Source organism: Vicugna pacos, chromosome 16 (genome assembly GCF_048564905.1).
Source record: "Vicugna pacos chromosome 16, VicPac4, whole genome shotgun sequence".
NCBI lineage: Eukaryota > Metazoa > Chordata > Mammalia > Artiodactyla > Camelidae > Vicugna > Vicugna pacos.
Genome location: NC_133002.1, coordinates 21,303,750 through 21,375,838, shown reverse-complemented (window position 1 = coordinate 21,375,838; position 72,089 = coordinate 21,303,750). Strand labels below are relative to the sequence as shown.

The following is a 72,089-nucleotide window of genomic DNA, read 5'->3' as shown; positions in this document are numbered from 1 at the left end:
CAAATTTTTGTTTGGTTTTTTTTTCTTAAATTGTGGTGCAGACTACTAGTATAGAGGGAAAAATAGTTGCCAGGTAATGTTTTTTCATATAACAGCTTTATTGCAATATTGTTCACATACCATGAAGTCCACCCATTTAAATGGTACAATCCGGTGGCTTTTAGTACATTCACAGTGGTGCAACCATCACTATTCCAGAATGTTTTCATTGCTTCAAAAAGAGCAGTGGAAATGAATAACCCATCCAGCCCTCCCCAGTTCTAAAGAAGTTTCTTCACTGTTCCTGACCATAAATTAACTTGTTACATTCCATGAAAAATCTGGGGGGAATTCTAATCAGAATTGCATTGAATCTATATATCAGAATGGGGAGATTAATGTTTTTATGACATAAACTTTTTCTATCTATGAGTATATCTGGACCCTATCTTTTCATCTTTGTAGAGCGTGGCCCATGGGAAGTCCTCACTAGTTGTTGGGTCTGTGAATGATGAGATTATATACATCATTATTTGTGACTGTAGCCTTTCACAAAATAGAAAACTAACCTCAGTGAAGCCAAGTGCCTCCTTGATGGTCAGAAAGAATGAGAGCCAGTGCTGGAGTGATCCAGTAGACTTGGTGCTTGCAACCAGAGTTCTCTGCCTCCTACAGATTAGGGGATTACAGTGTTCTTTTAATTTTTTTAATGGTGTTGCTTTTATTTTTATTTATTTATTTATTTATTAAATTCTTATTTTTTATTGAAGTATAGTCAATTTACAATGTTAGTTTCAGGTGTACAGCAGTGATACAGTTATATATATGCATATGTACACATATAATTTTCAGACTGTTTTTCATACAACTCATTAAAAGAAATTGAATATAGTTCCCTGTGTTATACAGTAGGTCCTTGTCACTTATTTATTTCATATATAGTTATGTGTATCTCTTAATCCTAAACTCCTAATCTATCCCTCCCCCCTTTCCCACCTGATGACCACAGTTTGCTATGTCCATCAGTATTTGTAGCAGCGTCCTTTTTGCTAGTAATGTATGCTGGTTGACTGCCTTCACTTTCATTAATTCCGTCTTATCTGTAGGTGTTTTCCTTCTGTTGGGCCTGCATGTGGTTTGCATATGTGTTAATAGAGATCTGTATTTGGGAGAACTCTGGGCCTCGTGTAGTGCCTGGCACGGAGCACCCACTGAGCTCATGCTTGAACTGGGATAAAACATAATAAAGTTTGGAATTTCTAGTACGATTTAGACTTCTGGGTTTCTGTAACCTACGTTATCCACCTTAAAGTTGGCTGTACCTGTAGTGGATCATTTGATGGAAATTCATGTTATGGTGGTATAGACAGAGGGCTTTATATGTTTTTTCTCCTTCCTTTTTTCTAACATTCATTCCCCTGGGCCTTACACGTCCTTCCCCAGCAGTGCCCAGAGCTGGCTTGGTGCTGCACTTAGGCAATATTTGTTAATAAGTCCCTTTCCTCATCTCTTCTGAGACTCCATTTCCTTCTCTGCACAGTGAGGGCTTGTCTAGATAAGTGGTTTTTGGTCTCTTTTAAACCCATGTCTCCTTTTGAGAAACAGAGTACTCAAATCTCTTCTCCCACCCTAACTCTTCAGATTTTGATACATCCTCCAAGAGGTGACACAGCTCTTTGTGGAAAGTTGATGTGATTTTGGTTCTTTTCAAGTGATGAAGAAAAGACTTCAGAGATTTATTGCAGGGAGGGGGCAGGAAAGGGACAGAATGTCAAACTTTTTGGTATAAGAGCTGTAGCAGGGGCTTGGGTTTAAATGCAGCCTCTGACGTGTCCTCTCTCTAATCTTACACAACGTGATAAACCTCTCTTTTCCTCTTCATGAGTCAAGTTGGAGTGATATTATTTTAGGGTTTTCATGAAACAATATACACATAAGTCATTTGTGTCTCAGTTGAAACATGAGCTGTTAGGGAGTCAGGGATTTCTTTAAAAAAAAATCTTGTCCATAGCATTCTGTCTATGTGCATTTTGAAGTTCCTGGAGGGTGAGGGTTGAGTCTAAAGTCCATAATGGGACAGGTGGCCCCGGGGTCTGTGTGCCCCAGACTGCCCCCTTCCCCCAAGTCCTCTTCCTCTCAGTCCAGGATGAAGTTCCTGCCATTAAAATTACACAGAGATCTTGTGGATATGGCTTTTAATTTCATTGTTTCACTGGGGATGGCTGTTGTCATGATCTCTGTGGTCAGGTTTTGGTGACCTGAAGGCTATGCAATTGGAGGGTTCCTATTTAAGAAAAAGAAAACAAAGTTACAAATACAAAATTAGACCTAGGGTGGTGGCAGGGGCTCTTGGAAGTGGGGACCATTAGCTTTGTTAGCTTCAGGTGCAGTGGTCTCTGGCCATGAAGACCCATCCTTGTGCTCTGGAGTTGGAGGGACCATTGGATTCAGTGGGAATATTTACTGAGTGTATCTCATGGGCTGGGCATTGTCCTATTTGTACTGTGTGTTCCTTTTTTAAGACAGTGAGCTCATTTAATCTCAATAGCCTCTTTAAAAATTAGACTTTTTATTCTGAGATATAATGAAGATTCCCATGTATTTGTAAGAGCTAATATGGAGAGAGCCTATGTACTCTTTGCCCAATTTTCCTTAATGATTCCATCTTGCAAGGTTGGGGTACATTTCATTATTGACTCACTAACCCTTTGAGGCTTGTGTTATTACCCTCATTTCTATTCGTGATTAAACTGGGGTTTAGAGAAACACAACGACCTGCCCAGGTCACTCACATGGTTAGTGTAGAGTCGGATGTAATGTGGGCTTGGGATTTCCAGGCAGTACTATTATGATGGTCTGTGGCAGGGGCAGCATTCACTTGCTTGTTTATTCATTCATTCAACAAACATTTATTGAGTAACCTCTGTGGGTCAGATGCTTTCATAAGGTTATCTAATTCTTCAGCAGTACTGAGAATCAGGAAATGTTTTCTTTTTTATCTGTGAAAATTAGCTCAGAGAGGTTATAAAACCCCACAAAGGAAATATAGCTCATAAAGGAGGGATAGTAAATGTGTACAGTCCTCCCTTTTTATCCAGGTGGTACGCTAGGCATTTTCCATTTGCAGTCTTCCTTGATCTAGATATAGTCTTGTACAGTAGGGTTTTTCTTTTTTAATTGAAGTATAGTCAAGTCTACAATGTTGTGTTAAATGCAAGGTGGTTTTTTTTTGAATTTTTAATTAATTTTTTTTTGTGGGGTAATTGAATTTATTTTTTTTCATTTTTTTAATGGAGGTACTTAGGATTGAACCCAGGACCTCGTGCATGCTGGGCATGTGCTCTACCACTGAACTGTACTCTCCTCCCAAGTGCGAGTTTTCTTATCCATTATTTTGCAGCTTAGGAGTTCAAGTTAATTGGAGTTGAAATTCAGATCTTTTAATCCCACTGTGGTTCTTTTCATTATATTCTGTTGAGGGGTGGGGAAGCAATTCCTTTTTTCATTCCTTTATTCAGCATTTTTGAGCACTGACTTTGCATCAGGGCCTCGCTAGGTGTTGGAAACAGAAAACAAGAAATGACCCTTTTCTCCAAGGGCTGGAAGCCTAGACCAAGAGCAGGATAATGTGATCCTAGCTATGGTAGCCATGTGCAGACTCTGAGGACAGGCTGTACCCCCAGGTTTGCTTGGGCTTCCCCTGCCTTCTGGCTGGTACACACAGGTCACCGCATGGCAGTCAGGCCTGCAGCCCACAGCACAGCGTGTACCTCAGTCTCCTCTCCCCTCTTGGCAGGGCCTGCAACATGAGCATTGCTGACTCTGTGCACTGTGCTGAGGACCACCAGACTCTCCCCGTGGTCGTCCAGCACGTGGGGATCATCTCGGAGGAGAATCTCTTATGCATCTATAAGCTAATCTCCTCAGTGAGCCAGTTCAGGCTGTGCGGCTCCCAGCGGGTGCTCTGTATCTGCTACAGGCACCACTACCTGCCCAAGAATGAATGGGGTGACTTCCAGACCCACCGCAGGGTCCTGGGCCTCATCACCATCTCTGACTGCTTGGCCAAGGATTGGCTGCAAATCGAGGAGCTCCCTGTGCAGAGGAGCTGTGTGGCACCATGCTGTATGATTCACGGCTCTTCGTCTTTGTGCTGTAGGGCAAGCTCTCAGAGCAGCTGCTCACTGATGTGGCCTTCCACCCAAGCTATTAGGACTGTGGGAAGGTGGAGAAGAGGATCGAGGATTTCATTGAGTTGCTCTTCATCGTCCTCGAGTCCAAGAACCTGAACAGGGCCACCGATAAGTTTGGGGACAAGATCCCCATCCTCTGCATCCCATTTGAAAAGAGGGACTTGGTTGGACTGGACACAGACAGCAGGTAAGCCTACCTGGAAGCCTGGCCACCCTGGCTGTGTGCCGGGGTTGCTTTCCTACATCCAGAAAGGGATCAGCAAAGAGGAGGGCTGTCTTGCAGCCAAGGGAGGTGGGAGATGCAGTCTGCCGGTTTTCAGACTTTTAAAAATGAATTCATCTTTGGTTCTGAGAGATCCATTTAGGGTTAGTTTGGATACTTACTCCCCTTTTCCAGCCAGGAACCCTGGCGGGACCCATGTAGTTGCTGTCCAATAGGGTAGCCACAGCCAAAGTGGCTGGGAGCGCTGGGGAGGAGGTTGGTCTGAGCTAAGATGTGCTGGAGGTCAAATGAACATCAGATCCTGAGACTTGTCTAGAAAAAAGAATGTAAACTATCTTGATACTTTCTATATTTACTACATGTCAATATGATAGTATTTTATATATTTGATTAAATAAGATCTGTTCTTAAAATCAGTTTCAAGTATTTATTTTTCTAGTTTTTTAAATGTGGCAACTGGAAAACTTTCTTTGCATGACTCTCATTTCACTTATGTTGGACAGTCTGTCCTGTGACAGTCTCGTCACTTTGATGTATAGGTGAGGGGCTGAATCCCGAGACGCAGCAGAACGGGGCGCTAGCTGAGCTGGGGGTGGGGCCCGTGTTTCCTGCCTCCCTGACTCTTCTTCCTGCCCGACAGCCACTATGCCAGGTTAGGACATCAGAAACACTGCCAGGGATTTCCGAAGGAGCTCCTTACACAGGGAAGTGCGTGTCACAGAGTATGGGACAGAGCAGGGAAAGATTCATCCTCATTTGTCCCTTTGATTAGGTCAGCGGTCCCACTTTGCCCTGAAATTGCAGACGAGTTCTTCTGGGTCATCTGCCCCCGCCACTGCCCTATGCTCTGCTTCCTTGTGTGGCCATCTTGCCGTCCTTCGGGCAGAAGAGGGCGAGATGCCTTTGTCGAGAGGTGGTCCCCCTTTGCTGTGGAGAGTGAGGGAAGTTGTGTCCCCCAGCCTCGGGCCTTTGGCCCTGAGTCTGCTCTCCCCACGCTGGAGAGCATGCATGGAGGTCTCACAGGTGACGGTTGGTGGGCCTGGCCCATGCTGCCGGGCCTGCTGTGAAGTTGGAGCTCCGTAATTCTTCGGCTTATCTAAGGTCAGACCATAATTTCTGGGTTTTGGTAAGTTGGAGGAGAAGACACCAGAGAATTGACAAAAAGAAAGTCCTGGCCAGCCCTGTGAGTGAGAACCACAGGGGACCCAATTCCAACTGCATGTGGTGCCTAGCGGGCTCTGGATGAATTTTCAGTTCCTCCCCGAACATACCTCTATGGCTTAAGGAAAGGGCGAGACATGTCATGGCCATGATCTGTACTTACCTAGGAGGGCTCTGTGATCTACACACCTGAGTCCCCTTCTGCTCCTTGGAGATGAGGTGTCAGGTTTAGGGGCCTGGGTACTGCTGAGGGCACAGCTGCCAGCACTAGGCCACTCCCAGGCTGACTGTTCACCTCACCTGTCACCTCCTTCTAAGCCCCAAGGCATAAGGCGAGAGAGGTACATCAGTGATGCACCAAGATGGGGCTACACGTGTGCACAGCGCTGCAGCATCAGCAGGGACCACCTTCTTCTGGACAGACTGGTGCGTGAGCCGTGGAAGCCTGTAGTCCTGTTCCAGAACCCCGGCCAGTGCCTCTTCTTTTGTCATAGGAGGCACTGGTGACATTTTTGCTCAGCAACTGCTTTTCTCTGAGTCTGCGGACCCACCGAGAATGCCAGCTTGTTTTTGCCTTTTGAAGTCTGTCCTCGGGATTTGGCAGAGTAGCTAGTTTCAGGACAGTGTGCTTAGTGCATACTGATTGACATTGTCACCATTGTTTACCCAGAACCTTGTCTACCAGGCACGGTTCTGGGCATCAAAATACAGCAGTGCATTAAAACTCCCTTCTGTTGGGTCTGTCTTTTCTGGTACCAGAAAAGCGCTCAGCCAGCATCTGAACTTCAGTGAGATAACACGGCCAGTGAGCTCGTGTCAAACACATTCTTCGCTAGTCACTTTTACTCCATTGTTGCTTTTATTCCATAGTCAACTAACTTTTAAAACAATGGTTTGCTGCAGGAGCAGAGCCTAATTCTCTCCTGCTACTCTTGGTGGAAGTGATAAAAAATGTCCAGCCTGAAATGCAACCAAGTTTTGTAGTTCAAAAGCTGTCTAGACGCATGTAGGTGGAGTTTTGCCTTGGGGTGCTGACGGCGTTGGGGTCCCCACAACAGTGTCACTACTCTCAGACCCCTGGCTTCCCCAGAGCAGGAGGTAAGGGTGGTTCTCACCATCCCTGCGTCCCTGGCCTCATCATACTCACATTAATTCTTATATTCATGCTGTCAAAAGTTATTTTTGTTCTTGTGTATTTCTAATTTTTGCTTGTTCCTCTTTTCCTTTTTCTCTCGAAACATCCTGTGAGCATGTTGTTGGGTCTGAAAAGGTGGGCTGAGCACACCCTGCATCAGAAATACCTAGATTTCCTGCCATGCTGCCTCCATTGCTTTAAAAAGCAAAAACTTAACAGCTGCCTTGATCCATGCATTATCCTAGTTATTTTTTTATTTTCTAATGTTTTGGAAATTTGCTTTGTTAGCACATCACCCACTGGTGTTTGATAACTTTTTAAATACTTGCTTGCAGGAGCCTGTCTAGTCCTCCTTATATTGGTGACAAATGAGCCCTTATTAATTTTGCTTCTTTGTTTATTTTGAGGAAGTGAGATGCAAATTGATTTAGGTGGCTTCTGAGGGATGTTTTTCATGGGATATTTTCACTTGGAAAGTCAAAGTTTGCAGCACCTTGCTTGATTCTGGTTTTTACACAAACGTGCTCAACACGTGGTTCCTGGCTGTCATTGTGTGACGTGTGTGATGGTGCTTCCTGGCCAGCCGTACTGGGGAGGACGAACAGCCCACAGGAGGCACTGTTGGAAGAAGCATTTTTCTTTTGTTTTGTCTTCCCCATGCCATTTACTTTACTTTGCCTTCATAAAGCAGCAGAAGCGGTTCTAAAACCCATGCCAGTATTTCGTTCCCTTTATGAGGCTGGTTTCTCTGAGTATCAGGACAATGTGGCCTTCTCCTAAGTAGCTGGCTCACTTGGATCTGGTGGACACAGGGACCACTAAAGGAGACTGTAGCTTCCTCTCTGCTTCAGCCAGTGGGCATTCAGAGCCAGGTCTATGGTTTGCCTCAGCAGCTGTGCAGGCCTCCCTGCACCAGCCTTTACTTTTAAACCATGTTGGCAGCAAATAGCTGATTCTGTGTCTGTTGCAGCTGACGTCCACCACTGATGTCCACCACCATGTCATTAGTTTGTGGTAGTGAGAATTCAACACCCCAGTCAGCTGTCAAGGGAGATGCTTTGACTGACCTAGGATCTTGCATTCTCACCCCCGCCCTGGTTCATCTCACCCGGGGGAAGGGTTTGGCCACAGCCATCATGCTGGCCATGAGACCTTGTTTCTCCTTTCATGCTCTGGTCCAAATGTGGACACTTCATCTTTCACTGACTTGGTCTCACTTGAGACAGATCAGACTTTCTGAAAGAGTCCATCACATTCTGGGTGGGGAACAGAACAGAAGTAAATGTGACTAGCAGAAGGAGTCTAGGCTATCCGGGTTGGCAAATGCAGGCTGGAATCTGTGACGGCCGGGTTGTGTCCTGGACACAAGGCCTCTCCCGTTGTGCCCAAGAGCCCAGGGGTCAGAGTAAGAACAGCCTTGTCTGGGTTCCTCCATGGTCACCTGCTCACTGGCAGGTGTGTCTGCTAACCAGGAACTACCCAGACCTTGGGCCCTTTGAATTTCAGACCACGGGAGAGCCTTGAGATCCTTCTCCTGGGCCTCCTGTGTGAAACTCCAGTGCCTTCTGAGGTGACCGGTGCCAGGAAATGCCTCCCCCTCCAGGGAGCACCCTTCAGAGGACTGCAACTCAGTGCACCTTTCTGTGAGCTTGCAGGGTTCAAGCCATGGTCCCTGCAGAACCAGACTTGAGATGGGCTTAGCAACAGAAATGACAGGACCAATTCCAGGGCAGGGCTATGGTGAGGGAACAAGGGAAATTGAATGTGACCTGAAACAACTTGGTGGGTCCTGGGGCTGTTACTAAAATGAGAAGCCCAGGAGTTTCCTGCCAGGGTAAATGGTGGACATGAGGTGTTTTTAAGATGCTATTTGTCATCCGAGTTATGATTTCAAAGACACACTCGGGTCTATGAGCCTGGGGCTCAGGTGAAGGGCCAGACTACAGATACACTTTGGGAGTCGTCATTCTTAGCTGGTTTTCACAGCCTTGCATGTGGAAGAGCTCATCTCGAGAGGTGCACCCTGAGGCTGAGGAAGGGCAGGGCTGTGCCTGGGCTGGAGGAAAGCCCAGACGACATATTTTTGGTGTGTCAGTCAACGTTGTTTGGGATTTTGGGAGCAATGCCATTTATCCTCAAGGGGACAGGGGATGGGGCCCTCCAGGACGAAATCTGAAGGGATGGTCATGGCCATGTGTGCATCCGCATTGCAGGAATATGCAGAGGCCGCAGGGTCTGGGAGGGGATTGGGGAAAAAGTAGTCACACTCACCTGTGAGGGAGGGAGGGGGGCCTGGGGAACCCCCACCATAGCGGGCTTGCTTTCCCACAGACAAAAGATGATCAGACAGAGGATCTGAGGTGAGAGGGGATGGTTGTTGGGAGGGGAGCCAACCTGGAGAATGGTGGTTGGACAGTTCTGGAATAGTCTCCCTGCAAAGTAGACTTTAAAAAAAAATATGCTTAAGAACATTGGTAGTGACTGGGGAAGAGGCAGTTCTTTTTCTGGCCTCCTAAGGGTAAGGCATGTATCCAGGGATACACAGAAGAATTGGGCAGTGTGTTCCAGGGGCTTGACCTTTCCAGGGGGGACAGTGCAAGTTTAAAGGGGGAGAAGGGCAGTGGAGGGAAACTAGCCAGGCCCAGTGTCAGGTACCAGTTGGCCACCCTTCTTGCGTGTTGCATTCACATCCATGCCTCCGAGGTGGGCAGTGGTAGCTCCCTTTTGCAGATTGGGAAGGTTTCTCAGAGGGGTTAATGAATTGGTCCATTTAGTAGGTAGAAAATGCAGTAGGAGGATTCAAGCAGGGCCTTGTCAGACTTCAAGGTCGAGTTCTCTCTAATTCCGGTACCTCCCTGTTGTACCTGAAATGGTGAAGTGGGTCAGTTTTGGAGCATTTCAGAAAAAGTGTTATTTAAGTGCTTCAGGACTGTTTCACAAAGCTCAGTGTTCTTTCATGCTTCGGAAGCACCGCAGTGCTTTACGTCCCACAGATGTAAGTTCTTACTCCTTGGACAATGACATGGTTGCAAATGTCATACATGTGCAAAACCAGACTTAGCAACTTCTGAAGGAAAACTCTCCAGTTCTCCTTTGATCAGCTTTCTTCCACGGGATTTAACTATGCTGCAGTGTAGGCCTGAGCTTTCTGTATGGAGTGAGGTTTTGGTATCCAATGTTGGCATAAAAAGGATCAGATGGAGAAAATCGACATTGACAGTTTATTTTTGGGTTTTAGTAGACAAGATACACTATCAGTTAATGGCCCATATAGCGTATGAAATTGAGTACAGAACATTGCATTTCTTACTTTCTATTTAGAGTTCTCTTACAGTATAAGGTTGTGTGCTTTGGAACATCAGCTCCACCACCAGGGCGCCTGTCAGTGTGTTGGTGTGATTGCATTTATACAGTGCCTGTAATCTGGGCTTCCTTAGCCCCAAACACTGCAGTGCAGAAACATGGGCTGCAGCCATCACTTAGTCATGCAAATATTTCTAAAACTATATGATGTCAGAAAAAAAGAAGAGAGAGAGAGAGATTGCCTTTATCAAAGTCCCTTTGGATTCTAACAGCAAAGTGTTGTTGAGCAGCTCTGGTTTGCTTTGGATACGAATATATACATTTCTTTGCATGTAACTTGGGTTTTGGACTAGAACAACAAGCTCTTGCTTTCCACAAGCCACAAAAATAGTAGCCAAATTGCATACGTGTCAAACATTTTATTCTCTTTTCCCAAATCCTTGAATTTGGGACTTGGGCTGTGATTTTGCTTATTCCTCCTCCCATCCCTCTTGTCATCTCTCACTTCTTCTTCCCACATGGCCTCCAAGAGGCTGTGGTCTGGACAAACACCAGTTGGTCTCCATGCAGTGCTGCTGTAAAGGGAGCCCAGCCAAGAGCTAAAGGACATTATCAGAGAGGACTTCCTGGGAGAAATATGCTCTACTTTCAGTTGTGAGGACAGAGTAAGAGTCAACCAGGAGAAGGGATCAAGAGTGTGTCTTAGGTGTCAGGAGCAGCCCAGGCAGAAGCCTGGAGGCTTCTTGAGGTGAGGAATTGTGGAGAGTGCCCCACAAGGTCCAGGGTACAGGATGCCCATGCTGGGGAGGACACTGGAGAGGGCCTAGGGTTGGAAGGCTTTGGAGGAGCTTGGTTTTTACTAGAACTGACACAGAGGAAGCAGTGAAGGGTGTCAGCAGGAAGTGATCCTCAGGAGAGGTACTCCTGGTTTTGCTTTTGATGTTCTACAGAAAGAAAGGGTCGGGACGGGCGACAGCAGCTCTGTCTGTCGCTTTGAGACCCACCCCATCATACATTTATTCATAACATGTACACTTCTGAGTGTCTAGGGGAGAGGGGTGGACCCACAGTAGAAGCAAAACGTACTTGCTTCTTGCGACCTTAGCAGTGTCAGAAGTTGACTCAGCATGGGATATTCTAGGAACACAGCAGGGGCACCTAAACCAAAGTGCAAGGGTTGGAGGCAGGGAAGGCTTCCTTCAGAAATAGTGAAAATGAGCTTGGAGGCGAGTGGGAAGTAGCAGCTGGTCAGGGGGCCCCTGTGGTCACTGGGGACCTGGGTACTGTGGTGAGGCTGGGCGACTAGGGGCAGGGATGGGGGTGGGGCTAGAACTCTACAAGGGAACCTCTGAAGGGTTTCAAGCGTGGGGTGATGTAATCAAGCTTGTGTTTTGGGAAGGCTGTTCTGGATCCGTGTGTGTGTGTGTGTGTGTGTGTGTGTGGCGGGGAGAAGGGGGAGGGTGTGAATCAGTGGGAGGGTCATTAGAAGACCACTCACAGGCTGGGAGGTGACCAGTGGGAGAGGGGCATCAGGGCTGTGTGGGCACGACAGGGGCAGTTCAGATGTCGTATCTCCTTATGGGGAGGGCTTGTTAGTGGGGCCACCCTACTGGCGCCTTGTGGCTGGAAGAAAACAGATGGAGGCAGCCAGGCTGACTTTCCTATGTTATCGTTTCCTGACTTGTGTGATGATCTTATTTCAGCCAACATTTGAAACAGAAGAGTTAAGTTCCAGGGTAGCACAGGATATTGTTGAGCTCGTTTGAGTGAGATCTGATAGGATTTAGGTTTGTGTTGAGATCTGCAAGTTCACTTAGGTAGAAAGTCCCATCTTTTGGATATTCATAGGGGTTTTTATTCTTTATAAAGATTGCTTTCTTGGTGGGAGGAAATTGAATACAGCTGCTGTTTTTCCCAAAAAAATAAAATCTTATCTTTAAAGAAATTTAATATTCAAAAGAATAGGAATATTTTGAAATGATAAAGTAAGGCTTCGGTGTAGTTTCTTTGGTTTCAGAGTTGACGTGGAGTTAGAGCCTTTGCATTACTTAATAGCACATCCTTGTCAGTATTTAAAGAGCTGTTAGTGAGCACCCCATGCCCCACCTCTCAAAGCATCACTAAAGCTTGCTCTGAAATTGTGAAGTCATAAAAGTCTTGTTTGCAGAAGCCCAACAGTTTGTGTATAAATGCAGCATAGCTCTCTTTATAAAATAAAAATAGGCTCAAAATTAAGAAAGTGGAATATAATTGATTTATTTTAAAGCTGAGTCATAAAGTTTCTTGTGATAATGTTGCACCTTGAAATTTTGAAAAGAAAAATCCTACTGTAATGTTATCTGTGTGAAATACATATATGCCTATCATGTTTGAAAAATAACTGTGCAGTGGTTTTCGAAGTCAGTACCATTGCAGCTCAGATACTGGCAGTGATGGTTGCTGGTTTTCAATGGCAGAGCCTAAATTCTTAGCATTTCTTTTTTTTTTTTTTTTTTTTTTTTGTAGTGAGAGGGTTGAGTAGTGCTTTGCCAGCATGATTTTGGGGAAATTTGGGGGCAGACGTCGTGCACCATCAGTGAGACATTTCTGTGCCTTTTACTTTCTGAACATCACCAGGGAACATTTGGAAAGACGTGAGGGTTTGTGTCTACAGGCTGGGATGCTGCAGGACTCCCTGGTCCATCATCATTTATCCTGGAGCTGTTCCAGTCAGTGAATGACTTTCTCTGGCTTGGAGGATAGGTGACCTGATGCAGATGATCAGATGTGTTGTTAAAGTGCTGTTACTTAAAATAAGAGAAAACCTAGAAAAATAGCTTTAAAATACGGATGAGGGAGGAGACTTGGCTGAGCTGCTTGCAGTGGGCATTCTTCTCAGGTGACTCCCTCACTGTGTCTCTTGTCACTCTCCCTCACAGCCCAGCACGGCAGTCCTGCTGAAGCAAGCATGCACTTTCTCAGAAATACGCTGAATTTCCTTGTGCCTCTGTTGGGTTTTTTTAAAGCACATCTTGCCCTTTTCTTAAATGCCATCCCTGTTAGTCACCTCTGACTCTTATTGTTCCAGACCTCAATGATATATAGATGCTAAATTGATGAACAAAATATAGTATCTCCATGTAGTGGAATATTATTCACACATAAGAATGAAAAAAAATGAAACAGCAAAAAAAAAAAAAAGGGGGAAGATGAAAAAGGACACCTGCTCTTGGAAGTCCACCCTGACTGCTCAACACGCCCTTTTCCCTTTGAAACCCCACCCCTTATACTCCACTCTACTCTTTATGATAGTACTAACCACCTTCTAATAAACTTTAACATTTTCAAAAAAAAAAAAAAGAGAGAGACGCTGATACCAATTCAAGATAGACAAGCCTTGAAAACAGCATGTTAAGTGAAAGGAACCATGCACAAAAGGCCACATATTATTGATTTCAGTGATCTGAAATGCCCAGAATAGGCATATGCAGAAGCAGAGAGCAGATGATTGTTGCAAGGGGCTGGGTGCTGGGGAATGGGGAGTGACTGCTAGTGGACAGGGGGTTTCTTTTGGGGTGATGGAGTGTTCTGGAAATAGATGGTGGTGAGGGCTGCACAACCGTGAGTGTGCAGAAGACTGCTCAGTGCTGTCTCTGGGAGTGCCTGTTGTTGGGGGAGGCTTTATATTGTTCTCACCATGCAATGTGAAATGTCATCTTGTGCTAAGACCATCCTACTCGTGTGAGTGGTGAGACTCAGAGACTTTGCAGAGTCGTGTTTCTTTTTCCTCATTGCTGAGTGTAAACAAAATAGGTTTAAGCCTGAGAAAGAGCTCCATCTTCAGAAATATCTTTTAGTTTTGCATATTGTAAAAATCTTGAGAGATTTTTAATCATTGAGGAGAGTCTGTGGGGGAAAACAGCCAGTGAAGCCCTGGTGAGACCTGGAAGAGCCGTGCTTCCCTCACTGAGACAGTTGGTGACTTCACCCCCTTCAGGCAGTGAAGCGCCCAGACCCGGGAATGGAGTCAACAATCGTGTATATTTATGTATATGCGCTGCTTCATCTTGGATATTAATTTAAAGCTGAGTCAGTTTGTGGCGGCAGCCTCTTCCTACATCAGGAATTTATACTATCTGCTCTTTGAGGTTAACACCAGACTTGATTATTTAACAGTCTCTCTTGAATTGATATCTCAGATTACTTTTTTAATATCAAAACAGCAGAAATACAGACATTCTTTAATGCCGATGTGACCTTGAGCAGGATTAGTCTCTGTGCCTCAGTGGCGTTATCTGAGGGTGGGGAAGATGATAACAGTGCTTTCTTCAGAGGGGCTGGTGATGGGAGAGTGAGAAGCACAAAGGGGAACTTACACGAGATGCTCATGAATGACCGAATTTAGTGCTCTCAGCCTGGTGAGGCCTCAGGGGCAGAGATGTCAGAACAGAGCAGTCCTAGCCAGAGCTCGATCTATGTTAGCTGCTATTATTATGATCAGTATCACCACTATGGATTATCAGGTAGTTTTACGACTTGGTAATATGAATTCATGAATAATGTTAAAAGACTAGACATCTCAGATCTGGTTTACATAATTCTCAAGATTTCCTCTGAGAAAAGGGTGTTTTTTTCCCCATCTTAAATCTGAGTTGACTCTGCAAAATAATTCTGTAGTCCTCCATCTTTGTGCTTTAATTCTCCATTTCTTCAAAAAAACGTTTTTAAATGTAGGTACTGGGGACTGAACTGAGGACCTCATGCATGCTAAACACGTGCTCTCCCAACTGAGGTATAACCTCCCCCATAATTTTTTTTAACTTTACTTTCTTAGCATTCAGAGGTTAGAAGCCTCTAATTATTTTTCTAGAGACTTGTCCATGAACCTGGAAGTCTATAATTAATGGACAAAACTTGGCTTATTAAAAAAATCAATAGAACATTCTGCAATCCATCCAAAAGGAAGTGCTCATCGACTTCAAGTGTTTCTCCTTTATGGTGATTTCTACCTTTTGGTCTAGCTTAATTTATTAACAGCCATCCTCATCATCATAATGACCAAACTCGCTCTGAGTAAGTGGGCACCGACCAAAGACTAAAATGCTTTTCTTATGTTTTACTTCATAGCAGGTGTTTGAGGGTAGGTATCATTGTCTCCTTTTTTGCAGCTGAGGGATTGAGAGATGGGGCAGCTTGTCCCAAATCACACACAGCTGGCGGTGGCAGGCTTAGGACTGGAACCCAGGCTGCACACGATGCATTCTCAATTGATCCTCTAATCAGCCTCCTGTTGAGTGGGTTCGTGAACTCCTGTTAGTCAATAAATGACCGATTTTAGTGATCTCAGCCTGATGAGGCCTTCAAAGAAGAGACACCAGTGAGAATGTGAGACAGAGTGGCATAAATTAAAATTGTACATTTTCACAAATGTTTTATTCTCAGCTAGTGACTTAAAAAGTTAATTTTTTTATTCTAGTGTTCTGTAAGCACTAAAAACAAAAATTTAAAAATAATTATAATGCAAAAGAGAAATAGGATTTGAAAGTCCACCCTCTGCTAATGACTCATTGTTTGTTTTTCTCTTACTGAGAGAAAAATTTACAAAGTCTGAATTCGTTTTATATAGTCTTAGTATGGAAGAAAAGATAGTCAGTCAGTATTGAAAGTAAAATTTTTACTCTTTTCTTTCCTGATGATGAATATGTAAGTTGCTTTTCATGGCTTAAGTACATTTCCTCATTTGTGAAATTTGAGTAATGCTGTTTACCTTGTCTTGACTGTGAGAGTTAGACGTCTTGTATACAAAGCACCAAAGAGGTGCCCAATAAAAAATTTGCTGTCACAATGACAGTTTAGAAGGATCAACTCTGAATACTAAAGAGGGTGGCTTGTTTCTGATACATATTCAATATGTATATATATGATATATATGAATATGATTCAAAGTATTAAGGATTCAGTTGTTTTTTAGTGCAGTATGAAGTTTTGATGGAATCAATGTCATTCTTGTAAGATAGGGACTAATTAAATTGCCTTAAGCAGACGACCTTGAAGATTATTTACACAGAATGTGTATTTTTACAACTCAGAATTCATATTGCCGTGTAACCATCCACTAGAACTTTTAAATTTGTAGGAATCTGACCAGAACCATTAATTTAGAAAAATCAACATTAAATAAGCTTATCTCTTCTGTGATTGAAGAAAATTTTGATTTTTTTCTGTACTCTTAATAGGTTTTAAAATATCAAAACATTGATTAGACATGTCACTTTTTAAATGGAGAGAATAAAGCTCAAGGGGTTTTAATACATAAATAAATGTTTTTGCATTTCAACAAAATTATATGATTTCCTGACCCTTTGGGAAGACTATTTTGCAAGACACTTAACATTACCTACTTTTGGAGAAATTCAGAAGAGACTTTTATGAATACAGGCCTAGTACAGATCTGTTGGCATTTGATATAGTGCAAGACATGAGGACTAGGAGAGCTTTGCTGCTGATTGCCAGGAGGACAGATCCCAGGTCTCAGTCTTCACTCCTGTAAAACAAAGAGGCTGAATTGGATTCTCTCCTTTTCTAAGGTGAGTTTCCAGGAGACTATATCTTTTGTTTATATTCAGGAGTATTATCGATTTCAGATTAAATGCTGAATATCACTCTCTTCCCCATAGCAGATTTCAGTATGTGCTAGATAAGCTTTTAGTTATCTGATTCTTCTTTCTTTTTTTAAACTTATTTTATTGAGTTATAGTCAGTTTACAAGGTTGTGTCAATTTCCAGTGTAGAGCACAAATTTTCAGTTATACATGAACATGCATATATTCATTGTCACATTCTTTTTCACTGTGAGCTACCACAAGATCTTGTATATATTTCCCTATGCTATATACTATAATCTTCTTTATCTATTCTATATATATTTAGTATCTACAAGTTTCACACTCCCCGTCTGTCCCTTCCTACCCTCTTCCTCCCTGGCAACCACAAGTTTGTATTCTATGTCTATGAGTCTGTTTCTGTTTTGTATTTATGTTCATTTGTCCTTTACTTTTCTTTTTTAGATTCCACATATGAGTTATCTCATATAGTATTTTTCTTTCTCTTTCTGGATTACTTCACTTAGAATGAATTCTCCAAGGACATCCATGTTGCTGAAATGGTGTTATGCTGTCATTTTTATGGCTGAATAGTATTCCATTTTACAAATATACCACAACTTCTTTTTCCAGTCATCTGTCAATGGATATTTAGACTCATTCCATGTCTTGGCTATTGTAAATAGTGCTGCTATGAACATTGGGGTGTAGGTGTTATTTTGAAGTAGGATACCTTCTGGATATATGCCCAGGAGCGGGATTCCTGGGTCATATGGTAAGTCTATTCCTAGTCTTTTCAGGACTCTCAATACTGTTTTCTACACTGGCTGCACCAAACTGCATTCCCACCAGCAGTGTAGGAGGGTTCCCTTTTCTCCACAGCCTCTCCAGCATTTGTCTTTTGTGGACTTTTGAGTGATTGCCATTCTGGCTAGTGTGAGGTGATACCTCATTGAGGTTTGATTTACATTTCTCTGATAATTAGTGATATTGAGCATGTTTTCCTATGCTTATTGATCCTTCATATGTCTTCCTTGGAGAATTGCTTGTTTAGGTCTTCTGCCCATTTTTAGATGGGGTTATTTGTTTTATTCTTTTTAAGTCATATGAGCTGCTTATATATTCTGGAGATCAAGCCTTTGTCAGTTTCATCTTTTGCAAAACTTTTTTCCCATTCTTTAGGTTGTCATTTTGTTTTGCTTATGGTTTCCTTTGCTATGCAAAAGCTTGTACGTTTAATAAGGTCCCATTTGTTTATTCTTGTTTTATTTCTATTGCTTGGGTAGACTGCCCTAGGAGAACACTTTTGAGATGTATGTGAGATAATGTTTTGCCTATGTTTTCTTCTGGGAGGTTTATTGTGTATTCTCTTATGTTGCAGTCTTTGATCCATTTTGAGATTATTTGATTCTTGTTTCTAATCCTACGGGCAATTTTTGTGTTTCATCATTCCTGGCAGCCTAGGAAGACTTTTTAGCCGGAGGTGGTGCTGTTACACCTTTTTACAGTCTTAATTTTCCTGTTTGCAAAAGAAGGCTTAAACAACATTATTTTATTTTGATTCCTTTGTTTAATGCTTCAGGGTAGCACAATGTCCATTATGTCTCTCTACCTGGAAAAATTATTCTACTTAGAGCTTACTTTTATTCTGTCACCTCACTGTGAAAATGTCAGACTTGCTGTGCAAACAATGGCAAAATCGAACTTTTCTTCCAGTGTTAGAAACCAGTGAGCCAGGATATTATAAGACAGCTAGAAGCGGCCTCTGGAGCACCTTAAAACTGAAAAGTGTATTGAGTTCCCAGAGTATTGAACTCGCCACTGTGTGTTAATTCATGGGAGGTGATTTGGTATGTATAGGAAGGGGTGTAGTTTTTTGACTTGGGTTTGCATGCACGTGCTGCCACTGAGCCACGTGAACCCGAGTCAGTTTGTTCTGAGTTTTTCCCTCGTCTGTGTGATGGGGACACTCATATCTGCTTTGTAGAATTATGAGAATTAGAAATTATGTAAATGTTTAGCACAGTGGGTATCTCAAGAGGGCTCATAAACTTTAACTCCTGTTTTGTTTGAAGCCATCATTTTATAGTCTTTGGCAATTTCTAAAAAAAATAGGAAAATAAGAAAATCTGGTTTTATGATGAAAGATATTTGAGGAGATTCCATAGTTCCTATATTCATAATTTAGCATCAGCAGAGTCAGGACCATTACACAGTCACCCTGAACCAATGATAAGGCAAAGAATTTTTTGTCAATTCGTATATGTTGGGGCTTAAGGGGACCCAATACTTATACACATGTTTTATTCCAGCAGCAAACTGAGAGATGACACAGAAAAGCAGGCAGGTGATAAATGTCTCCTTTATTACTGAGAAAGCCACATTCTCCGTGAACTTCAGGGCAGTGGGAAAATGGGAGTCATGATACTGTGTCCCAGAAGTAGAGACTCACCCAGTCACAGGTAGCTCTGGGCCACAGCGGGCCTTCCCTTGAGAGGATCTGCCCCATCATGCAAATGGCTGTCCTTCCATGGAGCGAAGCATCCTGGGTCCTTCCCGAGGGTGGCCAACACTGGAGGGAAAAGATGGTTTTCACATGCCCTGCTTGTCTCCTGGATTCACACCTCACTCTGTTAGTGTGAGGAGGGCTAACCATAGGCCTGGGATCAGGGGTGTGAAGGGAGCAGCCCTCTCCATGGTCCAGAGGAGTGGGGAGGAGGCATCCCCTCCCGCAGTTTAAACAGGTGGTGGGATGGAACAGAAGGGTGCTCCCCAAGAGTTTATAAAAGGAGAAACAAGGATTTCCTTTGGGACTTAGTCTAGCTGGGAAACACAGAAGATGGTTAGAAGGGAGACTTGAAAATCACTTTAATATTAAGTTAACATTTGTTGAACACCAAAAATGTGCTACATTCATTTTTGAGCACTTTATAGAAATGAATCCTTCAATCTTCACAACAAGCAAGTAAAGAAGGTTAGATTGTTATCCCGGTTTTACAGTGTGGAAATTGAGGCACACAGATGGTAAGTAAGTTGGCCAAGGTCACAGAGCTAGTAAGTGGCAGAGCTGAAATTTAAACCCTGGCTGTCTGGTTTCCAGGCTCCCACAGATGGGCTTTGGGTGTTTAGAGGTATCTGAATGTCTGGATCTCTGTAACTCTGTACATCAGTTAGCTCAGAAAGGACAGGGGAAGGAGAGTTATACAGGTGCTAACAGTCATGTCTCAACCACTGTCCAGGAGAGTGCACCATGATTTGCGTTGTTTTCCAGGTAACAGGTCTGTTTGTATAACATTGAGTTAATCTAGAAATCCTTCCTGCATTGCTTCTGTCCATGCTTGCCATGTGACCACCTGCCCGTGATTGGGCTGTTGAGGAGAAAATGTACTGATGGTTGAACTCTGATACGTCAGTCTGGTTCATAGTTTCATGTCTCCTGTTACATTAGTTTGGTTAATGTGAGACCAGTCCACTGGAGTCCAGGGATGCTGATGGTATAGTTTGTGAGCACATTGTGGCACTTCTACCCACGCAGACCTGGCTGGAGAATGTCCCCCTTCCTCACTGATTTCTCCCAACAGCAGCATCCTCTCCCAGCTCCGCACACGAGGCCAGGAGCTCTCTGAGTAGGCCAGAGAGTCAGAGACCAACTCTACCAATCAGAAAATTGTGGAGTACCTGGAAGTGGGTTTAATAGATGAAAAGGACTTCCAGGTAGTCCGATGGACTGTTTGAGTCCGTTCAGTGAAAAGCTGTCCACTGTTTATGGTTAAGCTGCTTCTTTGCTGTAGAAAAGACTTGATTAGATGAAGCGATTTTAAGAGGCAGAAAGGGGTTGTTTCAGGTGGTACATCCACACCGGTGAGAAGTGATGGTAGATCACCTGTGTGAGACATAGACAGAGTCTTACAAGCTTCATAAAAGAGCTTGAAAAGCTCTGCCATCTGAGTGCACCTCATATGGGGTCCAGATCATCACTGGTCATGCTGAGAGGGCAAATAATTGATGATGGCAGAAAGGACACAGAGGCATCAAAAAGGTCTCAGTCATGTTCCCTGTTTAAAGGCACAATGTAATATTTTTGAGCTGGTTTTTCACTGAACAGTTTTGAGTGTTTTCTGGGACTTCCCAGTCCCTGAAGATTCCATGCAGCTGGGTGTCCCCTCAGTGCAGCTCTGTCAGAGCAAATTCAGGGCTGACGTGCTGTCATGGGGAGCAGGATGATCAGCGTCCCCTGCTCCTCCGAGCTCCATCTCCTCATCCACAGTGCCGGGTTTCTCATCCGTGTCTACTTTGTAGGGTTGCTGAGAATCACACGTGATAGTTGTCAGGTGTGATTTGTGCTTGTCCCTGTGTTTGGCATATAGTCAATATTTGATAGAAACACTTGTTTTTTTATTATAATCATGGCTCCTAGATTGCAGTGGTTTTTAGTCTGCATTTATTTTTTATAACTTTATTCTTATTTTTTAAATAAGCAGTTATTTTTATTTATTTTTATGGAGGTACTGGGGATTTAAACCAGGACCTTGTGCATGCTAAGCAGATGCTCTACAACTGATCTATACTCACCCTTCTTGTCTGCACTTAAAAATAGACATTACAATACACAAAATAGCTCTTAAATACCACCATGGGACCTAATCTTTGTAGAGACAATTGAACACGTATGCTATTTCAATAAGGATAATTGTTGTTGAGTCATACCTTTCTGAATCTGTTAAAGTGTTTAAAATGATAATAGCTAGTGACAAACATGAGTCTTGGATCCCAGTATTTCTTAGGGTCTGTTTTGCTATCATGGGAAATTACATTCTACAGAGAAGGCTAATTGGGTCTCGTTGATATTTGGATGGTTTAACACATGATCAAGGCTTTTAAAATCTGACAGTTTTGTATTTTAAACTAATTACAAAGTTATCTTCTATAAGTTGGAAGTCCTAAGCTTGTGAAGTGCCCAGTAATTCAGTGTGTATGTGTCTGTGTTTGTGTGAAGGTGTTTGTGTGTGTGATTTCAGGAAGGTAGAATTAAGTTCCATATAGCCTTCTGATACCTTTCTCCTCCAGTTCAAGGTGTAGGCATATATTTCCACAAATAAATTGATATTCTTTTGTCATTTGGCATATTGGTGGGAATAAGAGGTTCTCATACTTGTTTCAGAAGGGTTGGGGAGCATGAGCTTAGAAAGTGGGAAGGGAAACAGACAGGGAGGCACTTTACAATTTGTGCAGGATATGAGAAACAGTAGCTTTTCTTTTTTCTTCTAAAGCAAACTGGCACTGAATTGTAACATACTATTACTCAGAGTTGCTTTTCTGATCAGATACAAGTGCCTCAGATTTTTCAATGCAACATGAATGATAAAATGTGTTTTAGCAGTTTTCTTTAAAAGTCATTTTATTTTTCAAATAAAAGACTATATAGCCTGTTCTTTCTTCCAGCAGTATGAGAAGTTCTCATTGATCCAGGTACATGATATACGTGCTTAGTTTCTTTGGCTTATTTCTTTTTTTTAAGTGCTTGTTTCATGGTGGTGTGAATGAATGGTTAGAATTTCTGGATTTTGATCTTTAGAACATGCTGATTTATCAGAACTGTTAAAAACCTTATTATTGTTTGTTCCTTGTTTGGTGGGGTACCCTATTGATTTCTGTCCTGTCTTTAAGAGGGAAATTCTTCCTGTAGCCTGCAGATCATTAAGTGAATGGTGTGCAGTTTGCCTTTAAAATTCTTTGAATGCATTGAGCATGTTTGTCCAGTGAATTGTGAATTGACTCATAGTAATGACTTTGCTGTGATTCTGTGGCTTTTGCTTCTCTCCACATGATTTTGAATTCTCTGTTGCATTTTGTATATGTGTTCTTAACGGGGGAAGAAATTTTGCATTTTTTACAGAGGTGGGATTTCCTATCCCCTCTGAATGCCTTCTGTAATTAATACATCAAAAATCTTATATTGCAGTGATTAATTATTTCATAATGAGCTCTATTATTTTTTGGCTTAATCAGAAACAATGACAAAGAGTGATAATAAAAAATATGAAAACTTTCCTTTATTTGAAGAATAGAAATCAGATGTTTAGGCTTATGCATGCTTTGTGACAGACATCCTTACTTTCAAGTCATTGTGTATCATGATTCTGAGACGGAATTGCTTTAGGTTTGTAGATTTTTGTTTTAACATTTGTACTGAATTCTTTCTCTAGCCTGATGTTTCTTGTTAGTTTGTGGAAAGCATATGGAAGGGAAACAAATGCTTTGTCTGGTTTTCAGGAGACCGGAGTTGCTGATCAGAAAAGAGTTGAGGGTGGGCTGAGGAACAGAGTGACACTCCCTCACCTCCTGGCTGAAAATGAACAGTGAAATCAATTAGATCTATTGGCATTTGACCAATAGAAGTTAGTGAGGGCAAACTGGGTAGTTATGCCCAATGGAAAGTACTGAATTCACCTGCAGGAGAATTAGGTGCTTTATCATGTACAAGAAGCTTAGAGCAATCATAAAAATCAGTCCTATGATGAGATATAAAAGGAATATATCTTTTATTTCTGAAACTTTTCTACTTTAAGTTGTGTAGAGCTAAAATTAAGTTTCAAGAGCCAGGAGTAAGAGTGTGGGTGGTTTTGTGGTATCGTTACTCAGGGATGTGTCTAGACCCTGCTGGAGTGGCTGAAGCTGGCAGGAAAAGACCCAGAGCCAGGATTTGTCATCCCAAGGTGTCCTCCATAATGGTTCCATGTGGAAGCCCATGATTGGGTTAACAAATTGTAACAGACCCCAGCCACCTGTCAACTTTAAGAAGAAAAAATTTACTTAGTAACTGCTTTGCAAGCAGGAGCCTATGCATTCACACTCCTGCCTCCTCGCTGTAAAAGGCAGAGACAATACTTTGCTTGCATAGCTTGGTTTTAGATAGCACTCTGCTTGTTGCAAAGCAATGAATGACCCAGGCCCTCAGCTATAAACGCTGGGCGTGCATAATGCTAGATTGTCTATTATCCTCAAAACAAGGAACTGGCTGGTCTGGTGGTCTGCTTTGTAATTAACACATTTAAAGAATGTATCTTTTCCCCTCTCTCCATGACTTCCATAAAGATAAACTAAGCCTTTGCACTCATTGTGGATTCTACAATCTCTGTCTCTTCCTGTCTTTCCCTAATTTCCTACATTCCATCACACAACTGTTAATGACTTTTTCCTTCGATTATACACAATACATGTGGGAGCATTTGAGAGGCTCCTGGAGCTGGGTCCCGACTCCCTCTCGCTCTCTTGACTTTTTCCACAGCCTTGAGTAATTCATTCCATCTCGGTGGGACTTCTGCCAGCCAAAACCCACAGTTCCAGGTGAGAAGGATGCAGGCTTTATCTCTCCTACCTGAGGGACAGCGAGAAGAGAATTGAGATCTGCTCCCCCGTGGTCCCTTCCTGCCACAGGGCCACTCCAGTTCACCTGCAACCTTCTGGCCTCTGCTCAGAGGGTCTCGGTCCCAGGACTGACCACAGCCATTTCTTCCCTTGTCAACATTTCCTGTCTTTCTGAAGTTGGTGTCTTCTTCTCTGCAGTTCAACCCTGGCAGATGTGATGGTGGTCAGCTTGCTGGTAGGCAGTCACTTGGGGACATCCAGGAGCCATACTGATTCTCCTGAGTCTCTTTTTCGGGGTTACAAAACTGCTAATCTGCAGAGGAAGCCCATTCACGTGAAGCCAGCACAGCATCGCATCACTTTCATTTTATTTTTGAATTTCCAGTGGAGAAATTATTTGTAGTAGACTGTTCTGGATTTTCGGCCATCTGGTTTCCTCACCACCAACGCCTTGTTGGCCGTGGTGCTTACTGTAAGAACCAGGTTTCTTCTCTGGTCATTTCTAGCAGCTGGGCTTGCCAAATCCTTGATCTACATTTGAAGCAGAATGCTTCTTCGTGATGTAAAACTGGTTTTCCTTGTCATTCCTGAATATTTCGTGTACACTCAGCAACTGTTTCAAGTGAAATGCTCTTGTCCAATTTCAGTTAACTCACATTTGCTGATCTCCTGTTTTCATGTTGAGGACAGTTTCTTCTTCCTGTAATAAAAGTTAGCAATTTGCATTTACTATGGGAAGGTACTGGCCCAAGGTGCTTTTGTTCTTAACAGTTTTAATACAATTCACCCATTAAAATGTACAGCGGTTTTTACTCTATGCCCAGATTTGTGCATCCCAGCCAATCTTAGAACATTTTCATCACCCCAACAGGAAGCCCCGTACACATTAGCAGTCATTCCCATCTTCCCCATCCTCCCCCAGCCCCAGGTAACCACTCTTCTCTCTCTGTGGATTTGCCTGTGCTGGACATTTCATGTAAATCGAGCCATTTCATATAAATGGAATCGTCTTTTGTGACTGACTTCTTTCACACTGAGTAATATTTTCATGTTTTGTCCACGTTGTGATCTGTGTCAGTACTCCATGCTTTGCTATTGCTGAATGATATTCCACTGTATGGATGGGCCACTCTCTGTGTACCCATTCATAAGTGATAGGCATTTGGGTTGTTTCTGCTTTTTGGCTATGATGAGTAATGGTGCCGTGATCATTCCTGTAGGAGTTTTTACATGGACATATGTTTTCAGTTCTCTTACATGTGTGCTCAGGAAGCAGAATTGCTGGGTTATTCAGAAACCAAATGTTCTACTCTCTGAGGACCCGCCAGCTTGTTTTCCAAAGTGGTCTTTCTATGTTACATTCTCACCAGCAAGGGCTGAGAGCACCACTTCCTCTGTATCCTCATTAGTGCTTGTTACTGCTTTTTTGATTACAACCTATTGTAGTGAGTGTGAAGCGATTTTTCCTTGTGGTTTTGATTTGATTTCCCTTACAGCTAATGATATGGAACATCTTTTCACTGTGCTTATTGGCCATTTGTATATTTTCCTTGAAAAATATCTTTTCCCATACTTTAGTCATGTTTTAATTGAGTTGTCTTTTATTTCTGAGTTGTAGGAGTTGTTGTTATTGTTGCTGTTGTTGTTGTTGTTATTGTTTTATCTTGGAGATACAAATTCTTTATCAGATAAATGATTTGAAAAAATTTTCTCCTGTGTGTTGTTTTCTCACTTTCTTGATGGTGTCCTTTGAAGCAAAGTTTTAAATTTTGATGAACTCAAGTTTATCTCTGTTTTCTTTGTTCCTTGTGCTTTTAGGGTCATATTTAAGATATGAGGTATTTTATATAAACTTTTATATATAAAATATCTTAATTCTTAGGACCAATCTAGGAGATAGGTGCTGTTGTTGCCCTGGTCTATGGATGAGGAGACTGAGATGTAGAAAATTTCACTGACTTATCAGTGTCACATCTACTTGGTGGTGCTGTGGGAGTTCAGACCCACATGCTTGTCCCCAGCAGCTGTGCAATTCACTACCATGCTCTACTCCTTCCCGGAGTCCTTAATGAAAAATCTTTACTTTTTTGATTTCTTGTTAGTTTTTTTTTTTCCTCATTGGGGATCTCATCTCCTCATTTTCCTTACAGAGCTCAGTGTAGGTTTATTTTAGGTCTCATGTAGGCAGAAGCACTGCTGTCAGTTAATTTCTTTATTACTCACCCTCCAGTAATGATTGTTGCTAATTGACCTAATAAAGCCATGCTTAAGTCTTTCCTGCTCATGACACTAAAAACAGAGTCATGACTTACAGAATGCTCAAGGAAAGTACTTGATTGATTTTATTTTGCTAACCAATCAAATAAAAACCCCAATGTTGATATAAATTATAAGCCCTCCAGAATAGGGTCATCGTCTTCCTTGTGTTTCATTTCGTTTGGTCACAGTGTCTGGACAGTAACTTGCTGTCCAGCAGTTTTGTTAGGATGCGGTGCTTGTGAATCACTGTATGGACAGAATTTTGACAACAGACTCTGTTGTTCATTTCACAAGGGAAAAGGTAACATAGAAATACTGCTCAGATCTATTTTAAAATTAAGCTTGGAATTTCAAGAACAGTTCGAGAAACCATACAAAGACATTTTCACTAATTTTAGATCTATCTTAGACACATTATGGTTACATAGCAGAGTAACTTATTAACTAGATTTGACAAGAGAAGTGTATTATTGATTATATGTTTTATTTAAAATATTCTACCTGGGATAAAGTAATCAGTGTCCATAAATGAACAACATAAGTTTGTATTTCTAGGCACCATGGGAGCAGACTTCATATATTTATATATAATATATATGGGTGTGTGTTTTAATCTGTCTTTCAGTGTTTTTATAGTTTTTCAACAATGTTATAACTTTAGAATTCTTCTAAGAAAAATCACCACCTTGTCTAGTGCAGTTTGTACTGCTTATTCTGTCTTATGCATGGAATTCCACTGTCCCCTCAGTGAAGAATTTCCTCTCTTGCTGAGTTAGTAGCAGAGTTAAAGGAACTGTGATTTTTAGGCCTTTCCTTTCCATGTATTTGGAGTTGACTGTCAATCACGATTTCCCCTTTCTTGGGGTTTCATTGTTCAATTAGAATTTTTGAAAGTAACTCTTCATATGTTGCACCACTCTCCCTAGAAACTTGATGTGTTTGTGCTTTTCAGTTTTCAATTTATGAAAAATGTAAATGCATTCTTGTTTTTAAGTAGTCCTTTTTCACTAGGTATTTGTTTACCTCTTTATAGGTAAATTTTTTGTTTTTCTAATGAATGAATCAGTGTACATGTTTTTAAAGATACCTTACTTTTTATTTTTCTTATTGTAAATGTTATATTCAATGTAGAGAATTTAGAAAATAAGGATAAACACAATAAATAGGTTTAAAATGGTCTGTAATCTCACCTAGAGATATAGTTGTAAGTTTTGAAATTGAGAATTACAATCCTCTCACTTTGTTCTTTGTTTTAGTTATTGAAACCCTTGAATTTCCATATGAATTATGGTAGCAGTTAGTCAGTTTCTGCAAAGAAGCCAGCTGGGATTTTGATCGAGACCATGTTGAATGTACAGATCACTCTGGGGAGCACTGACATTCCAAGAACATTGTCTTCTGATCCAGGAATATGTGTGGTGTGTCTGAACAGGTATTTAGGTCTTCTTTAATGTTTTTCAAAAATGCTTTGAGTTTAGAGTATTATTTTATATTTCTTTTTGCCTTTATACTGAGGACAAGTGTGCAAGTTAGCAGGATCAGAAGTTACTTGTATTTGAGCCCCGCCCCTTGCTGCCACCATGGTCGCTGCACTCTTGCTTCACCCTCTGTAAAGTCTTGCATAAAATAGGACATCAGTAACTCTCTCTTGAGTGAATGGTTATATGATTGTTGGATTGATGCTTGAGAGCCCTTATGATGATGTCTTTTTTCCAGTCTTTCCCCAGTTCTTCTTAACTATGCCCTTTCTCTTCCTTTCCTCCATCCTGGGTTTCAGCCTGTCTGTGCAATTGATTTTTCTTGTCTGTAGACTCTTCCTTTCACTGGTTCATGATAATGTTACATGTGGGCTGTGGAAAATTGCTAGATGTCAAGAAAGATCAAATCCATTGCATGCTAGTGTTTTTAGGGTGTGTTATTCTTTTATCAATTGAAATTAAATCAGGCTGACCCCCTGAGCTCTCCCGTGAGCTCTTTTCACATTCCTATGGGTGATAGTGCTCTGGTTGCCCTTCCACCCAGCCACGGTTTGGGAGTTCAGTAAGTCACCATCAGTGGAGACCTCTCTTTAAAAGATGGAGAGAACATTTGCTCCTTCTCCCTGTTTGGGGGCTTTGATGAGATGAGGTACCAGATAAAGAGTTGAACACCACCTCATTCTGACCCCTGGTCTTTCCCTTCCTTTCTCCAAGGGAAAAGATTACAGTTCAACAGTATAAAGACTAATTGTGGGCTAATTAGATAGACAAGACAACACATCATTTATTAAATATTCTTTCACACAAGAAACAAATGTATTAATACACACAAAAATCACACAAAGCACTGTAGTACCATGGTTACAAACATGGGTCCGAGTTTGAGTCCCAGTCTGGAGTGACCAGTCCCTTGATCTGGAGTACTAGCAGGTCTACTTAGTCTCTCTCTGACTTGTTTTCTCCCCTGCAAAGATGGGGCTCGCTAGGCATCCCTCCCCCGTAGAGGTGCTGTGGGGTGTAAATGATGCACGTGGGCAACCTGAGCACAGATGCTCTTTCCTCATAAGTGCAGAATGGCATAGCTTTTTCTGTGACAGCTTTATGACTGCCCCGTGCAGACTCTCAGTGCTCCAAATGGTGCCTTGTGGTCTGGAGGTGGGATTCTCAGTTCTGTAAATACCCAAAGATTGTGTTATTAGGCCTTGCTGATATGAATCTATTCTTTAGAAAGATTATATTGTAGTTTTTTTTTCAAGCATGCGTGCTTTTTTTCTTTTATTATTTATAGTTCTACCCTCCCATCTCTTGGTGTGATTTTTCATGGAATCCAGGAAACAGTCCTAAGCCACCTGCCTCTTCACACTTATCCTTGTTGTTTTTCTTCCCTGACTAGAAAAGGGTTTTGTATAAGAAATTTTCTTTGTTCCCCTTTTCTTGGAGGCTGTCTGTCTGTCTGCCCATCTCTCACCTGTCCATCTGTCCATTTATCTATCCACTCATTCTTCTGACTTGTTCCAAAAAGCATTTCAGGCAGCTTACAGAATAACAGATACCAAATAAGCAGGTGAGAAAATGGGGCCAAGTTCAGACAGTGAGGCTAGGAGGCGAGCCTGTGTGAGGGTTGCAGGCATGAGAAACATGCCTCTACTCCGTGAGTTATAAGATCAACAGCAAACGTGTGCCTGAGTCTCCCAGCAGACACAGGGAAACAGGGTTTGTGGGAGATGCTCACTGTGAAATAAATAAGTGGTTTAGGAGAAGCCCAGCCTTTCCAGCTACTAAGGATTAGGAGAATATTTTGAGTGTCTTCTGAAATCAGAGAATTTCATCTTTTCTTTTGTCAGAATTCTATGTATACTTGGTTAAATTCTATACCTAGAAATTTCTCCAAAACTTCTTCCCACGTGAGTCCCATGGCTAGGGAGGGGGGGGGTTCTGCTCATTGGCAAGGGTTGGCCAGAAACAGAAAATGACAGTCTCAAAGGGGACTGGGATTTGTCAGTTATTTGTCAGTACTGTAGAGTTCAAAAAATGCTTTCACATAATTTTGCTCCATCTAAGGTGGCAGCGTGCTCTCTTATCAGCATCAGGAACTCAGGGCCACAGGATGGTGTGGGCTGACTGCACCGCCATCAGGACAGCTGAGCTAGTCACTGCAGGCGTGGTGCTTTCATGTAGTGCATTTCATGTTCTTTAATAGAAAGTTTCAACAAGGAGTTAATTAATTGATTAATTTAATAATATGATGCTTTGTTGAAAAGACGCTTATAGGCAGAATATAAGCTGTGAAGACTTTAAAAATGGTTTCATTACTGAAATTACAGAAGGGAAGATTCACAGTTTATCTTATATGTGCCTCTCTTTTAAAGTAACAAAGAAACAAGATAGAAAAGGCAGAAGATGATTCCTATTCTTCCTCTCGGATTTCAGGTGCCCTCACCTCCAGTGGCATCAGTTCAGACACCAGCACTGACACTGGCTATGCTAAGAACTGCCTCAGCCCTGAAGACACATCTGAAAAATAGAAGGGGGCCATGCCCTGTTTCAGCAGGTGATCTTACTTTGTGGGCCCTTATGTAATGGTGCTGTGTTAATCAGGATTGCCTGTTTTACATTGTGTAACAGTGCTGTGATATCTCCTAGTTATTTGTTTGTTTCTGTAAGTATTCTTGTATTATTCTCCAATGTGTGGTACTATACACCTAAAAATGCTCTTTTCTTTCAGATCAAAAATAATGTGTATATAATATAATAAGTTTGACAAAAGGGGCAAAAGAGTCTATCCTGGTCCCTCTACTCAGAGATAATAATTAACACTTTAACATCTATTTTCTGTTCTTTTCATCAGTGTATATCTCCTCTGTCATAAAAACCAGTGAGCACTCTGTGCCTGTTTACTGTGTGGAGACCTCTATTTTCCAGTCGGCTTATTACATGTTTTTCTACAATATTCAATCTCCCCTGGCATGATTTTTAATGACCAGTATAGCATTCTGTCTTGTGGAGCCATCGTCCAATTTACTTCGGACTTAAATAAACATCTAAATTCCAAATATTCTTAGGTGAAATACTGAAAAGAGAACTGTGGTGCTAAAGAAGAGTGGTATCAAGTGAAAAATGAAAGGACCCTAACTCCCCTCCCCTTATTTCCTTAGTGTACAAGTTGTTGAAAATTTGGTGTATATATTTCATGACTTTTATGCCTATGACATACATATATATACACATATATGCGAAATCTATGTATATGTGTGTGTATATATGCTTTATTGAAAAATGAGACCATAGTACATGTTTTTCTGCAGCTCACTTTATTCACTTAGTGGTATATCATAGATGTCCTACCACTCCAGACCCACCCGGTCCTTTCAGATAAAGTGGAGGGTTCTCCTGATGTGCGGGTGTGGTCTCTTGTCCACGGACACCTTTGGTGGGAGAGTGCTGTGGACAAGGCCCTGGGCCATGCTGAAACGCCGGCTCACTCTGAGCCCGCAGCTCACCATGATTTATCGCATCATTGTCTTGATAGTGGACACTTAGGTTTTCTCCATTTTCCACAGTCAGAAAGGATGTTTGACTGACATCCTTCTGTATAGACATTCTTGTGATCTTGTATGAGTATTCCTTTAGTTAAGGCTTCTGGAAATTTAGTCCCTGGATGTGCATTTACACTCATCACAGGTTCCTTTCAAGTGACTCTAGAAATTCCTTCTCCAGTGGGGAATAAAAAGATGTACAATTACTTATGTAACCTATTCCCTATCGCTGGATATCACTTCACTTCAGTTTTTCTTCCCGCCATTTTAAACACTGTTGTGTAAATGCCAAGATGGGTACATCTTTTTGGATTGATTTTTCTTTTTTTTAAAGGAAACGTTCCTAGAAGTGGAGTTGAGTCAGTGTGTATGTATGTTTTTCAGAGTTTACATATCCATTGACATGTCATCCTCCAAAAAGATCGCTCACACTTTGTTCTCCCACAGACAGACACTAGATAGTATATCTTTTAAAAATATTTCCTAACATGATGAGCAAAAGTTCTTTTTCATTGTTTTAGTTTGCATTTGATGACCAGTGAGGTACTGAGCATTTTTCATTCATTAGCCATTTGACTTTTTTAAAATGAATGATCCCTTTTGTCCTTTGCACACATTTAGATGAGGGAGCTTCCTGTTGCTTTGTGACAGCTCTTTGTATGTTATGAACATCAACTTCTTGTCTTCATCAACATGTATCACAGATATGTTTCTTGACATTGATTGCCTTTCATTTTGCTCAGGAGGTTTTTATTTTGGTTGTGGCCCAAAATATTCTTAAGATAGTAACTCTCTTCTTTATGGGTTTTATCGTTGGTATTCTTAGAAATATTTTCTTATAATGAATAGATCTCTTCTGTTGGTTTTTTAATTTCTAAGATGGAGATGATAACAATACTTCTTATAGTGAGGTTAAGTTGAGTTAATATTTGCAAAGACTTGTATTTGCTGTTATTAGTATTTTTTAATATTTACATCACTATCTGTAATTTATTTTGGGGTCCTTATGACAGGAATAGAATTTGTTTTTTCCAGGTGATTCTCTGATTGTCCCAGGAGAATTATTGAATTCATACTTTTCTCTTTGATTTGAAATCCCACCTGTACAAAATACTTATGTACACTAGTCTATTTTTGAACTCATAATTCCTTTCTGTCAATCTTCCTTTCTTACTCAAGCACCATATCTTAAATATTGTAAAAATTTATTTAATATCTAACAGTGTGATTCTTTTTTTTTTAATTTGGATTATTTTCTTCCAACCCAAATTTTCTTGGCTAGTATTATGACTTTATTATTCCTGAAGAATTCTAAAATATTTTGTTCAAGTTAAAAAAATCAGATTGGAGTTTTCATGAGATTTTTTAGTAAGTTTTGAATTATTTTTAGGAGAACTTATATCTTTACAAAACTGCATTCCTCCATGCAATATGTTGATATTTCTACATTTACAAAACTGCATTCCTCCATGCAATATGTTGATATTTCTACATTTACACCTGTTACTTTACTCTTCAGTACAGTCCTGTAGTCTTCTCCATTTAGAACATTGGCATTATTTTTGAGTTTATTCCAGATTATTGTTTATGTTTTTGTTAATTGTGTAAGTGAGAATTTTTTGCTATTATTTTTTAACTGCTTAAAACTGACACCTACAAAGGCAAAATCGTTTTGTAAATACTCTTTGTAACTTGTCATTTAAAATTGAAAGTATTAAGCACTTGTTCCAGTGCTTTTCTTTTCCATTTTTAAAAATGTGTTTTTCTTTTCCATTTTTAAAAATGTGTTTCCAAGATTATCAAAATTGTCATAGCTATGTAGTACAGGTGGGGAGACAGATGGAGATAGGTAGTGTGGCTCATGTACAAACTTTGAGCAGTTTCATGGCTGCCTTTCGACTGGAGAAGCCCCAGAAGAGCCCAGGTTAGAGCACGGGTGGCTTTGAGTGAACTTGAAAGCCAGCTTTCCTGCCTTTATGGTGAAACCTGGTAAGCATTGTATGTAGATAAACAAGATCCAATCAAAGTCATTGGCTGCACAGAGTGCTGTGTCATTGAAAACTGGAGACACCATCGCCATAGGAAATGCTTGGTACCAGGAACACAGCAGGGGAGCAGGGAGCCTGTGTGTTAAGGGTTTTCCAGTCCTGGGAGTGGGAAGAGCAGACTGCAGTCAGAGCTGAGTTTTAATCCATCCTCTCCTGTTTACTGGTCCTCTGACTTTGTCAAGTTATATACCCTCTTTGAACTCCTGTTTTCTTGTCTCTCAAAATAGGAGAATTACAGCCTGCTGCTAGAGCGTTTAATCAGGGTAAATGATTTGTGTCTATAAAATGCCACATAAAGTGACAAGCTCAATGAGAAATGGGCTATCATCTCTTCTGCAATTTGGTGCTCAACAAGACATCGGGGGAAAGCTAGTTCCTGATTTGTACGTGATGCAAGTAGGAACAAAATTAATGCCTTGCCTTTCCCTAGCAGTATTCTTATTCCTTTGCTTCATTTACCTCTTTCCTCCTTTCCTTTCCCCTCCTCCACCAAAAGAGCCTGAAACTTTCTCAGAACACTAGATTCAAATTACCTTAAAGGTTGACTCATCTGCATAAAATGACAGTGACATAAAAAAAAAATCTGTACACATCCCAGACTTGATTGTATTTGATTTACACACACACACACACACACACCAGGTTACGTCTCACTCGCTTAGGAAGAAGGACCACCTTTTCTGAGTTTTCATTCACTGCGCGTGAGAGCAAAGTCTCTTAAGCAGAATTTTGCCTGGCTTCATGCATGGTTTTTTATTGGATTTCTGCTTTGTGGCCATAGAAATATTTTCCTATTAGAAAAGAGGAAGTGGAGACATAGACATTCTCCTGAGATATTGGTGTCATCATATTTGAGTTGAAAAGAGCTTAAGACAGCATAGAGTCATAACTGTTTATAGGTGAGATTCCATGATAGTGTAATTTGGACTAGAACCTGGGTTTTCTGTCTTTGTGTCCACACAGATGAAGACATAACTGGGTGGGGAATGGGAGGGATCCTTCTTGCTTGTGTTCCAGGTTCTTGCTAGTTTTCATTGCTCACCTCCCTTTAGTTTATTTCCATGTGGCCTCTCATGGGAAGGTCACTCTGTCCTGATAGATTGGGCGTCTAATAAGCAAAAAGTTCTGGACCCACTCATATTTCCCAGGGTTTTTCTGCTTACCTGCTGATACTTTATAAATAAGACCTAAGAAAACTACTGGATATAAAATCCTTATTGTTATCATTTGCCCTCGAGTTCCATAGGAATGAGGTGCTGTCTCAGGCTGTCTAAGGTTAGATCTGAACAAAGATAGGGTGATAGGCTGTGCTGCTGTGCCCTCCCAAGTAGAATGGGATTTCCACCTTAGTTTTTAGAATCAGGCAGACCTAAGTTCAAACCCTGCCTTTACCAGTTACTAGCTTTCTGACCTTGGGGAAGAAATTTTACTTTTTTTGGTCCAATTTTCTTTATCTGTAAATAAGTTCAGTATTTATTTTAGGGTTTTTGTTTTAGAATTGGATGAGCTAATTCCCTCATTTATTCCTAAAATATTGATTGCATGGTTCTATTCTTGTTCCTTAGTAGTTGATTACTAAGGTAGTTGGCAGTCAGAATGGGGGTTGGGGACCCCTGGATCATAGAGCTTATATGGAAGTATATGCTTGTAAAAGACTGGATGTGCAGTGGATTTTTAGTAAATGTCCATTCCTTTCCTAATCTCCATTTATTGTGTATATATCTTCATACATGAACAATATTTTATTGCAATTTAAATATCTCTGTAGTATTTAAAATATGTAGCTATAACCAAAATACATGAAATAAAATTATTTGACTTTTATTTTCCTTTCAATAAGCAAAACAAAATAAAATAGAAAAGAAAAAAGAAAATTCTGAAGGAGTAGAAGTAATTTTATTTCCATGGAATCAAGTCCCTGTGTTAGGGTTTTTTTGGTTGTGTTGTTAAACGGCATAAAAAATTGATAGATTGTGACTTCAGTGTTGATAGTTAGGTAAGTATAGAGTCTTTTTGTGGTTTCTTTTGATGAATTATTTGCACTAGATCATAAATGATGTGTATGCTACATATTGGAAATGAGGAAACAGTGGAGACATACTACCTCCAATGCAGTCATTTTGTTACCGAGTCCAAACTCGTTCTGCTCGCCACATGACAGGCCAACAAATTGGGAGATGTGGTGTTGGAGCAAGAAATAGTGACTTTATTTGGAAAGCTGGCAGACCCAGAAGATTGCAGACTGATGTTCTGGGGAACCATCTTCCCCAAGTCAGAATTCAGGCTCCTTTTATACTAAAAAGGGGAGGGGCTGTGTTTGCTTATTGCAAACTTCTTGCTGTAGGAATTGTTTGTTCTTGGAATCCTTTTTCTTGCAGCTGTCCATGTGGGTCACATCACGGTGCCCCTGTAAAACCTCCAACAAAACAAATGTTACATTTTATTCTGAAACTTGTTACAGTTATATAAGTGCAAATGTGTTAATATCTTTAAAGGTCAGAGCCTTGAGAATAGGCTCTCCCATATATTTCAGGCTAAAAGCAACTTTCTTTACAAAAGGTGCAGAGCTAGCAAGTCTGAACCTAAAATACAGGGCACAGGGTTAAAGCCAAAGGAACAGATCTAACACGGAGTCAGATTTTTTTCTTTCCTATTATGATTTATTTTTCCATGTCATAAATAATTTCAGTAAGAAATGAACAATTATGTATTTTTGCTTCTTAATAACCAATAAATTGGCCAACTGCAATTTTAAGAGCAGAGATGCTGTGCAGGCCTTAGGGTCTCAGCAAACTCTTGTTGGGGATGGTCGACCCTGCAGCATGCCTGATGCCCTGTGAATGTTGGTGAGGGTCCCCCCTGCCTGGGGCTCTCTTCAGGCATCAGCATATGGGCATTGACGTCTGGAGACCTCTTTTTCAGCTGTAGGAATTTTTTTTTAAGATACTGTGATTGAAAAATCACTCCATCTGGGCATAATTCAGGTAAAAAGGAAAAGGAAAAGGGTTAGGAGTATAAGAGAAGGGCAGAAGAAAATGGAGCCTGAGGGCTTGGCAGTGGGGCCTCGGGAGAGAAAAGACCAGAAGTGGGGAGCGGCCCGGATCCAGAACCAGCTCTGGTACCTGTCCCCAAGCCCAAGACACACAGTTTTTCAGTGGCCCAGGCCATTCTCCTGGCTGGAAGTCACCTTGGGCACAACCTTGAGAGCTGAAGGTGAGGGGTGGGCAGCACTCACCCAGGGAGTCACTGAGAACTTTGGTCAATCCACAGTGCCTTTTCTGATCATGTGTCTTCACTTGTCCTTTATCTTAGGATCTGAGAAGCAGGAGCAAGGAAGTCAGGGAGAAATCCAGGAAGACATCCAATTGTGTTAAGAGAGGACAGACACAGTGATATGGGGAGCTAGGACTTTCGCAGCAAAGTAAAATGAATTCACAACTATTACATCAGAGCTGCAGGTGTGAGAGAGCCTAAGCTTGTCTCAGAGTGCAGGGGACAAGTGGAAAGTAATGATAAAGATTCCATTGACAATTGAAATTTTGTAAAATAGCCTGCTACTGTTGGTTGTATCACTTGAATGAATGCAGGTGAGCAATGAATTTCCGTGAGAATATATAGGTTCACTCAACCCCACCAGCCCCTCTTGCCCCCATCAGGGATGGGCTCTCTCAAGTACAGTGCCCCTCCTGCATGGGTGGTCCATACTGTGGGTCCTCGTCTGGGGCTGGGCTACTGCAGGGCACTGAGTCCCTGAGGAATCACCTGCGGGACATGACAGGAACATCTCTGCTCTTGACTGAGGGCCTCCTTTTTCCTCTGCAGTGTAGGAATGCCAGTGACTGAGTTAGAAGCATGCATCCAAGATGTCCGTGTCCTTGCCATCCAGAAACAGAGACTGGAAGTTTCTGAACATCTCCAGAATGCAGTTTACATTCACCTTTGACAGGTGATTGTGTTTCCTCTTACAAGTGGAGGAATTACTGCAGTTTTCCTGGAACTTACTCACCACTAGTCCATCTGATTTTTCTGTGCTATCTAGGATTCATTATGGCCTGCTAAAATCTCTGGAGTCAGATCAAGAACCCTGATGAAGAGGGTTATTTATTTTATTTCTTTGTATCATAGTCTTTTACTTTCAAAATTCAGAATTTTCAGTTTTTTCAGGAATTTTTTGGGGGTTAGAGAAACAACTTTGCTCTTACCATCTTTGTGACCTGTTGCTTTACCTCTCACCTTTCTTCTGTCACTTGTGATATGGTCCCACTTGTGAACCTGTCTGGGTTGTCCAAGTTATAAAACATGAAGTCTGAAAGTACAGGTCCTTTTACTCTGAAGGCATTCCACAAATACTACTTAAATATGGGCGTGGTTTTAAGAAGATAGAATCATTAGAACATGTACTTGCAGGTTGCTGGTGCAAATCCCCAAATCAATAGTCTAGCTAAACATCTAAAATCTTTCTAATCTACCTTGGATTTGTATGGATAAGTGAAGCAGTTTGCTAAGAACTCAAGACCAGGGTTAGAATACAGGCTGGTGTAGCTCAGCAGGTCCTCCCAACCCAGGTGCTGAGCTAGAGGGTGGGGCTGAGGGGGAGAGGGTGGGACCTGCCCTCCCTGAGCTGACAGTTTCATGGCAAAGACCTTCACCAGGTGAAGAACTTGGAGTTTCTTCTAAGAACAGTGGGTTTGAAAAGAGTCTTAAAAGCACGGAAGTGTCACAATCCCATTTGTCTCAAGTAGGGAAGAGCTACTGGAGGGCCACTAGGGAGATTTATGAGTCCATGTGGGCAGTGTTGGTGGCTTCCCCCTGGGCGGTGAGACGGTCAGTGGGAAAAAGCGAACAGATTGAAGGGATGTTTAAATGGTAAAAATGAAAGGATGAATGATGTCTGTGAGGGTAGGATGGAGTAAGGCCCAGGTTTCTGGGTGGATTAATGAAGTAAATGTTGTGCTCTTAGGAGGGAAAGCTGCAGAGGGAGTTCTGGGAGAAAAGTGATGAGTTCAGCTGTGGGTAAAATGAAAGAGTGTTAGATGTATGGTCTGGGAGCTCAGGTGAGAGCAGGTGGTGAGTAGAGGGAGGGAAGAGAGAGTTTCATATCATTTTGTCTTGTGAACATACAAAAAAGTGTGAGTAATGAGACACTCACACCTCTATCTTCTGGATTTAAAATCCATTAACATTTTGCTATATTGGCTGCAGAGGTTCTTAATTTTTTAAATACAAATAAAATAAATAGAAACAAAATAGTGGAGTTAATGAACATCTTAGAGTTGATGTGTGTCCTTGTATGTATTTTGATACCTCATCTGTTTATAACCGTAATCTATAAAAAGTTAACTAGTTTAGCATAAGAGTTAAGCAGAGGGACTTGATTCACACTTTTGGGGCTTAAAGCCGATCTCCTTGGGCAAATTATATAACCTCTCTGTGTCTTAGTTCCATCTTCTGTGACTTCCCCCAGGTCCCTAATCACAGCTGATTTCCTAGACTAGATGTTGGGAGGGAGGCTGATGAAAGGAGTGAGAAGTGTCAACTGCCAGGGACAATGAAGAGGGAGACAAAACCAGAGTAAAGCGGATAAACTGAGTACAAATATCCTCAAAAGAGAAAGAATCCCACAGTGTTTTGAGCCATTTAGCATAAGGGAAACAAAAACACTTGGACCCAAATCTCTTGAGCATATGAGTATTGTGGGTGGGAAGGTATCATCAGAAAAGGGTTGAGAAAAGGCCTTTCGATTTCCCTTGACGTTTCCAGTAAGGATGGGGAGCAGAAGCAAAAACACCCCACTTCACAGTGAAAGCTGCTGTTTTGTGCAAAACTGACCAAAGGGTGGAAACCAGTCATCAGTGTTGCTGGCAAATGAAGAGACTTCTGGATTGGGTGGGGCACTTACCGTGACTCCTGGGTATCCTGCTGAGTGGGGGCTCTGAGGCAGGCAATAGATTTGCAGGGTGACCCGGGCATAATCCCTGCCTCTGAGGCTGCTGGTCTGACTAGAAGACCTAGGCACACGCAGTCCTAATTGGGCAGGTTGAGATGTGGCCTGGGACACCTGCCGTGCTGAGGGGGGAAGAGGGCTCCCCTGAGGAGGTGTCCCTGCAGAGACTGGAAGCATCCACCTGCAGGGGGGGAAAACCTCTGAGCAGGGGGCCGGATGAACAGGCATGACTGGCCTGAACACAGAGGGTTTGGGGAGCCGGAAGTCATATAGTGGCCGGAGCAGCCTTGGTCCTGAGAAACTGGGAAGAAAATATGCTGAAAAGATAGGCTGGGGACAGACCCTGTGGTGGGTCATGAGTGAAAGTAAAGGACTGGTCAGGCAGGCACGAGAGAACCCTGTGGGGGTCCCAGCTGTGGCATCACACTGGAGGGGAGGAGCAGAGTTATGGACTTTGCCACTTATTAGCTGTGTGACTGAGCAAGATCACCACACCTCTGTATATATATATATATATATCCTTTGTGTCCAGTCCTGTTAGTGCTGTCCTTCAAGGTACTGTAATGGCTGCTCTTACACTGAGATGGGAGGGCATAGAGGGACATTGTAGCACTGGAGGGCAGGCGGGGGGTTCTTTAAAAAAAGACATATAGCAGTCTGCAGGCAGTTTGGTTGATGGTCGTGGAGAGGACTTTGGAGGACTTAGCATCGTCTTAAGACTTGCTTTCCCTTGGGGACCAGAATTGCCTTTGCAGATTAATGTTGAAGATTTGGGCTCCTGGTAAAGCTATTTTTCAGATGTGGGTATATATGTAACATATCGTATAAAATAAAATGCTTTTATTTAGTGTGTGGTACCTTGCAGCTGTTAGGAACAGCTCTGTTGGCCTGGTATCCACCGAGGACACTTGGGGTCCTCAGAGTGTGCAGGAGGGCAAGCAGCCCACCGTGCTGTTGCTGGTGTGTTCTCCTCAGCAGGGCACTCTGCTGAGTTAACTCTTCTCTGAGTTTGGTTGCCAGATGAGCAGACAGCAAAGTAATGAGTTCTGGTGGGATTTTATAATGACAGAAACAAAGAGTTTTCTGGACTAGGACACACTTTTGGTTCTTGATCTAGTGTGTTCCATTGCAGAATTGATGATTTGTGTCTGTTCTGGATCTGATTTGGGCTAATCTGGAAACATGGAAAGGAACTGTAATGGAATCATTGCAGGTACCTTGCGCTTTAATAAGCCCTGTGTAAACATAAACACGGATGAAGCATACATTTGTATTTAGTGATGTACAGAAGAGTTTCTGCACATTACAGCAGGCAAGGCAGAACTCTTCTTTGTGGGCAGGGAAGTGGGGCCACCTGTCTTTTCTGTAACAGTTTCTGAGAGCAGATTTTGGTAATTAACCAACATTGACAAACGGTGGCACACATTGCATTTAAGAGCTGGCCAGCTGCAAACTTGTGTATTGGACAGGTGGATTTCAAAGGTAAGTGATCAGGTGGATGGGGGAGAGAAGGAACACAGGCCTGGGCATCTCAGCTACAGGTTTAAATCACCATTTCCTTACCATAGGACCTTGGACTAGAATGTAACCTCTCTTAGCCTATTGGTGAATCTGTAAAATGGGCATGATAACATTTGCTTCTTCCTGGGTTTGTTGTAAGTTGTAAACAGTATTATAACACACATGAAACACTTAACACACTGTTTGACACTTAGTTTTCACTATGTGCGTCCGCCCCACTTGGGGTGTGTCAGAGCCAAAAAGGTAACATGTGTCTGTTGATGACACACTGGTAGCCCCTTGACTAGGTTGTGAATTTGGTGATTTCCTTTAATCCTTGTAACTCTGTGTGCCATGAGCAGTTACTTTCATGAACAGATGAGGAAACTCAGGGTAAAAAAGAGTGTGTAATTTGCCCCAAGTCAGACCATACTTTTGGGTGGAGGGGCTTCCATAATGCATGGGCCTCTAGGCTTTCTGCCCTCTCCATTCAGCACCAGAGCCAGACGTGGGATCGGCTGCCTCCCAGCCCAGAATATCCAGCAGGCAGCAAGACACACCTGGCCCAGTGCTGCTTGAGCAGAAACTCCGGAAGGGAGGCAGGTACTAAAGGGATAAACATAAAAGCAGAAGAGTACAAACTGTGATCAGCTCTGAGATGGAAAGGAACACGCCTCACCATGCAGAGCTGGGAGCTTTCCCATCGGGGCTGCTCTGGGGGCGTTCATCTCAGCTAAACAAGTTCTGCTCCTGCATCAAGGCAGGAAGGCAGGGCACGTGTGACCAGCTAGACTGGGCCTTGTTGATCATACACATTCCCCATTAAGCGGCAGCTGTCATGGGCACTTACCTAGTAAACAGATGTTGGCCATAATCATCACGCAGTTTGCTCGGTAGTTGTATTGGCCCCACCTTTTAGATGAGGTAATTGAAGCTGGGGAGTTTGCTGCATGCCCGTGATTACCTTGGAAATACCCTCACTGGTTTTTAAACCTAGACTGTTGTGGGTCTTATGTCCCAACCCTGTGAATGGCATCATGTAGCTTCTCCCAAGTGACCCAAATGACTGACACTGATTTTCTTAATTCGTAGGAAATGGTATGTGACAATAAGAAAAAGAGGTAGTAAGAAATTGTTTGGAAAACTAGAAAAAATCCAGTACTTCCCCAGCTGGTGGAGCGTACCCAGTGTCACTCACCCCACTCACTGCCTGGCACCTCCTCCCTGCCAACTCCGTGTTCAGAAGCCACTCTGAGCCTTTGAAGAACATTTTGCCTCATGACACTGTTGACTAGGACTTGTGACCTCCTTGTCCCTGGTTAACTATCTCTTCAAAGCCATTTAAGCTTTATGCAGGCTCCTCCACTCAGATGTAAGAATAGCCTCTTTAAACTTCTTGATGCAGCTCCTTAATGAAGATCTTGTGAAGAAACCTAGCCAAAACCTGGGAGATATGCACATAGTAACTGTAATCTCGGCAGGCACTTTGTCAAGTTCAGAATCAGAGGGGTGGGAGACTTAGGAAAGGCTTTGTTAAGGTAGAAAGGGGAAAGTGAAAGGACGCAGGCTCTATGAGACTGAAACATTTCGGTCCCAGCCAGCTAGTTACCTGCTTTCAGGACGGTGTGTGGGGAGTGCAGAGTTCTCACAAAGAAAGAAGTGGGATGGGAAGGGAAGAAATTCAAGTTCTTTACTGGGGAAGGAAGAAAGAGAGGGGGCTGAAAATTTCCTGGTTGAACAAGAGGACTGTGACATGATGTTCTTGTATTTAGGAGAGAAGAGTTTTGTGGGGACAGACATAGGGAGAAAGCTCTCTTGGTGGGAAGTTAGTGTTACGGAAATGACAGGCCAGTCAAGAAACAAGCACCACTCGGAGGGTTGGAGCACTCAGATGTATTATGCCGGCGGGCTCAGAGGGGCTTCTGCTCCGAAGCTCTGAGCACCTCCAAGACGTGCACAGGAGGTTTTATAGGGTAAATTACAAGCTTGGGGTATTCAGCCAATAGGCATGGGACAGCTTTAGCAGCATTATCATCACAAAAGTGGAGGTGGGGAGGCAGCAAACCAACATTCCAAAGCCAGATATGTATCTTTGAAAATCCAGCTGGCTAGCAAAAAAATATAAACAGCAAACCAACTCTAATTAACTTAGATTTACAAGTTAGCCCAGCAGAACTCAGATAAGTATTCCAATACTTAGACTTGTGAGTTATCTTGTTAGCCCAGCCCAGTTTTTCCTTCACATTAGCACAACAGAGAACCAGGCAGACCTGAGGGCCCCTGTTGGGGGAGGGGCTGCCCACCAAGCTGAGCCATGGGGGCTGCTTCTGTCCCTTAGCTGGGGCCTCAGAGCTCCCTTTGCAGCCCAGTCCTGTTGATACAGGAAAACAAATGTGGGGCATGAGAAGGGCTGTATCCCAGGCTTCGTTTGAGCCCCTGGGATGTGCCCCGCCAGGCGTGTGTCCTTGGCTTCACACAGGAAAGAATTCAAGAGTGAGGCACAGCTGAGTAAAGGTAGATTTATTCAGAGAGATACACTGAAAGGCAAGATAAAGGCCATGAGATGTGGGGGTTGGGTGTTCAGATTAAAAGTAGACACACACTCCATAGAGAGAGGGGCACCACAAGGTGCCCTGTTGCTGGTTTTATGGGTTTGATGGTTTCATAAGCTAATAAGTAGGACCAGACTAAGGAGAGGGGCTGGCATTCCCAGTGAGTTGGCCATTTCCCACACTTTGACCTTCTGTGGCTAGCCTTGGGCCTGCCATGGTGCCTGTGCGCATGTTATTCACCATGTTAATGTTACAAAGGGCATATAATGAAGCTCAAGATCTGCTAGAAGTTAAATATCTTCATCCTGAGCCTCAAGGCCTACTGGAAGTTGAATCTTTTATCATTTTGATGTTAATTGCTGTGGCCTTCCTTGAATGGCTGTGCCCTGCCCCCTTCCATCCTGCCTCACTGTGATGACACAGAGAGAGCAAAGGCCAGGCTGAAGTGCGAGCCCCTTGCTTGTGCTCCTGCATTTAACAGAGGGAGGGGTGGGGTGGGCCTGAGGATGACTCTGGGTGGTGAGAAGGATGTTTTGGATTTTCCCACGTGGGACCTGGGGACCTGTCAGCAGCCACTGCAGATTTATCTCACAGGCATTATGGCTTCTGTCATTCAACTCCTTTTTTTTTTTTTTAAAGTACTTAATCTAAATTTAACTTCAGTTTCTTTTTTTAAGAAAGAAATTTCTCTTTTTTTTTTTCTTTGGGGCTCTTTTTGGGGGGATAGGTAATTAGGTGTATTTATCTGTTAGTGGAGGCCCTGGGGCTTGAACCCAGGGCCCCGTGCACGCTAAACAAATGCTCTACCACTGAGCTCTACCACCCACCTAATCATCTTTTTCTTTTTGCTTCAGCTCCCAAGAATCTTAGAGCTGAATTTCTAGTCGGCCTTTAACACTTACCCTGACTTCATGGCATGCATTTTTATGACTTTATCTCCCCCTGGTTTCAATTAAGTATTGAATCCCCATTTTCTCTTCACTCTCACTTTTGTCTTTTTGTTTTTATGGTTGTTGAGTTGTGTTTAAAAAATTGTTTAATTTCTCTTTTAGCAGGAGGCTGAAAATAAATAAATATGTAAACAGACATCACTCTTAAATGCTTTTATACATTCTAAGCTGTTTAGTAGTTACTTAAACACCAAATTGAATACTAAAGTGATAATATTTTAAAATTATTTTTTAAATTTTTTATAAAGGTAGAGTTGATTTACAATATTATATGTTTCAGGTGTACAATAGATTCAAAATTTTTAATGTTATGCTCCATTTATAGTTATTGTAAAACATTGGCTGCATTCCCTGTGTTGTAAGGTACATCCCTGTAGCGTGTTTATGTTACATGTAGTAGTTTGTATAAGAAAGTTGGGTAACGCAGAGTCTGATGCATGGCTGTGTCTGACATAGGTTTATGGTCACCCTGCCTGTCAGAGCCCAGGCCCTCACTCCTGTTTTCAGGGGAGTGAGTGGAAGCAGCTCTCATCAGCGCTGGCACCACCATCTGAGTGGCAGTGACAGCAGTGACTTTTGTTGGACATGCTAAGTGTTATTCCAGGATCTTTACTTGCATTTCTGCATTTAATACTTAAAGCTCTCCTGCGAGGAATCGTTTCATGTTTTCTAATGAATAATACACTTTATTTTTATTTTGATAGACTTCAAATCTCTGGAAAATTTACAGGAGTAGAACAATGAATGCTTAGATACACTTCACCTAAAAGGACAATATTTGCTTTTTTATGTCTGGCTTATTTTAGCGTAATGTTTCAAGGTTCAACCATGTAGTAGCCTGAATCAGAACTTTATTCTTTTGGTTTGATAATATCCTTTTCCTTACTTTTTTTTTTTTTTTGCTTTTGGTCTATTTAAAAAGATTTTTATTAAAGTGTAGTCAGTTTATAATGTTGCATCAGTTTCCAGTGTACAGCACAACACTTCAGTTATATAGGAACATACATATATTCGTTTTCATATTCTTGTTTAACATAAGTTACTATAAGATATTAAATATATTTCCCAGTGCTATACAGTATAAACTTGCTGTTTATTCTATACATAGTCAATATAGGCAAGTATTGAACTCCCAATTTATCCCTTCCCTCATCCTCTCCCCTCTGGTAACCATAGTTTGCTTTCTATGTCCCTGTGTCTGTTTCTGTTCTGTAGATAAGTTTGTCTTTCTTTTTCTTAAGATTCCACATATGAGTGATCTCATATTGTATTTTTCTTTCTCTTTCTGGCTTACTTCACTTAGAATGACATTCTTCAGATCCATTCATGTTGCTGCATTTGGCATTATTGTATTATTTTTTATGGCTGTGTTGACTAAAATAAACATGCAGCCTAAAAGTTAAGAGTTATGTTTTCTTTGGCAGGAGGACTCGAGCCGGGATGACAGCCTCTCAGATCGCTCTGAGGGACTGCTCCCAAAAGGTAGGGGAGGAGCTAGGAAAAATTGGAGCTTTACAACAAAGACCAGGTAGTTGGAACAATAAAAGATTACTTGTTATCTAAGGAGAATCAGGCATCTCAAGTTAAAGAATTTAGTGCTTTTCTATGTATGGGAGGAAGCAAACATTTAGGCTCACTGAATTCATTCCTTTGACAAGCACCTATATATCTAAGGCCAGTATCCTGTCCTTTCTTAATCTGAGTCTGCTCAGAGTGCACCATTGTGAGTGGCTGCAGAGGCTGGGCTGCAGGCCTGTCCCCACTGGGGTTTGGTGGCAGCCACTGATGTCTTGGTTTCAGCACTCTTTGTTTACTGATATGTTTGCAGTATTTTCACACACATTGGAGTATTTTCTGAGGGCTATCTAGTTAGAGCCTTGGAGAAGGGGAACCCACCAAGGTAACACAGAAGTACTAGACATAGGTAATTTACCATAAACCTAACAATTGGATTAGTTCATAATCAAAGGTATGAACAAATATCAAAGTAATTGTTATACAGGCCTGGTCCAGTGTCTTGGATCAGCTGTCTACATCAGATGTCATCTTCTTCTCATCCTGGCCTGGTAGATTTTTCTGCATTTGAGCATTGTTTTAAGGTGAGCAATACTCTATAGGCCAGTTCACTGCAGGGGCTCTTTCTGACTGGAAATGAATCCAAAAGTCAATTTCCTTTAGCTTTCACTGTGTGTGGTCTTTTTAAGAGTACCTGGTAAAGGGTCCTTCCATTCAGGTTGAAGTTAGTTTTTTTAAGTCATGTCTGTTACAGTATGTATAACTCCCTGTTTGCAGATCATGGGGCATAGGATCTTTACCCAAGGATAGATTATTGAGCTTCAGAAACAAACCTAGAGTATCCTTTTTAATAATTCAATTAAACTTTGCAGCAATGTAACATAACAGCAAAGAGTGATTTGAGAATTGTCTTAGTAAATATAGACCTCAATTAACAAAACTAGAATTTAATATAATTATAACCATATTCATCAGTTTACTCAGTCCCATGTAACTAATCCTTTTGTTAACAGTTTTATGAAATCAGAGTTTTCATTAGACCTTTAAATTTCTTACTCAGTTTAGTTCAGTGCTATAAAGCATTTTGTAAAATCATCAGAATAAAACAGTAACTGTCTATAAATGACAAAATATTTAAAAGCATGGTTAAACACTGTTACACTGTAATTGGTAAAGAAACCTGGTCACAATAACCAGAATTATGACTGGTAACATTTCAGACATACCAGGATTTTAGGGAATCCATATAAATTCTAGAATATCTGTATTAATAAAATTTTTTCATACAATATAACCTAGGAAGACTTATTATTCATTTGACAATACCATGTTATTTATCATACCAAATTAAACTTTCTAGTTTAAAATCTCTCTTTGGGATGTTTCAGGGGCCCTCTGTGGCATCCCAAAGTTAGCTGGAGATCAAAAGAACTTTAATCAGAAATTGATATTTGGAAAGCTTGTTAAAAGATTTCAAAACACTTGGTAAGACAAAAGTATAGATTACTGTGAAAGAGTACTTATTCATTAACAAGAAAGTATTTCAAATGTAAAGGCAGAACAGATCACTTAAGGGGTATGAGTAGCTTTACAATCTGTTACTGAAGGCAGATAAACATTTTAAGAAAACTTTGTCTTCTTTACAGAGAGAAAACCAAGTCTAGTCTTTTACCAGGTTATTTCTAAGATTCATTTACTTTGACCAAATTTATTCTAAACTTAGCCAATCCCGACCATGTACAAAACTCTTTCCTCAGGGTTCCTCTTCCACAAGCCTTCCATAACTTTCTATACTCATATAATTTTGTCCCTTATTTTCTCTTTCATTCAGAAGTAACCAGCTTCAGGACAAAGTTATTATTTTCCATTAACAAAATATAATTCCATTCCTTATATCTTCCTTTACACATTCACCTTATTTTCCTAGGATACTGAGAGATATCCCTTAATAGTAGAGAATATTTCAGGGTGGTGCCAAACATTTATTAATATTTTTAAACATCATTATTTTCTCTGTAATAGGAAGTCAAATGTTAAGTAATATTTCAATCTTCTTTTATCTGAAAATGGCATAGCTATTTAATAAACTCCCATCATTTAACTTAATTTAGCACAATTCTAGAATTTAAAGATACCAAATATTTAGAGATTATTTTAAGCATACGTTTTTAAAAATATACTTTGAAGAATTTACCCAAAAGGTCTCATCTCATTTACATTTTAATTTAATTAGAATTTTATCACATATTATTATTATTATTATTATTATTATTATTATTATTATTATTATTAATTATTTTGAGAAATCTACAACAGATATAATAGGATCTTATTTGACTTTCATTAAACCTAGGTACAGTAAGGGTATTATACTTAATATTGATGACTCTAAATATGTCTTTATTAATTAGAATGAATTTAAACTAAACTTAATACAAAGCATTAACTTAATATTAAATATTTTCCAGTTCATGTGAACCTGAAAGTCAATTTGATCAGTTTTTATTTTAAAAATACTTAATTTGTAAGCTCTTATTTTGACATCAATTAAGCAGAGCTCTTTTGACTTTTTTTTTAAAGCAGGAGAAATATCTCATATTTATAATGTGTACACACTCTTATAAACAGACAAAAGCTAGAGATCTCATAGCTTCACTTTAAAACTTACTTCAGAGTTAGGTATTGCAATATAAATTTACTTCTTATAAATAATAGTTGGAGTAGCTGAATTTGTTTGCTCAAATCACTAAGGCTTATATTTATGAAAAAGACATTTAAGATTTCTTGACAAAGTCTGAAGGACCTGTCAGAGTTCTGAGTTCTAAAATGCCAAAAAGTTCTTTGGCTTTAAGTTTTATGAGCTAATTAGGCTCAGTCTTAGGTCATTGTTTGCTGTATTTACATTTCTGATCTGCAAGACAAAGAAAGTAACTTCCAGTTCCCCAAAGAACTGGTCTGTCACCTAGGCCCAATTGTAACTCCTTAATTTGCTTCTCAGTATCCGTGAGAAGAGCTCTAAACAAAGAATTCCATGTTTTAAAACTTTAAGGTTTACTTTATTATGTCTTCAAAAGCTTGCAGAAGGTGTTTAGTAAGGTCTCTTTTCCTTGAGTTGTAAGTTAAACCCAGGGTAAATGTCTTATTATTTTTTTATTAGCCCCTGAATATTAGTTTTTAGTTTTACTTTATATTGGATGGCTCAGGCAACTCTATTGGTTTCCTTTAGTTTGTTTAATTAATGTTTTCTGAGGGACAGATATGTGCCCAGACTTATAATATCAAGAAGGGGAATAGTTTTTCCATGGAAACATATCTATTCCACAACGTAATTAAGCAAAAGAGATTTATATAAAGCCCATTTAAATATACCAATTTTACAAACTTTTATCTCAATTTTATTAACTCACACTTTTAAATTTAATATTTATTAGGTTTAATCAATAATTCTTATTGCTAGAAGGGATACCAGGAAACTTTTTCTTTTATTACTTGTCGACTTTATCTAATTTTTATATAAAAGTTTCTGGGATCCCCAAGTTTGAGCCAAAGGACTTAGACCCTTGTCAATTTTTAATTTGATTAATTGATTTGTTGCCCCAATCATTGATCATGTATCTTAGTATATATATACTAGCTCTATAAATAAATCATTTTAAACTGGGGTAAATAAAGCGGACTTGTTTGAACTTTAATGTTGGGGACCAGCAGGTGATCCATTTGGCCTTTTTTTTTTTTTTTAACTTTACGTAGTGTAGTATCAAAACCTTGTATCTAAATCCAAAAATGTCCATTTTATTTATCCCATTCAAAATAACCATCTAAAAACTATATCCATTTGGGATAAATCCCTTATTATTGTTAAGAAAAAATCTTTTGACATTTTTACATTTCTTTTTTCAGTTACTCAACCTAGTTAACATTAATTATTCCAATGTATTTATTAGCATCCCTAAAACTCATTGAAGAGAAATAGAAAACACAAATGTAGTTTTCCAAACCTGTCTTTTCCCTCTTTTAAACTAAGTTCTTAGGTTAACCATTAGATATGTTTTTCCACTTTTAAACTTGATTGAGTTTAATAGGTACCAATAAAACAGCTGTTTATAATGAGAGCTCTTAACTTTCACCAACTTAGAAGTTTTTCCAAATTAAAGGATCCATCATATGGCCATCAATTAATACATGTATAGTGATTTTAAGCCAATAAGATAAATAGGTTTTTCCACATGAGAGTGGGGTGTTGCCTAAATAAATTTCAAAAGTTTACTCCCCAAAAGGTAAAGTCCTTTGTGGCCCTGGCTGATGCAACAAAGTTCAAAATGTCAAAATGCCTGAGAATTGGTACAATCAAAGAACCGCCGAGAATCCCAATTTATTTGCTTGGCAGCCACATGCACACAATACTTGTACCCTTTGCGTGGAAGAATCCAAGCCTTCCTTTAAATAAAAGGAAACACATGTATACATACACACACATGTAAAACACCCAGAGAAAGACAAAACATCTACATTTCAAGGACACAGGAAGAGAAATCCAAGTTCCCCCTAAAGGGGCTTTTGTTTTTATAAGGTTAGAATTCCAAAAAATGTTTTATCAGGCCTGGCTAGTTATTTTCAGAGTGAGATTTTTTTTAAATTACCAATTAAAGTTGTAAGTTTTGTATGTAAATAAACCTAGCTGGGTTATTAGTTGGAGACTGGCAATCTGTCATTTCTTTTTCTTTTCTTTCTTTTTTTTTTTTTTTTTTTGGTAAGTTCTAATTCCCATTCTAAGGTCAGCTTGTCAGAATAAAATTGCTGGTAGGTTTTCCCACAGGGAGAACTGTACGGCATGAAGTCTTTGCCTCTACCACTCCTGCAAATTTCTCAGTCACCTGAGAAAGCTGTTCCCAGCCAGGAGGAGAGTCCCATTTTTGCAGTTGAAAGGTTTCTCATAAGAGTTTTACTTTTATCCCGACAAATTTAATGGAGGTAGCCAAATTGAGAAAAGCTTTAGAACAGCCTCTTATCTAACCACTGAGTCCAGACCCCAGGATCTTTCAACTGGGCCCCACTCGGGAAGTCTCCACTGAGTGGGTATTCTGCTGGTATCTTTCAACCAGGCCCCACCCAGCATGTGTCCACTGGGTGGGTATTTCCCCCCAGTATCTCTCAACTGGAGGGCCAGGTACCTGGATACACCACCAAATAAAACTCAGGATCATCAACCAATATGGGAGATCTGAGAACCAGGAGAGACTCACCCAAGTTCTTCTGGACTCCATGAGGATGTGGATGGGCACAAAGGGCCACTGCTGGTACCAAGGCTCCGGTTCCTCGTACAGTTCAGGCAAATGAGAGAAGTCTGCACTGGGTCCCTACATGGTCGCCAAAACTGTCGACTGAAATAAACTCACAGCCTAAAAGTTAAGAGTTATGTTTTATTTGGCAGGAGGTCTCAAGCCGGGATGACAGCCTCTCAGATCACTCTGAGGGACTGCTCCCAAAAGGTAGGGGAGGAGCTAGGAAAAATTGGAGCTTTACAACAAAGACCAGGTAGTTGGAACAATAAAAGATTACTTGTTATCTAAGGAGAATCAGGCATCTCAAGTTAAAGAATTTAGTGCTTTTCTATGTATGGGAGGAAGCAAACATTTAGGCTCACTGAATTCATTCCTTTGACAAAGACCTAGCTATCTAGGGCCAGTATCCTGTCCTTTCTTAATCTGAGTCTGCTCAGGGTGCACCATGGTGAGTGGCTGCAGAGGCTGGGCTTCAGGCCCATCCCCACTGGGGTTTGGTGGCAGCCACTGATGACTTGGTTTCAGCATTCTTTATTTACTGATATGTTTGCAGTATTTTCACTCACATTGTAATATTTTTGTTCACAGCTGAGTAGTAGTCTATTGTATAAATATACTACAACCTCTTTATCCAGTCATCTGTCAGTGGACATTTAGGTTGTTTCCATGTCTTGGCTATTGTAAATAGTGATGCTGTGAACATTGGGGTGCAGGTGTCTTTTTGAATTAGGGTTCCTTCTGGATATATGCTCAGGAGTGGGATTGCTGGGTCATATGGGAAGTCAATTTTTTGTCTTTTGAGGAATCTCCATACTGTTTTCCACAATGGCTCCACCAAACTGCATTCCCACCACAGTGTAGGAGGGTTCCCTTTTCTCCACAGCCTCTCCAGCATTTACTGTTTGTGAACTTCTGAATGATGGGTATTCTGACTGGTGTGAGGTGATACTTGATTGTAGTTTTGATTTGCATTTCTCTGATAATGATATAGAGCATGTTTTTCATGTGCCTATTGGCCATTTGTATGTCTTCTTTGGAGAAATGTTTGTTTAGGTCTTCTGCCCATTTTTGGATTGAATTGTTTGTTTTTCTTTCTTATCAAGTGTAAAAGCTGTTTGTATATTCTGGGAATTAAGCCCTTGTCAGTCTCATTTATTGCAAATATTTTGTCCCATTCCATAGTTTGTCTTTTTGTTTTGCTTATTGTCTCCTTTGCTTTGCAAAAGCTTGTAAGTTTAATTAGATCCCACTTGTATATTTTTGTTTTTATTTCTATCGCTTGGGTAGACTGCTCTAGGAAAACATTGCTGAGATTTATGTCAGATGTTTTGCCTATGTTTTCTTCTAAGAGGTTTTTAGTGTCTTGTCTACATGTTTAAGTCTTTAAGCCATTTTGGATTTATTTTTGTGTATGCTGTGAGGGAATAGTCTAACTTCATTGATTTACATGCAGCTGACCAGTTTTCCCTACACCATTTTCTGAAGAGGCTCTCTTTACTCCATTGTATGTTCTCACCTCCTTTGTCAAAGATTAAATGACCAAAAATTTGTGGGACTATTCTTTATAATTTTGTTTATCCATTCATTGATGGATGGATATTGTTTGTAATTTTGGCTACTCTGAATAATACTGCTGTGAATATTGATGTGCAAGTTTTTGGGAAAATATGTTTTCATTCTGTTGGCTGTACAGTTGGCCCACCATATCTGTAGTTTCCACTTCATGGATACAGATGGCTGTTTGTAAAGGGAATCGAACATCCTTGGATTGTGGTACCTAGGGTGGGGGGTTCCTGAAACCAACTCCCTGAGGATACTGAGGGGTGACTTTATACATAGGAGTGGAATTGCTGAGCCATATGATAATTCTAACCTTTTAAGGAAACACCAGACTTTTCCAAAACAGCTGCACTATTGTCTCTTTCCACTGGCTGCATATGAGGGTTCCCATTTCTCTGCCTTCTGACCGACACTTCTTATTGTCCATGTTTTGATTATGACCATCCTAGTGGGTGTAAAATGAGATCTCATTTTGATTTTGATTTGGCTAGTGATGCTGAGCATCTTTTCATATGCTTATTGGTCATTTGTGTATCTATTTAAAACCTTGGCAAATTTGAAAATTGAGTCAATTTTCCTTGCATTGTTCAGTTGTAAACATTTATTATATATCCTGGAAATATATCTCTTATTAGAGACATGCTTTGCAAAATTTTTCTCCTATTCTGCAGATTGTCATTTCACTTTACTTTTTTTAAACATTAAAACAATTTCTTTATAGGGGAGGTAATTAGATTTATTCATTTATTTTATTTTTCTGCTGAGCATGCACTCTATCACTTGAGCTACCCTCTTCCCCTGTCATTTCACTTTCTTGATGATGTCCTTTGTAACAAAAAGGTTTAAATTTTGATGAATCCAGTTTATCTGTTTTTTTCTTATATCACTTATGCTCTTGGTATTGTATCTTGGAAACCATAGCCTATCCTAGGACCACAAAAATTTATACTATCTTCTTTTACAAAGTTTATAGGTTTAGTTTTTACGTTTCTGTCTGTGATCCATTTTGAATTAATTTTTATTTATTAAATACAATAGGGGGGGTCCAGGTTCCAGATTCATTCTTTTGCTTGCAGATACCCAGGTGTCCCTGCACCATTTGTTGAATAGACTATTCTTTCAATGGAGTGTTGTTGGCACCCTTGTGGAAAACTGACTGTAAATGTTTTTTTTCCTGGATATTTTATTGTGTCATAGATTTATGCATCCAAACTTATGCCAGTACCATACTGACTTGAGTACTATAGTTTTGCAGTAACCTTTAAAGTGCGAGTTCTCCAACTTTGCTGTTATTTTTCAAGATTGTTTTGGCTGTCCTGGGTCCCTTGCACTTACATATGAATTTTGGGATCAGTTTTTCAATTTTTCCAAAGAAGTCAGCTGGAATTTTGATAGGGATTCCATTGTATCTGTAGATCAATTTGGGGAGTTTTAACATTTTTAACAATATTGTTTACCATTCTATGAATATGGGATGACTTCCATATACGTAGATCTTTTGAAATTTTTTTGGTGATACTTCAAAATGTTCAATGTACGAATCTTGTAAATTTTTGTTAAATGTATCTCTCATTTTATTTTTAATGCTGTTGTAAATGGAAAGGCTGAGCTTCTTAAGGGTGGGACTATATATCAATTTGTTTATTTCTAAGATTCATACACAGCAAATACACTAGGTTTATATTTGCTACATAAATCTATCCACAATTCTTCCCACCCCCATGTTATAAGAAACCAATACCCTGGTTAAACTACCTGAAAACCTACGTGGAAGTGAGAAATGAGAACCTTGGGTGGGGCACTATGCAGATGTTACTGAAAGTTTATTCAGGATGGCTTTGTCTTAATTTCTTTTAAACAACGCTTTCGATATATTTAGTCAGATACATTAAGAACATGCTCTTTTGATGTGCAGAGGAGCTAAGACTATTATTTTCAAATAACTTCTAGTGAGAGTGTTTTACTTGAAACTTAATTTGCATCAATCTTTGAAGATTTATGTTTCAGGAGCTTTGACTAAAGAACACGTGTCTTTATTCAATAACTACAACTAAATGCTCAAACAACATGTAAGAGTTTGAGCAAACTGCCCCCACCCCGTAGTGCTGGGTGGCTGCAGCTGTAACTGGAGTCAGCGCTTACCTCTCCCAGTACGCTTGTGCTGATCTGCTCAAAGGGGTTCATTCAACATTTTGTCAGTAGTCTGTTGGACAAAGCCATAAAGCATTGGTTTAAGGTTGCTGGAATGGAATATATTCTTATTAATATTAAGTAAACACATATTGAGTGCTTACTGTATGTTGGGAATTGTCCCTAAGCCTCACATGAATATTATTTTTCTTAAAACCTCACATATTTCCTTGTTATTCTCACTTTACAGATAAGGAGACTGGGAATTGGGTCTTCTCTCTTTTGGGGGGAGCTCGTTATCAATGATTGGAAATTGTAAAGAACAAGATATTGACTCATCCTGAGAAAACATTTTTCTGAGAGTCAGCATTGAAAAAGGTGACCACTGAAGAGGGTGATCATTGTTTAAGTGAGACAAGCCCCGGGTTGTACGGAGTCAGCATCCTCGTCCCAGACCTGGTACGTGTGGAGCTGCATGGTGGGCAGGACGGCACGGCTGCACAGGGAATGAGGATGCCGGGCTGCTGGGCTGTACTCAGGCCCAGTGGGGATTTCTCCTGAGGGCAATGGACAGTCACTGGCGGATTTTAAGTAGGGGAGTGGGGTGCTCTCAGAAATCACTTTTGTGCTTGTAGAATGCTTGGAAACATTTAGAAGGTTCAACAGGAGGTGATGTGATGAGTCAGAGTAGGGTGGCTGCAAGGTGTAGCAATGTTCAATTTTCAACTGGTTTTCAGTCCCAGGTTTGTGGCTCAGTAGCCGTGTCACTTTGGTTGACTCACTCAAGGAAGTGAAACAATTTATCTAATCAATTGAAGCAGTGATGTACCCACTTCCCAGGACTGTTGTGAAGATCCAGTGAGATAACATGTGCAGTGTGCAGCATGGTCCCCAGCACAGAGTCAGTGCTGAGTGCCACTGAGTACCTGGTAGGACAGGTGAGGGTGGTGGGACTCATGACTGAGGAAATCTGGGCTCTAAGGGAGGGGTCCAGGCACGTCTGCGAGTGATAGGCCTGAGCTGGGAGAGGCAGGGAGGCATTGCCCCCTGACAAGGGGCCCTGGGCAGGGCGGCTATGGGAGGAGAACCATGAAGTCAGCTCTGTGCAGGTGGAGTTGGAGGTACTTTGAGACATCTAAGTGCAGTGTCATGAGCTCATGGAGGAGGTGTGGGCCCAGGTTGTGCATTTTCCTATAATCTCAACCCCTGAGGACCCCGAGTTATTGATCACTGAACGTGAAGACATACTTTATAGGACAAGTGAATAGTAGTATCATCTCTGTCATCAAAGCTCACGTCTCTTTATTCATCACTCACTTTGCTAATTCGGTACGTACAGAGCTCAATTCACCACCCTCCCCTGGGCTCAGGCTCCACAATAAAGGGCTGGCGAGCCTTTTTCCCAGAAAGAGACACATTTGGCTGGTAGACCTCTATACCTCCACAGACTTAGAATTTTAGTTTGTTGTTTTAATTCTATTTTCTGTTGGTCATTTCCTGACAAGAGAGACATTTTACCTCATGGTCATTTTTCAATTAGCTGTTTCTGAGAATTGCTGATCTGATCCAGAGTGTATGTATTTTATTAATTTGTAGAGTATTTTCTCATTTTTCTGTCTTTGCCCTTTAATTTTGTATGCCCCTTCAAGTCTCTATCCTATTTGGGGCCTTATTTTCTTAATTAAAAAACGTCTTTTAACAGTTAAGAAAACAAAAGAAAAGAAAAAATGCACATGATATCTAAATTTAGAAAATATATAGTGTATTTTCTGTCTCGGCAATGGAGGGTCCTAGAAACTCATGAAAACCTTCATTGCACAAGTTTCTTAAAATGCTGATTAAGAAATAAAACCTTCCTTTCTCATCTTTCAAGCTGCACAGCTAATTGTCCAGAAAGTGAGGGGAAATCCTCAGAAGCCAAGACAAACCAGAAAGCAGGGATTCTGGGAGCTAAGCGAGGTGCCAGCTGGCTCCTGAACTGAGTTTCAGTTGCCCTGACAGGAGGGCAGGAGGTGAGCCACAGGCCTCTCACACTGGGAGTTGGATGACTGATCATATGTAAGGCCAAGCCCACCCTGAGAAGCCTGGTTTAGTAAAGTTTGAACAAAAAAAAACCCATTCCTCAAGGCAAGAAAGTAAGGAAAGTCAATTTTGTTGGCAGGGGGGAGCAAAAACAAATGCAAAGTGAGGAATTAGTTTAAAGCTGCTCTGGCATGAGAGTGACCACAAACTCCTGGCAGAAAAGCACAGCTCCTCCTGGAATGAGAAGTTGTGTTTTGAATGAATCAGTGAACAGCCATTCGGAAAGATGTCCCAGAGTCTTCTGGATCAAGATACTGGACCCCAAACACCTCTCTTCCAAGGTCTCACTTATATAATGAAAAAGGTTTTAAGGCAAAGAAGCCATAATCATAGTCCTATTTATTGATATTACTGTATGCTAGGAGTTCAGAGGTGACTACAGAGTTGCCTCCTTTTTTATGGAGATTTTTTTCTGTTTGGGGAGATGTAGTGACATAGTTGGGGAGCTTGGTGGAGGGAGGTGTGAATCTGTTGCAATTAGCCAGGAGAAGAGATTAAGAAAGCAGTGAAGGGTGGGTGACATTTTTAGCTGTGGACAGTCTTGTTCAGTTGGCTTTTAATTGCAGGCTCAATGAGCTGTAACTGGAGGGAATAGATCTTATGGAGAATGGACTTAGCTCAGGCCTCTTCAGAATGGACAGGTGAACCTGGAGAAAGACAGTCGAATCTGTGCAGTCATTAAAGTGCACATGAACATGCTCCATCCCTGAGCCAAAGATGGGACAAGTAGGCAGAACTTCTTGATGCCAGAGGAGTGGTTTTTAAGGTTCTCCAAGAATGAATCCCAGGGAACCGGGATGGCCAGTTGTCAACCTGTGATTTTGCTCTTTGGATGGTATACCCACCAAGGTTATTGGCTGTTTATAGGTTTTCATTTCTCTTTAACATATGTCAGGTGATGAGCAAGTGGGCACAGGTGTTTGACACCTGGTCGAGTTGACTTTGGGTACCCGCCTAGAAGCATGGGAACAGCTGTGGCTGCTTCACACATCTTGCGGCCCATCCCTTTCTCCAGCTCCGTGATCACAGCAGAGTGGTTCCTTATTGACCTGTCCGTCTCCTCTGTGACCTCATAACCATCAAAGGACCGGACTGTATTAACTTGGCTTTGTTCTTTTCCATCCTTCTCTTTGAATGATGATGACTGAAAGTGGACCCAGTTATGTTAGCAGATGTTTTACAAGTAGGGCTCTCAGTGCAAACCTTGTAACCCCCGCTTTGTGATCTAGAGAAGAAAGTCATATTGTTCCCAAGTTGTTTTGATGCACATATGTGGGAAATTGGTATAATTTTGAATATGTATTTCCTCTCTGAATAATCATGGTTACAGATGAATGTGGGTAGACATGGAATGTGTTCTCTGTACTTGAAATATATGTTCCCCTAAGTACCCCCCCACTTTTTAAAGTCATCACTGGAGTGTTAACTACCAGAGTATCCCAAAGCATCCACCACTGCCTGTTCTTCAGGCAGTGTGGGTTCCCAAGTTGGAGAAGGCTGCTGGCTGCTGGCTGCTGAGGCATTCTCTGGTACATCTCTGACTGGCTGATGTGGGCTTAGCACCCATGACTTCGCAGACAGTAACTAACCATGATCGCTTCCATTTCTTGAACACTCATGGAGGGTTTTAGACCTATGCTAATGGTATACGTTATTTCATTTAATTTTCCCCACAATCATAATTAGATTTTATCAGCTGTATTAATAAGGAAATTGTAAAAGATCGTGATGTGCAGAATTGGGACTGGAACTTGGGTCTTTCTGATTCCTGTCTCTGTTCCCTCCCCGGCCTATCCTTCCAGATGGCTGGAAGACTCTTCCTCTGTCTTGAGTTTATGCTGATGTTACCACTCTCTTTGTTTCTAGTAGAGGAAAACAAGTCTAAACTTACTTTCCAGTTGGAAATGGAGCAAAGTGTTAACATTTGAAGCCGGGAGAGTCTGTCCTGTGGTGAAGTGGTCTCCTAGCCACTTCTGCTAGGACATCATGTCACTGTCTGGGCCCCTTGTTCAGCCTGTGCACAGGTGACAGTGCAGATGTACCGAGCAGTCCTCCCGGACAGGGCAGTGGGTTGGAAATGAGATTGGGGATTTGGTTTCATTTCATAAGTTGCTGAGGGTCTTGGCCTGGCACTTCGAGTGGGAACATTCCCCGTCCCACAGACTCGTGCTCTGGGCCCATGCAGACCTGACATGGCCTCAGCCTGAGGCTCAGGCCCGTGGTGATGAGGAGCATTTTAGTTAAGTGTCCGCCAGGGACTCTGACACTTCTGGGCTGTGGGACTTTGTCCAGGATGGTAATAATACCTCCCCGAGTTTCAGATTTCCATGCCCGTGAGCCGGGATAGTAATAATTTCTGAGATGATTTTATGATTCAGTAAGGGGCGCTGCGTGTGCTGGCAGATGGTTGTCATGTTAGGAGCAGAAGTCGCAGTCACTCTGTCAGCCTTTCAGTATGTGCTCTGTGCTTTGAGAAGTTGTGTGTTTGGTGAAAGTCCCGCCCAAATCCTAGGGTCTAGATGAACTGCTGTTCCTTTTCTTTCCCTCCCCTTTCCTCTTTCCCTTCTCTGTGTCTCATGTGTAAGTAGCAGATTCCTCTGTTTCAGGGAATATGGGCCTTTCTAGTAAAAGGACAGGCTGAACATGGAGAGATGGGACCCGGAGGGGGTCTGGAGCGTCTGCACAGAGCTGCTTCCCTGCGTTTCTGCATCCGGTCCTGTCAATGCACTAAGTCAAACTTCCTCTTCCTTCCTGTGTCATCAGGCCTGTTTTATGGGAAAACCTTTTTTACGTGTCTTTTTTCACTTACATGTTTCTTTCAGATGCTTGTTGCTTTTGTCCCTGTGCTTCAGCATTCCAAGGAGGAGAGAATCTAGCAGTACAGCATCCTCTCCAAGCTCTTTGAGTTGATCGGCTTCCACTGCAATTCTGCCTTCTTCAAGCGCGTGGCCCCCGTACGGCATGCGGCCCCGGCATCTCAGAGCCTAGTGGGAAGGCCTGCTACCAACTCCTTCTGCAGACGTTCCTGGCTACAGTCTGTCACTGGATCCACAGGACTTCAACAAAGGTGTTGGAACTAAAACATCGCTTCAGTCCCATGGACCATGTCTGGTTTGGGCCCTGCTGTCCTGTCTCATCAGGGTGAATCCTGATTCATGTAGAACAGGCCTCAGAGGACTTTTTCTGTCAAGGGCTTGGGAGTAAATATTTCAGGGTCTGCAAGCCCCCTGGTCTCTGGTGCAGCTGCTCAGCTCTGCTTTTCAGATGCTAGAGCAGCCGGACAATCCACACACTCACAGAGCTTTATTCACAGTGGCGGCTGGGGCTGGATTCAGTGTGTGCACTATAGTTTGACCCCACAGCCTCCCCACTATTGACACCTGCACCAGAGCATGCATTTGTGATAATGGGTGAACCTACACTGACACGTCATCATCACCCAGAGCCCATAATTGACACTAGGATTTACACTTGGTGATGTGCACTCTGGGTTTGGACAGATGCATAATGACACGTATCCACCATCAAAGCATCATACAGAGTAGTCTGTCTTAGTGACCCTAAAAGTGCTCCATGCTGCACCTCATTCATTGCTCCTTCCCCTCTAACCTCTGACAGCCACTGATCTTTTAGTCTTTGTTTTTTGCCTTTCCCAGAACACCATACAGTTGGAATCAAACAGTTGCAGAACCTTCCAAGATTGACTTCTTTCACTTAGTAACATGCATTTAAGGTTCCTTCATGTCATTCCATGCCTTGATAACTCATTTCATTTTAGCACCAAATAATAGTTCATTTTCTGGCTGGACCACAGTTTATTTATCCATTCACCTACCGAAAAGCAGCTTAATTGCTTCTAAGTTTTGGTGATTATAAATAAAGCTGGTATTAACATCTGTATGCAGATTTTTGTGTAGACATAAGTTTCCATTTTGTCGAGTAAACACCAAGGAGCACAGTTGCCAGATCATATGGTAGGAGTACGTTTAGTTTTGTAAGAAACTGCCAGACTGTATTCCAAAGTATCTGGCCATTTTACATTCCCACCAGTAATGCATGAGAATTCCTGTCACTCCACATCCTCACCAGCATTCGGTGTTGTCAGTGTTCTGTGTTTCATCAGTTCTGACAGGTGTGCAGTGGTACCTAGCTGTTTCATTCTGCATCCCCTTGATAACAGATGATGTGGAGCATCTTTTCATAGACTTCTTTGGCATCTGGATTCCTTCTTTGATGAGGTGTGTGTTCAGGCATTTTGCTCATTTTTAAATCAAGTTATTTATTCTTCTTGTTGAGTTTAAAGAGATTTTGGTATATTCTGGATATCAGCCCTTTATAAGTATGTTCCCTGCCCTTCACCTGTAGCACCAGCGTTGTCCTTTGTGTCTCAGTAGAGTGTCAGCTCTTCAGAGGTCCCCTGTCTTCCCTTAGCCTAAATACAGTCCTTGTATTTTTCACTTTCATTGACTCATTTTATTCTTTTTAAGTAGCATATCCCATAATTTGTAAGTACATTAAAAAAACTGGACAATGTTTAAACACCGCCTCCCCCACCAGGTTGTGTGAGCAGAGACCCTGTCCCCACTCACATGTCCCATGACAGCACATGGCAGATGTCCATGTAAATGTGTGTAACACGGGGCCAAACCTGATGAGCAGCTATGATGCCATGTTTTGATTACCATTTATTGAATAGAGTTTGTTTCCTGATCTTAATTATTAAATCACATGAATGAAACAGGTTTCTTTCAAAAAATAAAACAACAAAGCACACGCCCATGTGATTGGTACTTTCTACTTAGCCTTCTGATCCAGTAGGGGACATTCACCATCATTTTGTGAAGGAGTTTGGGGAGGTAAAATAGGAGAGTGAGATCAAATAAAGTAAAAATGATAACTATCAGCTGGCTGTATTTTCATTAGGACATAAAAGTTACTTTAAACCCTAAGTCAGCTGTTGTTCTGGGCCTCTTTAAACATTTCTCAGAGAATTAAATGGAAGTCCACTAAACCCTGAAAGGGAAATTATGTTCTAAAGATCTGAAAATTGTTTCTTTCTACTTCTTGAAATGCACATTTTCCCCGCTGGTTACGGAAAGTTGAGACGGGAACACAGCTGTGCACTGTGTGTGTCTGCCGGCTTCACGGGCTGCTCACGATCATCTTCATTTTCTTGCACTGCAGTGTATGAAGGTATTCCATCAGACCTTATGTTCAGCCTTTTCCTGAATGAGGGACTGAATTTTCCACAGGAAATTTTATGAAAGAGAATGACAAGGCACATGGGTTTCCTCAAAAGCAATAGTTGATGTAATAAACTGTCACATTGGTGAACTTTTGAATGCAAGTGAGTTGAAAATTTAACCACTAGTTCATATGCCTAAAATCTGTCTTAAGAATAAAAAGATTCAGATTTTATAGGAGAAGCAGTTTGAAGCAAGTAGAAATTATGATTTGTACACTATTTGTTGTTAAAACTTATCCTCAGTCTTATCATAATTACCATTATTTATTAAAAACAAAATCCACAAGGTGCTATTTGCCCCATTATTGATGTGGCAGTGCTGAAGTTAGTTAAGTTGGGCCATTTAGAATTCTTAGCTAGATTTTCAGGACATTGATTTCAGCCTCTTTATATTTTTTTAGAATCTCTTATTTTGTGTCAATCTTTGGCCTTTTGACAACGTGGAATTACTGCCGGGATCTGTCTTTCCCTTTTTTCCTGTCTTTGTGGGAAAAGATTTCTGTAATACAGACTATTAGGACATTAAGGTTTTTGTGTGGGGTAGGTTTGGCAGGTCTAAGGATTTCAATTAGTAAGTATTAATACTTGCTATTCAGCTAATGATAGTAAAATTATAAAATAATTTAAGTATACATCAATAAGTATAGTATAATGAGCCCATAACCCAGATTAAGGAATTCACAAGTCTTTTCCATATTTCCTTTATTCATATCTTTTTTCTTTTATTTGCCCTTTGTTGAAGTATTTTACAGCAAATCCCAGAAGCCATGTCATTTTACCCTATGTACTCAAGTAGGCATGTCTCAAAAAAATGGGGGCCTTTTCTTTTATCAGGTTTTCAATTTGACACATGTGCTTGTTAAGTACCAGCTGTATCAGGCTTCTCACTAGGCATTAGGGATCCTTGGGGCAATGAGACATTCCTGGCTCCCAAGGAAGTTAGGGGCTGATGGAAGAAACCAACACAGGAGCTTAGGTGCCTCAACTAAGGTGCCTGCTGGGTGACACCAATGGGACAAAATTTATGCACAATACAGTGGGATTCACAGAAGGGACTGGTCAGCCTTGTAGGGCAGGCTGTGGGAGAGGTGGTCAGCAGGGATACAAGAGGAGGAATCATTTGATCAGAATCTGAAATCCTTTCCACCAGCCTTTCTACCAAGCCCCCAGCACACCCCACACAGCCCTGTGGAGTAACTTTTTGATTCCTGTTACCACATCTCCTTCAGGAAGTATTTTAAGGTGGAAAATATTTAAAATCAATAATTGTTGCCAGAAGGGATGTAGAACAAGAAACATGGAAACAACACAAATGTCCATCAGCACATGACTGGATAAAGAAGAGGTGGTACATATATATAATGGAATACTACTCAGCCATAAAAAAGAATAAAATAATGCCATTTGCAGCAACATGGATGGACCTGAAGACTGTCATTCTAAATGAAGTGGGTCAGAAAGAGAAAGAAAAATGCCACATGACTTCATTTATGAGGAATCTAAAATTTAATAATAAGAAGAAGAACACAAATGAACTAATTATTATTTTGATTTTTTGAATATGTGTAAGCACATCTCATGGTCCTTTATGATTGGATTATCATATTCTGTTTATTATTATTTTGTAGTTGGCTTTATTAATTTAGTAACTATGTAAATTAAAAAATCTAAAGCCTAATCTGTTCTTAGAAACAATAATTAGCATATATATGTAAAGTAAAAAAAATGCTGTATGCTCTATACATGTATTTACATGCAATACATATATGTGCAGTTGAACTGTGATAATTCTACCCAATATAACTGAAAAAGGAAAAAAATTATTTTAAAAAAATCACCCATCTTTAGATAACAAAATTTTCAGTTCTAAGATTCTATGAAAGGCAACAGGGAAGTAAGTTTTACATTTTTCCTCCTTTCACCTCAGTGAGCAGCCTGGGCTGCAGAGTTTGGCTGCCATGGGCGCCCAGGACATGCCGGTTTTCTCCTGACCCATTGGGAGAAAGGTTAGCTGCTTCAGGAATATGTATGCTGTTAGACGTTGCTGAAAACTCCACAGAGCTTCTGCTTACATGGAGTGCATCTGTCATTATCCCCATTTTTGAAATTAGGACAGAAAATTTTAAACCCAAGAATTGACAAGCACACGCTGTCCCAGCACATGGTCAAAGCAGTGCTCCCATGGTGCCTTGTGTTGGTTCTAGAAAAAAATGCACTGTACACTCAAGAATGACAGTGATAACACAGATCTCATCTCAGCAATGCTATGAAGAGCTGGGACCCAAAGCTCTTAAAGAGTGCTGAAGTCCCCACATGTCCCAGACCACACAGAGAGAGCCACAGGACGAAGAATCTAGTGTCTTGTGGATCATCAGCTGTGGAGACACGTCCTGGGTCAGGAGGAGCCGAAATAGGGATACCAGGCACTCATAACCCTACTGACAGCAAAGCTTTAAAGGTGTTGAATTGACTAAAAGTTTGGCAAAGATTTGCATTTAGAATATTACATTTCCTCTCCTAGAGACATTAGAAAGATAACACTGATCAATAGAGGATGATAGTAATGGATTAATTATAATACTGATGACATGAGTTGCTAACATTAACCCTGTACTCAGTGTAGACTAAGCCTTTTATGTACACACTTCATTAGGTCTTCACACCCCTGCAAGGTGGCATTAAGCACTCATACAACCATGAAATCAGTGACTATAAAATAGTCACAAGGCTTCCTCTCCAGCATGAGGTAGTAAAACCAGCAATGATTTTCAATGACAAAAGCAAAATCATATATATTTGGGAAATAAAGCAAATGAAACACTGAAGAAGAATAAACCAAAAGAACAGATGGAATAGAAACTTGTCGAAGAAAGCAATGATTGATTCAGTTAAGACATCTAATGTCCCTGGTGTAACTGAATCATCAATCCAGCTTTTTGGAACACTGCATTGTGAAATTACTCTCATTTAACATAGGAATTCCTATTTGGACCAATTTGATATGCATCACTGGTGTGAGGTTAGCTATTAAGGTAAACAACAATATTTGTATTTTTTAAGTTGACAGGAAACATAACACAGGATTCCAGATTTATGGAGAGAATGCAAACAACTACTATCATGCTTCATCCAGTGAGGACATGTGTCCCTGCGTCACCAAATCAATGAGAATTTGCACAAAGAAAACACAGTTCTCCAATTGTGACAAATATAGGACTGTGAGCCATGAATTACAAGAACAAGCAGCCATTTAAATGCCATGGGCAATTTTTTTTATCATCTTGAAAACATCACTGATGCTCTAGGTAAGAAAAAGAATTATTTTACTAACAAATCTAACTGACACAGGAATTTTTCCAAGTGAGAATGTAATTCAAAAAGTGCAGTAAAATGAGTTACAATGAACTGTGCAGTGACAGAGCTGATCTCAGGCTGACCAGCATCACGACTCCTGGTTTTACACTTGCTCCCTGCTCATCACCTCTGACACAAGAACTCATCAAATGATTTTTTTTTCTTTAGGGAAGAGAAAAGACGAATAAAATCTAACTACAAAATGTGATATGAAAAGCGGTAATGAAGTTGCCTAATCTAATGATGCAATCAGTGTAATGTAACACTTATTTAAATCATGGTTTATTTTATATCCTATTTCTATCCTAAAGGAGGCACTTAAAGTTTTCTACTTTATTCAACATATCTTGTGGGGGTTGTAATATACACTGGTATGACCATTTTCAGAGATTTAATATCACCTTCGTGGTTACGGTCAGGAACATCAAGGCTCCCTCACAGCTGCAGCGGAGAAGAAAACCCCGGAGTCAGCCTCCGGGCAGCTTCCGAACCGCACTTGCTTGCACTTGGCAGAGGACACCATCAGCAAGTGTAACTCTGACAAGGAGTTTTCCCTGGGGACCTGGGACGTGCTCTAACATTGTGAAGCCACTTGTTTCCCAGTTAGGTAAGGCTTGGAAAAATAATTTACTATAAGCAACTTCCTTTGTATGTGCCTTTTGTCCTGGGAAGTCACTAATTAGCCTAGAATATAAAAATCCCATAATATAAGAATTTAGGTATTCCATCTTTCCATCTACCTGTCTATGTATTCATCTTATTTATAGTTAGGTTACATTTTCTATGATGTTCACTTCCAGACACAAAAAAGAAAGGTTACAAAATATTTATTATAAAAAGGGGGGATTGGCTCTAAGGGTTAAAAACCACTACTGCTAACAATAAAAACCATATAATATTGTTAATCTCAATTGCATCAGACCTCCCCGCATTCCTCCCTCAAATTCACTGTTACAACAGTAACAGAATCTCTGTTCTTTCAAGACTCAGGCCTGATCGCCGACCATCAAGATGTCTGTCTGTGAGTCCCTACTTGTCCTTGAGGCCCCTGAACACACCTTAGGGGGTGAAACTTCATCAGTGTCCCTACTGTAGGGGAAACCAGAAAGTCCCGGGCACTGTCCAGGATTCACACCTACCTGCAAAAATCAAAGTCATGTAACTGAAATGGGGCAACACAGGAGGTGTGATAGGGCTGAAAGCTAATGAAAAACAGGCTTGGGGGCCTTACCCACACCCTCTGGCTCCTCACATGAATGAGAGGGAGGCCCAATTAGCCACGGGACAGGGGGACTTCATTAACTCCATGAATAAAGGATTTGTGCCAGTGCCACCTTTAGACAGGGAACCCCAGAACCCAGACTTGGAAGCACCGTATCCCCTCCCCTCTGGACAAATATTCCCTCAAGACACATGGTGAGAGGTGGGAGCCCCGGTGAGCTCTGGAATGAGATACAGTCTGAAAGGCTGCTGGTAACAAATGGCATGCAGCTTGGACAGACCTCAGGGCCACAGCCCTTCTGGTACCACTGATTCCCACTTCCATCCACAACAGTTTCTGCAAGACCCTTACACACACATAGCCATCACACAAAAAAGATAGCTTAGACATATTTTAAGAGAAATAACATTCTGAAAATGCCAAATTCATGACAAGTCAGAGTCAAAACTCCAGAGTATTTACTGGATGAGATCTCACATGTGCTCCCCAGTGGGCTTTAAACCCTTAGGACACAGTCATGGAACAGTAGACACTTTCTTTCTTTCCTCCAAATTGGATTTACTGGAGATCTCAGCAGACACAGGAAGACTCTGGATCCCATCTCCACTCCTTACACAAAGGGCTCACCACATGGAGTGGGATCAGTGCTGGTGTGACCGGCTCCAATGTGAGCACTCCAGTGTCCAGCTTCCCGAGGAGCAGAGCTCCCCCCACAGGAGCAGAGACCCCCTCCAGGAGCAGAGCCTCCCCCCGTGGGCACTGCAGTGCCTGTAAGAAAAACGTGACTGATGAGTGAATGAGGAACCTGCCAAGAGCAAGACAGGAAGAAAGCACTGCTCCCTCAAGCTCTGCAGGTGATCTCTGTGTCATCTTGAATAAATACAGTCAGCATTAAAGATGTTTGACAAGAGGGTAAAAGGTAAGGCCTCCCCAAATCTCCGCGCATTCCTTTAGTGGGAGTCCTTGGTAGAACACATGGTGACAAGAGAAGCTGGCTTTACATGTGCACACTGGCCTCAGGGCTGCAGAGGACACCACGTGCTGCCTCTGCCCCATCTTCTGCCCTTGTCCTCACACCCCGACCTCACAAGGGCAGCAGACTCCTTTCTCTGACTTTATCTTCTCGGCTGTGCTACTCTTCCAGCTTTTAAGAGCTCCTAAGAGCCCCACCAGAAAATCTGTAAAAATGAATCCAACTCAAATGAAATCAACAACAGAAACACACTGCCTTCATTATTACTTTATATTTTAAGGAAGAAATTCTTGACGATGACTCTCTTACTTGAAGGGGTGGGTGGAGGAGAAAAGAAAAAAGATAAGCATTTTTGGCCCATAAAAAATGAGGGAACCAGATGCTGGCTAGTTTTCATTTCACCTCTCTGCCTGCCCCAATTTCACGTGCCCCTCCCAGCTGAATTCATCAGAACTCGACTGAAGGACACGGCTGTGCAAATTTACTGAAAACCAAACAAATGACTACAGAAACAGTCTCTCAAACTCCGTGAGAACCCTGTAAGAGGACCAGTGCCAGGATCTTGATATTAAAACACACAGATCCAAATTCAGACCTGCTCCATGGTGGGTGAACAGTGAGAGTGTCGCCGTGCAGTTTGTCTGCATTCAACATATAAAAGTGAAAGGGACTCTAGTTTTAAACATCCTACTCCTTCTAAAACAACTGCTGATCTTTGTGAACGAAAATACTGCAACCATATCAGAAAGCAAAGAATGCTGAAACCCGGAGCAGACTTCTCTCCTTCACCTGAACTCTCCGAGGAACCACAGCTTTGGTACCAGCAGTGGCCCTATGTGCCCACTTACCTCCTTGGGGAGTCCAGACGAATTTGGCTGTCTCTCCTTGTTCTCAGATCTCCCGTATTGGTTGATGATCCTGAGTTTTATTTGGTGGTGTATCCAGGTACCCAGCCCTCCATTTGAAAAATACTGGGGGGAAATACTCACCCAGTGGAGACATGCTGGGTGGGGCCTGGTTGAAAGATACCAGGAAATATGCACCTAGAGGAGACGTCCGAGGTGGGGAAGTGGCTGGTTGAAAAAGACCAGGGAAATACCCACTCAGTGAAGACATCCCGGATGGGGCCTTGTTGAAACATACTGGGGTCTGGACTGAGTGGTTCGGTAAGAGGCTGGTCTATCACTCTTCTCAATTTGGCTACCTCCATTGAATTTGTCGGGATAAAAGTAAAAATTTTATGAGGAGTCTTTCAACTCCAAAAATGGGACCCTCCCCTTGGCTGACAACAGCTTTCTCAGGTGACTGAGAAACTTGCAGGAGTAGTAGAGGAAAAGATCTTATGCTGTGCAGGTGTCCCTGCTGGAAAACCTACTAGATATTTCATTCCAGCAACCCTACCTTAGAATGGGGAATAGAACTTTCAAAACAAAAGAAAAAGAAATGACAAATTTCCAGCCTCCATCTAATCCCCCAGCCAGGTTCATGTACGTATAAAATTTACAACTTTAATTAGGAATTAAAGAAAATGTGACCTTGAAAATAACTAGCGAGGCCTAGAAAAATACTTTTTGGCATTCTGACCTTTTAAAAACAAAAGCCTCTTTAGAGGGAACTTGGATTTCTCTTCCTGTGTCCTTGAAATGTAAATATTTTATCTTTCTCTGGGTGTTTTATGTGTGTGTATGTATGTATATATGTGAGACAGGAGGGAAGGGGGCAGGCCACAGCCACTCAAGGGATGACAGCAATTGAACAGCAAAATGGTGGAAGATGCACCTCCTAGTGGGCCTTAGGGATTAAGAAGTTTAACTCCTAGTAGACCTTGAGCTTTATTATATGCTCATTGTAACAGCCTGATCAAATAACATGCCCGCAGGCGCAATGGCTAACCGCAAAAGGCCAAAGAATGGCGGTGGTCCAATTCCTTGTAATTCCAGCCCCTTCCCCAGGGCAGTTGGATTGATCCCACCTGTAGACGTGTGAAGCTACTGAGACCATAAAAAGTGACAACACCACGTTTAGTGGCCCTTGACGCTCTCTCTCCCCTTTGGAGACAGCATGCGCACTGTCCATGGAATGTGTACCTACTTTTACTTTAACCTGAGAACCCAATTCCCACACCTCTTTTCTTGCCTTTCTCTTGCCTTACACTGTATGCAGTATGTATCTCTCTAAAGAAATCTACCTTTATTCAACAGTGGCTCACACTTGAATTCTTCCCTGTGTGAAGCCAAGGACCCACACTTGGCAGAGCACATCCCAGGGGCTCAGCCGAGACCTGGGACTCGGTCCTTCTCACACCGCACATCTGTTTTCCTGGATCATATGTGTTTCCTTTCTTTTTTAAAGAAAACTTGGACTCTGCCATCCAAAAGGTACAAATATTGTGTACATATGGTGACCAAGCAAAGAAATAGGGATTCTCAAGAATCCTTTCATTGTACCAATTTTCAGGCATTTGGCCATCTTAACCTTTGTTGCATCAGTCTGGACCACAAAGGCCTTTACCTTTTGGGGAGTGAATTTTTAAATTTTATTTATGCAACATGCCCCACTCTCATGTGGAAAACACACGTATTGCTTTAAAATCACTATATATATATATATTTTTTTTGAAGCAGAAAAGCTTTTATTAATGAATAAAACCTGCCTTGCCTTCACTTAGTGATTTCTCCTGGAAACAACAGCAGTATCACACTGATCCTCTGACAGCCCACACCGTGGAATGAAGACCTGCCGCCTCTTCACCAAGCAAGAGGGGCGGGAAGGCGGGTGCTCTTCACTGCATTTCAAGGGAAGACGGTTCATGCTGTCCGCACGCTCCTCCTTCCGGTGTCCCCGTGACACTCTCCGCTCACTTCCATTCATTCCATCCATTTCCTTGAGGAAGTGTATATATATATATACATACACACACATATACACACAAACACACACACATACACATATACATATATATAATTGATGGCCATATGATGGATCCTTTAATTTGGAGAAAATTCTAAATCGGTGAAAGTTGAGAGAGTTCACATTATAAACAGCTGTTGCATTGGTACCTATTAAAATCAATCAAGTTTAAAGGTGGAAATATATATCTAATGGTTAACCTTAGAACTTAGTTAAAAAAATAAAAGTTTGAAAAGCTACATTTATGTTTTCTCTCCCCTCAATGGGTTTGAGAGATGCTAATAAAATCATTATAAGAATTAATGTTAATTAGGTTGAGTAACTGGAAAAAGGAATGTAAAATAAGTCAAAAGAATTTTTTCTTAACAGGCAAAAATAAGGGACTTATTCCAAATGGATAAATATTTTTAGATGATTATTTTGAATGGGATAAAGAAAATGGACACTTTGGATTAAGATACAAGGTTTTGATAGTACAGTACATTAAGTTAAAAAAAAAAAAGGCCAAAGGGATCACCTACTGGTCCCCAACATTAACGTTCAAACAAGTCTGCTTTATTTACTCCAGTTTAAAATGTGTATATTTAAAGGGCTGGAAATGTATATATAGACTGACATAATTGATCAATGATTGGGGCAAAAGACCAATCAATGTATTTAAAAATTGGCAAATGCCTAAGTCCTTTGGCTCAAACTTAGGAATCCCAGAGACTTTTAGGTAAAATTACATAAAATGGAGAAGAAATAAAAGGAAAAGTCTTCTGGCACTCCTTCTAGAATTAAGACTTATTGATTAAAGCTAATAATTATTAAAATTAAAAGTATAAAAATCTATACAATTGAGATAAAACTTTGTAAAATTGGTGTATTTAAATGGGCTTTATATAAACCTTTTTTCCTTAATTATGTTGTGGGATAGATATGCTTCAATGTAGAAATGATTCCCCTTCTTGGTATTATAAGGCTGGACTCATATCTGTCCCTCAGAAAATATTAATTGAACAAACTAAAGGAAACCAATAGAATTACATGAGCTGTCCAATATAATGTAAAACTAAAAACTAATATTCAGTGGCTAATAAAAAAATATAATAAGAAGTTTACCCTGGGTTTAACTTATAACTCAAGGAGAAGAGATCTTACTAAATGCCTTCTGCAAGCTTTGGAAGACAAGATAAAGTAAACCTTAAAATTTTAAAACATGGAATTCTTTGTTTAGAGCTCTTCTCACTGATACAGAAAATCAAATTAAGGAGACACAATTGGGCCTATGAGACAGAGCAGTTCTCTGGGGAACTGGAAGCATCTGTTTTTGTCTTCCAGATCAGAAATGTGAATACAGCAAACAGTAACCTAAGATTGAGCCTAATTAGCTCAACAAGGTAAAACTTAAGGCCAAAGAAATTCTTGGCACTTTAGAACTCAAACCTCTGAAGGGTCCTTCAGACTTTGTCAAGGACACATAGAAATCTTAAAAGTCTTTTTCATAAATAGTAAGCCTTAGTGATTTCAGCAAGCAAATTCAGCTTACTCCAATTATTATTTATAAACAGTAAATTTATATTGTAATACTTAACTCATAAGTAAGTTCTAAAGTGAAGCTATG

The 72,089-nt window shown here is 41.1% G+C and overlaps 1 long non-coding RNA gene across 1 annotated transcript; it reads left to right on the top strand.

Annotated features, from left to right (window-relative positions):
* The first annotated feature begins 27,460 nt into the window (after nt 1–27,460).
* On the top strand, nt 27,461–59,832 carry LOC140686063 (uncharacterized). Its single transcript, XR_012059511.1, has 3 exons — nt 27,461–27,634; nt 30,111–30,231; nt 59,602–59,832. It is a non-coding gene; the product is annotated as an uncharacterized lncRNA (long non-coding RNA).
* The last annotated feature ends 12,257 nt before the right edge of the window (nt 59,833–72,089 follow it).